Here is a 72,089-nt window from a genome sequence, read left to right on the forward strand (position 1 = left end):
GGAAAGACTTTTTACCTGTTCGAATTTTCGATATAATTTCACCGTGTCGTTGCCAGTGCCACGCCGCTATCCAAAGTATGATTCTGAAAACCTTGCATCATGATAAGTAATTGTGCCAAATTGCAGTTCATGCCCTCAAGGTTCTCCAGCAATATAAGCTTTAAGTGAAAAAAGTATGGGGGTGGAAAGACTTCCCGCCTATACTGTATATAAGGACGCATAAACATGACAGAATTTCACTGGACGGTCTGCACTCCTACAAGTAAATATTATTATGAGAATTACATAACTTTAAACATAAACATGTGCATACCTTCGGCAAATGGGCAGTCAATGGTGACTACTCCATTGCAAATACTGTCGAGAGTGGTAAACTGGAGAATTCTAAAAAACAAATGTACTACATATGTACACCCGTAGAAATAGGGTTATGATTATGTATAACTAACTAGTAAACGTATGTGACTCTACCGCCGTGGTTGTAAATTTGACATTAAGTGGTTACAATTGTCACGGACTAATTATAAACTTTCACCGATTTTGGTATTAAATTGTCACCAGAGCTAATAAATTTATAACCAGTTGGTGACAGACTCATACCCACGGCGGTTGAGTCAGGTACGTTTACTTTTTGGTTATATTTAATCGTAGCATTATTTCCAAGAGTGTACTGTCTCTCACACCCGTGGTTTTTTAGTTAGGTTTGTTTTGTTGGTCATACCCTCGTCACAAATATCGTCACATCTTGACGAAAAGTGAGTTCTACATGGAAATTCCTTCAGTTCGTTGATTAAGTTATACATTGTGGTCATTTTGGTATAGATGTCGACCCCCAACTCGTTGGACACCTTGTTAGATACCCATTCGTTATCATTCTTTTCCTTAATACTTTAGCTGCACAGTGTTGTATTAGGTGAAAGTTTCTTAATGGTCTATTGTTGTATGCATGCATGTATGTATGTACATACCCCGTCCTGGTATTGATTTCGTAATAACTTCTTATCAGATTCATATAGTAGTTTATTTGTTCTAAGGGGTAATTTTTCATTGACATTTTTAAACGGCGATGCCTATTATTCCCACTGTCGTAGAGTCATGTGTATGTATACATTTGTAAGTACTCAGGTCAGGAATGATTTAATACCAGTTTTCAAAGAGTATGTACACTATGAATAACTTGTGGAAAAATCGACCCCAGTATAGATACTCTATTTCTGGGTAATGATTGGCGTAGCATTTTATCACCAGGGGGATATATGTAAGACAAAAAATCGTGTACCAAAACTTGACGTCAGCATTAAAAAAATTATATGCTCAAAAAAAGTTTAATCTGTAGATATGTATGTAAAAATTTAAAATTTTATAAATAACGACGTAGCGTGTGTTTGGTGCACGAATTTTTTTATTTGTTTCTAGTTTGTGATAATAAATATGTACGTCTGCTTAATTATTACGCAGAAATAGAGCATAAAAGTAACTCTGCGGGGGACGATTTATCTCCAAATTATTTAGAGGGTAATCATCCCTTGCTTGTTTTGATACATCGATATGAAAATGTCTGGAAAAAGAAACTCTACATTGTCTTTTATTATTAAAGGGAAGTCGAGATAGTTCTCATGCACAATTTACTTCACGTTGCCCACGTATATACATATGTACCAGTTACATAAATAATTGCCCTATGAAATAGTCAATTTACCAACCCCCTCGATGAAAACTGCTCGAAACAATTCCTTGCTAGACGCATTTCTTTGTCAGGCTTGACTATACCTTTGTTTTCTTTAAGAGACTCGAATTTTCAGATAATTGCATACAGACATACGAAATTATGTAACTAGTTCCCACAGCGGAGAAGTTTCTATTCATTTATTAGATACTACTTTTACAGATTTCACCGAGCAGAATAAAGCTCTTCTTCCCGTTCAGATGCTATCCCACTTTCTGAACCACTTTCTCCAATCACGTTCCACCACCTACGTGCATACATATATGCACACGTTGATGCTAATTGACAAAGAGTGAAAGCAAAGTGAGAGGAAACCCAAATTATTCATTCTGCACACCATACGTACATACGAATGAAGTTAAATTTTATGTGTGTATGTACAGAAGCGCAATGTTTTCTCAGTCTCAGTATGACATGAACCTTCCGACTGTGAGCATCTCTTAACTTTCTCATTTCAAGAAAATCACGACATATTTATTTAGTACGCACTTAAAAATAGTGTTACCCTTTTAAAAAGTATATGCAGCCTGAATTCTATATTAAGTAAGCTATGCTAAATCAAGAGTAAAGTTACCTTGGTACATAAAGAGCAAAGTTTGCTTGGATCTTACTGTTCGTCAATTATTATTAGTTGCAAAAAAACATGAAAGGTTACCTGGCAGGTAGAACAAAATTGATTGTCAACCTAATTTTTGTGAAGAGAAATTTTATTCTTGTCTCCTGGTTTTACAAAAGTTTCGCTATTGTTGCCAGTGACGAAATTATTAAGTAGCGTTAGCTACTTATTGTGATCGTTTTGTCCGTCCGTCCTTCCGTCTGTCTGTCCGTCTGTCCGTAAGCAGGATATCTCCAGAACGAGTCAACATAATCAAACCCCGTTTTCGCCATTCTGCTTCTAATTTTTAGTTCTCGGTCGAGTTCGGAAATTGGGTCAATCGGACCACACCCAACGGCGCCAGGGGGTGTGCTCGAAATTAAATTGGACGTTAATTTTCATGTGGGGTGTCATTTTAAAGGAAATTTGACGGAGATATCAAATATGTTAGTAGTTTTGACCTCATGACCTTGACGACGAGGTCAAAGGTCAAAAATACATAATTGTCATATGGGGTGTCATTTTAAAGGAAATTTTACGGCGATTTCAAGGAGGTTAATATTTTTGACCTCATGACCTTGAGATCGAGGTCAAGGGTTAAAGATACATAATTGTCATGAGATATGGGATCTTTTTAAAGGAAACTTGGATCGCTCTGACGCTACTTTTTTATATTCGTTTGGAGGGTTTATTTTAGTACAGTATTAAATTGAATTTATGGCCGGATAACTTCTCAGAAAAATTATCAGACTTAAATATGCGACTAATAAGAATGGAAGATACTTGCATTTACTTTTCAAAAGAGTAACATTATTTTTAAGAGTTTAGAACCAGCATGGTTTGTCCTCCCTATAATCAAACTCTTGAAGACGAGTTTGACGACGACTTAGTACTTGTTAGTGAAAGCACCAGGATTGTTGACCTTGTCACGGAAAAATACATGGACGTCGTTGTCTTAACATTAATAGGATTGTTTTTTATTTCGTTGGAAACTTGTGCATTTCTTGTCATCCTGAAACGTAAAAATATTCGGTATGTGCATATGTACATATGTATATGTATTGCATTCCTTTCATAAAAATTGTCACTTAAGTTAATTTAATTAAACTAATTAATTCAGGCAAGTAATTAGTCAGTCTTCCTTCTTCAACTTGAATGTTTCTCTCCTCTTCGTCGTGCTGAGTCCGACTCTTCGTCTAATCAGGCAGCTTAACCTCGTCCCCCCGGGGGAATGGAGCTGTGGTTTGTGTGGTGTGGCGATTCGTAAGTCACACTCTTAAAAATAGTTGTGCCTATTCAAGAAGGGAATGCATTCTGAATTGTGTGTTAACTATGTAAGTAAACTACACAAAATTGAGAGTAAACCTGTCCTTATCAAGCTACTGTTCACCTTGCATAGTTTAGTTAACCCCCTTTTTTACCAAATTCATCATATTTCTAAGTCCATGAGAAACCCACGACGACATGAATATACATAAAAAACCGAAATTTCTCAAAATTTCTGAAAACTATTATATTATATTAATTATTCTTTCTATTTATTTATATGACAACCAATGCTAAGAGATGGGTTTTTCAGATTCTCGTAAAAAAATTCAGAAGTATTTCTAGTTGAAATATATTTCCTTTATACAGAATTTAATTTGATGCTGAAATCACTATTGAACTCCAGAGCGGATGTCGACGCCGACAAATTTGCGGCGGCGGCGGCGCCAGTTTTTGTTGATTTTTCGGCGGCGTCGGCGGCGCGGGGCGGCGTCGCAATGTTAAAGGAATAGGAAATCAAATTTTTCGGCGGCAGCGGCGCGTAAAATGCATCGGCGTATGGCGGCGCGGCGGCGTGAGATCGGCGGCGTCGACCTCTGCTCCAGAGCATTTTTTAAGAACTATGGTCACAGTTAGGTTCAGATAGAATTTAGCTTGCATTTTCATTTCAAACGTTTCACATTATTTTTAAGAGTGCATATTTGCACGTACGCACATTTTCCTTCAGACATATCCCATGCTGTGACCGCATGGGATATGTAAAGAACAAATGTTTGTCTCACTTTTCAGGAAGCCTCGTCTCAATTTATCCATTCTGCATGGTCGTCATCTTCTCCGAGTTGACAAAGTCGAGAGAAAGTAAATCTCTGCCGGGCACCTTTCTCCTCATGTTTCCGTGGGTGACGGCTGTCCTTGTCTCATTTCCGGTGTATTGGACCTACAATTATGTTCAAGAGCGGAACGGTGGGAGTTGTGCAAGGGTGAGAGCTTTGTTGTTGTAATAATGTATTGTTATGCAACTTTCAGCCAAAGGTCAGGTTATATTTATGCAATATTATAATCTCAAAAAACCTAAGGTGATACTGATGGGTTCCTCAGCCGCATATTATGGATATGAGACGACTTCCGTTTTTCTGAGGTTTATGGCACCAACGGCATACATGATTTACGGTATGTGCTTAAATTGATATGCGATGAAGGTGTATAGTATGCATAATATAAGTAATATGCATAAAACGGATAAAACGCACAGTATGCATAATTCCCATAGAATGCAAAAAATGCACGACATGCGAAAAATGCACGATATGCATAAAATACGCAATATGGGTAAAATGCACAATATGCGTAAGTTGTACAATATGCATAAGATGCACAATATGCATAAAATGCACAAAATGCATAATACTCATAAAATGCATCACATACATACATATTGTATGTAATAAATACCTAAATTAATACTCAGCAATGCAGAGGATTGTATTTCGAATTAAATTTCTATTCATCTTTGACGTAAGTAATTATGCAATATCAGTCGAAAAACTTATGGGATAGGATGGAACTTGGCCAACCTTTTTTCAGCCGATACCTGCCAGCATTCCGTTAAACCTGATCCGACGCGTCCGCTTTGTGTTTTGTCACATGATATTCTTCATACTCACCTAGGTACCTGTTGGAACTTTCAACCTTAACCACGTGCTCACCAGCCTGCCATCATCCTGCCCGATTGTGGAGAAGCCGGATAAAATCGTGGGCATCTCTTTCAGCGTCGTGTTTCTCGTGCAGACTATTTTCCAACCTTTTCTGTACTTCATTACCGTGTTTGACACTCCGCTATGTGACTACATTCAGAACATTATGTCCGTCTTAATTTCAGAAGAAAGTGGAGTCGAATGAGACTGATTAGCTAAATATGTATCAAATGCAACACTATTTTTTTATTATCATTTGTTGGTACTACAATTGTACCGGTCTGTAAAAATTCGCTACCTACATAAATGATAAAACTTTAATACCGAGCTGTCACTACACACAAGATGTTACTTGTCAATACCGCTTTGGTGGAGTAATATATTTAATTATGAAACCGATTTGGTGCTATTTTAATACTGGAGGATTTCTAAGAGTGCGCATAATCATGCATTTCCATTAAAAATGGTTTTTACCTATATAGTATCCACCCTTAGGTACATATGTACATATTTATAGTTTGTGAAGAATTAAGATAAATTTAAATTTGAGAAATGCCCACAATTCAACAAAGAGGACTAATTTCTATACTCTGACAAGAGCTTATGTAATGTATACATATGTGTGCGACGATGTGAATAATGATTATTTAATCTTCTCTTACATGGATATTTAATTACTGATGCAAACACCTGCGTACCCACGCGTTTATTTTCAACACATCAATTTGCTTATATACTTACATAGGTACATATATGCATGCATGTATGTATGAAGAGAACAGCGTACTATGATTCTAATTTCAGCAGGGTTGACATTTAACCAAGTAAATGAAATAATCCGATTACGTTCCACGTAAATTTGGCCATCATCTCTGCGTGTGTGGGCTGATATGTACTTCAACACTTTGAAACAAGTGTTTCACTACGCGTTAAATCATTTTTTCATAGGTAATTAAGACATGCGAGAAACTGATATGGATGTGTGTACATATATTTATTTTATCGCATAATTTTTAAAAATTTTATAAGTTCATGGCTACAGCAACCTGTCTAAATAGTTCTCAAATTATTAAACGAGCGGGTCTACTCACGTCAACCTTCGCGTGCCTCTTTTATGTAAATATTTAATTCAGCGTTAAAATCTCTGTGATAATATTATGTATATTAATATTATCCGTGTTTAAGTTAAAGTTATTCATATTCCAGAATGTAAATTATTATATTTTTATTCATTTGAATATATGTATGTATGTAGAACTGAATTTGCAGAGAATAGGTTTCTGTACATTTTATTCGCACAATATTATTATCATTTTACATACATTTAATTGGAAAAAGCTAAACGACCAGCGCCATGTGAATATAAAGGCATCTCACATAGGTCTCACCTATGTATACATACTTATGTACCACTTCACGAAAGTATGAGTAGCGTAGCATCATGATCATGCATGATCATGATCGAGATGTGGAAATTTAGCAACTCAATTAAACCGATTTCTCCTCTTTATACTCCAAATTAATTCAAGAGAGGAGAGGCACCCTACATGCTCGTGTCAGATTTTGGAGCCCTTTATCTATTTGAGTTCCTTAGGCGACTGATGCAGAACCATCATGTAGTTTTATTCCATGTCCACATTTCCGCCGGCCACACCCCCTCAAAGGTGCGAAAAACAGAGCAAAATACTATTCACATTTGTTTCAGCTGTCATAAGAAACAAGTTTGGACGACTTCTAATAATTTTTAGATTTGAATTACTATAATGGTGTGATCATATCCAGTAGAAATTTCAGCTTTTTAGAAACCTTTATTTTTTTTTATAGTTGGTGAGCAATGGACGGTCCATAAATTATGTCACGCGAGAGTACGGGGGGGGGGGGGCGGGTCCAAGGCTCCAATGATATCGTACGTATGTGACACATATTTATTACATGGGGGAGGGGGGTTTAAGAAAATCGCGATTTTTGTGTGACATAATTTATGGATCTCCCCCAATGAAAATGAGTCTTCGTGTCCTGAAACATCGAAGCTTGGGTGCCAAAATATGTTTCAGGATATCAATTTCCAGATTAAGTATGCCATTAATTTAACCATGTTCAAGCCAGCAACAACATTGAGCATATATACCCTTTCATAAAACGTAATGTAGCCATACCTATGCGAAAAACAAAACGAACCACCACCTTCTTAATAAAATTTCTAATCTCTACACCAAACGCAACAAGTGAAATTAGCACGCACACAGAAAACACGACAAATATGGTGGCCACATTGTCCAGCAAGTTCAAAACTTCACCGTGGCAAGGGACCCTTGCTTAAACCCTACCCTTGCCTTATCCCTCACGTCATACATCCGTCTCCACTCATCCACAATTCCTGCCTCGCCCAGTGACACCAGCCTCTTGTAAAATCTTCTGTCCCTAAATTGCAAAAATTCCCAGCCCACCCTCGACTTAAAAAGCCGTTCAGATTTCTTCGCTTTTGAAATTGGCCCTGCCAAAGCGTCCCCTTTCATAATCAACTGCACCTCCATCTTCTCCAGTTCGTCCGACCACCCAACATACGCCACCTTTTTGCACGGCTCAAGTACATCAACAAATGTCTTTTTACCCCCAAAAATATCCGAATATCCTTCAAACAACGTTACCTTATGGAATAACGTGTCAACCACACATTTAAACAGAGCAGGCTCCATTCGTTTCTGGAAATATTTACATTTCCTCGAAGAAGTCAATAAATTGTGAAATTCACCCCGTTGGTAAACAACAGAATCCAAAGCTTCCCTCACACCGCCATGAATTGAACATGGTGTCAACTTTAGCAGAGATTTCTTACCAGCAAATACATCCTTGTTTTAAGCATAACCAATTATTTTAGTGTAAATTTCAAACTTCATCTCAACCAATTGAGCCCAGGTCGAAATTCCAACTGGTTTTAGGGGTGCCGTCAAATCTGTAATGTTTTGCCCCCGATACGCCGTCGATATTATGATAGCGGTCAGGATCCAAGGGGCGCAAATGAAGTACATGTAACCCAACCGCTTTGAATTTAGCGCGACATCATCGCCCTGTTCTAGAAGGACTTTTACCCCTAAATAAAACGGGTTTCCCTGAACCGTAGATTCAACATTATGCATGACATATTTCGAAACGAGAAGCGCGAATAGGCCAACCCCAAAGAAAAAGATGACAATGCAACTCCAGGAGCCGAGATCAAAAGGGGAGATAAATCCGTAAAAATCTACCCCTGAGAGAGACCCACCGCCACAAGTTATAAAATCGAAATGCTTCAGCATTGGGAGGAAATGTGGATCTTTTAAGGAATCTTTCATAATCTGGGGGATATTCCGCATCATTCTGTTGCAAACAAGATCATCTTGGTAACACCAAGTTAGTTTGTCAAAGGTTAGATTGTAATTTGATGGAAATGCTACAATGATCAGGATTACGTCAATATTTACTAAATTATTGTGTAAAAAATTGTGCATGCTACGGAATGAGACGATGCCCATGGAAACAGCTTGTTTGGCTTGGTTAAACAATGAAACAGCCAGTTCGTCGCTGGAAGTGTCCAAAATTTTGGTAAACTTTGTCGGACTCAGGTAGACGGGAACATTAAAATTTTCTGTATCTATCTGTTTGAGAAATTTGGTTAAGTTTGACAAAAAATTAGCATGGGAAAAATCTGGGTGAAATGGTACGTAATAATTTGGAGTGATTCGATCGCAATAGTAACATCGGACAGAGATTGTGTCCACATTTAGTTGTAAAATGGGGAAAGGAGAATCCAGACTCTTTTTTGTGGGGATGATTAGAACGTTCGGGATTATGTAGTAGCTGCTGTCCGCCATCATGGTTTCTTCCCAATGACTTGTATTGTAGTTTGGGGAAGGAATTAAAACGTGGAACTGCAATTGTGTCGAGTGGTCAAAAGTGGTGGTACCGGAGGTGAGAAAAAGGAGAATTTGTTTCAGTAAATACAGTTAATAGTGATGAATTTACTTATTGAGGGTATTCATGATGTATGTACATATGTATCCTTTATATTCTACGTATCGAAAAATAATTTACGATGATTACGAGATTTCGTAAACGTTGTAAAATTTTGTCAAAAAAATCGCGTCACTAAGGTTACGATTATGACGAAGGATGACCTTTCGCTAGGCTTTTCCATACTATATACCTAGTCAGGTATGAAGTTCTTTGATAAACGTTTTTTACTGCAGAAAAATAACGGGTAAGAATTTTTAGTTAAAATTTTCCATATGGATGCATAATATACCTGTGTATAATATAAAAATACTAAGTATCCAAATTTCCTCTCCTGGAGTACACACACTTACAAAATCTGATGGTAAACTGATCGCTCGGATTACGCACACTTTCCTGTGGAAACTTATCCCAAGCCTTGCGTAAATTTAACAAGGAAAATTAAAGAATTTGCAATAAGCAAAAATCATGCATACCCCTGGCAAATAGAAAACGTCTAACAAGGGACACTCACGACCTGTCGTTTGAGCCCAGGGTACCCATTATGTTTTTTAGAATCTACTAGAACCCTAGATGAAGGATTCATTCATATTTCCGTGTAAAACTCATATTTGGCGCCATGGCGTGGCGCCAAATTTGCCAAGTTTGCATGTTTTTATTTTTGAAACAGCCATAGCTTTTGAAATTCTGGACGGATTTTCAAAATTTTTGGCAAAAATCATGACAAGGAGTTCAACTTTCATATCCAATAAAATTTTTTTCCAAAATTATCACTTTTAACTTTTCGCAAAATTTAGTAATTTTTTTATAAATGGGGGTTCGTCGAAAAAATGCTAAAAATATTTCAAAAATTATAAATTTTTTATTTTTATTTTTTTCTCAAAACTTTCGACTTTTGTGATCATTTTAAGCATAAAATTTTGAAAATCCGACAAAAACTGCAAAAGTTATGTGGGTTTGAACTTGGTCGAAAATGCCAATTTTGAAGTTTGGCGCCACGCCATGGCGCCAAATATGAGTTTTGCACGGAAATATGAATGGATCCTTCATCTGGGGCCCTAGTAGATTCTAAAAAACATAGTGGGTGCCCTGAACTCAAACGACAGGTCGTGAGTGTCCCTTGTAAGATCTCATCCCCCTAAGGCTGTGATGGTTTTGATTTGAATTAATTTGCTGGAGAAAGCGCAACCCTGTTTTTCTCTAGAAAGGGTCACAGCGCAGGCCAACAATTACATTACCAAAGTTGCCAAACTTAGTGTAAAACCTTTGAAGTTCGGCCTATTGAAAAATAGAAACTGAACTTCTTAAAAGGTTACGGCTCAGCTATATTGTGCAAAAATTGTCGAAAATTGACTCTAAGCTCATTTCATTGTTTTAATTTAGTCACAAAAATGCCATCAGCAATAGCAGACCTTAATCATCCGGATTATGACTTGCGGCTTAAAATTGAGACCATGGCCTTCTCTATAACTTCCACTGATGCAGAAGTTCTCAAATTTTGTTTCTCAACGCTTGTTACCATTTTTCGATAAAAACCGTGCGTGCTCCAAGCGACCGGCCGTCCATCAGATTTCTCAAGCGTGTGTACTCCAGGAGAGGAAATTTGGAAACTTAGTATTTTTATATTACACACAGGTATATTATGCGTCTGGTTCCCCTCCGATGTCGCATCTACTTCCGGCGGCAATACGTAAAATTGGACGACACACATTAGTTTCCAACGCACCTTAAGCATCTCGTCGTAACGCAGGAATAATTCGTCTGAAATGAACGACTCGTTTAGCTTGGCAATTGCAACTTGTGCAGAACGAAACGCTGGAGAATCTTCATGTCGAAAGAATATTGGTTCTGGATAGTGATACCCCTCTCGCTGAATAATGACTACATCATAACGAGATGTTAATACGGGATGGGAAAACGGGTTAAAGTTTATGCCGCGATAGTTGATCAGGTGAACGAGGCAAGATTTGAAGGCGGAGAGGTACAGGTCAAGATTTTGTAAGGATTCGTACTGACTTCCGGTCACGATAGGTAGTATGAAGGATGAAATTAGAAGAAAAGATGAGAAGTTAGGCAACATTTTTGCATCGGTTTTAAGGGAACAATGCCCCCATAGTCGACACGTAGGTTGAACTTAAGCTAAAGACACGTACGCAAACAAAACACGATTAATTACCGAAAGTGGACCTTGTGGGGGTTCTCTTTTGTCATTCAATTTGTTAAAAGGTAACAAATACAGTTTTATGTAAGACATTTTCTGATTAAATATATAGATACGAAAGCATGTTAATGCAAATGTACATAAGTATGTGCGCCTCAGAATGTACACATGCCAGAATACAGAAACAAACATATGTGCGTGCAATTTTAAGAACACCCTTCTAGAGATGTCAAGCAAATGCGGGCCACCTCTTCTTGCACATTTGTCGTATTATGTTAGTACACGTGCTTAGGGTCAAGTGGGTTTTCAGCTAACACCGACTTGACTTAAACCTTTTAAGTACATAAGCTTAATATCACTCTACGATTACTCTAATACTAATAAATAAGCCTACTTTAGTCTAGATTAAAAAAAAGCTTGAAGCCTAGTACATACATTCTCAGAGTGGATTTTCCAAGTGAATAAGTCTAGCAAAATAAACTAATGCAACATTTTGAAATTGATTGGAACAGACACTCCTATGTGGTGGTCAGGGTGGTCTATGTGGTCAAATTCAGTAACGCAAGTGAAGGAGCAATTAATGTAAAGCATGACATGCCGTTTCGAGTGAAAATTCGTTCTAAGAATTAGGATTAGTAATGTGAGGATTTACAGTAAGGAGAAACAATAAACTATTGTAAGTGTTCATAATGTAAATTGAGTGAACCAATTGAGTGTATGCAAACAATACATTATGTATGCAATTGTATTTAATAGTGGTTAAGTTGATACTAAAACCATATACATATTTTTATCTATATATACATAAATTTTAAAATACATACATAAAAATTTACGCAATTCAACGAAAATATTATATACATACATTATCATACATGCAAATTTTCCAAATTTCATGCACATTTCAAAAATATTAATTACAGAAGCTCCAATGATAAGATAGACATGCAGCAAAAAGACAATTTTAGACTTGGAACCAAGGTTTAACCGGATCGGGGATAAATTTCGAGTTCCCATGAATTTTGTTCGGGGAGTATCCCCAGTTTTTATGTTTTAATCGAAGAACCATTTCACGTGAAGTTTGTTATTTAAAGCAGTCCATCTCTTGGAACTTGTAACCGAACTTTCTTTCTTTCCCGAATCTCTCCAATGACAGTCGTACCTCGTCCGCCAACATTAGTCCATAGACGCATTTTAACTGACAAGGTTTCCTTAATGATGAAACAGGACGTGTTCCCCAGCCTGAATGGGGCGGTACGAAATAATAAGAAAATAGCACACTGATATTTCATTTTAAAGGAATTCAGTGTTGATATACATACTTTCGAGGTAAACCGATACTGATTCCACATGGTTTTCTAGATTATTAGACCCCGACTTTCAGAAAGTGTGTAAAGACGTACACAAACTAGTTTTAAATTTGCTCCGAAGCGTAGGACTATGCAGGGCAAATTCAGAACTTTTAGAAAATCTAGCCGTAAATGTCATAAATGCATCAACGATACGTGAATTTGAATTATTATTGTGTGATCACTCAAGGTGAAACGGAGTTTATAAGATCCAATTTGTGACAACCAGCGGTGGTTTGGAAAGTGGTTTGTCTCTGTAGCAATACTTGTGCCCGTTACATCTTTCTTGGTAAAAAGTTGAAAACATCATGTTTTTACTCATACCTATTCAACCAAAAAATCTAATTTTACTTCAATTTTGAACATTTTTGCACTGGTTTCCATGATTCCAATTCTGACATATGTATGCATTGAAATTTATTACAGTAACATACCCCAGGTAACTGGGTCATTACATCTCAAGCCATATGATAACGAAGTTGAACAACAATGGTGCAGGAATTTCAAAATCCCAGCAAATTTGCCAAGCAGTTCAAGGCGGTGATTTTTCGTAATTTTTCTGGTTGTGAATGGGTGTGGCAGGCTAAAATGCGAGTACGGAACCGACATCAATTCACTTACGATCGCTAATAATATTAACAATTAAAACTATATATGTATGTATTTACACAATTAAACCCAAAGATTATATACATATTTGCACATTATCCAAATTTCATGCATATTTCAAAAATATTAAACAAAGCCGCTCCCATGATAAGGTAGACATGCAGGAGAAACACAATTTTAGGCTTGGAAGCAAGGTTTAGCCTAATCGGGGGTAAATTTTTAGTTGCAATGAATTCGGTTCGGGTCGTATTTTCAAGTTTGATCTTCTCATCGAAGAACCATTTCACATGAAGTCTGGTGGTTAGTCCGGTCCATCTCTTCGGAATTCCTGAACTTCTCAATCTTTCCAACGATTGTCGCACCTTATCCGCTAGCCTTAGCCTCAAAGTCCATAGGCGCATTTTGACCGATAGGCTTTCCTTAATGATGACGCAGGTCGTGTTCCCCAGCCTGAACGAGACGGTATGAATATTCGGATAATCGATTAGTTTAAATATAATGAACTTTGGAGAAATGAATTTACTGCGTTTTCCTTGTCGGGGTAAACCATTATGCATCCTCGCAGTTCTCTTGGTTATTGGAGAACATATTTTTCTACTTCAAAACCTTATGGACATGCAATAATCTAAAAACTCTAGGCTGATTTCAGGTTTTTTAAATTTCTTATCGTGGGATGCATAATGTAGCCCGGCAAAAGACTTCGGCAAACGACTTGGTATTTTTACACATGAAGGTAATGCATTTGTATGTCAAATCAATTCAAACAAAACCTTTTACTTCTTAAAATTCCTGCATACCTGATTTTGTACCCAGTTTCGAACAATATTTCCCGAAATTCCAATAAATCGATCATTATGAAGGCCCCCGTTTGCTCCCCCAACCAGCTGAGCGTGCCAAAAGGATCATTTTGCATTTTACCCATGTGGAAACCCTTTACTATCTTAATTGCTGATTTCCAATACTTTTTCGGTATACCAAGGTACCGTGCAAAACCATCGATATCATGTTCAGAGCCCAGTATTAATTTGTATTTCCCTTCAGAATACCACGCTTCGTTTGTTAGGATGGGCTTCTGCTCGTACGGGGAAATTACCTCGGTGGTTACTGAATCCAGGTAGAGAATGCTAAAAAATATGAAAATTAGGGACAGGAACGTGATATGAAACTGTCTGAAACGAATCGCGGGAGATTGTGCGATAAACGCGTTACATAGGGACACGCTATTCGACACGTTTTTTCCAAGTAACCCAACCATACCAACCGTTGCGAATAGTAAGCCCCAAATGTACCCAGGAAATGGGTTTATCAGCATGGAAAACGTGGGTGGTTCAAAAGATGGTTTTACGTAGCAGTAAATAATTCGAAAATGTGCGTTTTGATCGACGTAAAAGGTTGGATTTTGTTGATCAATCTCTTCCAAGAAGTGGGTAGGGTGACATAAAATGCAGATGTGAAAGGCATGAGGAATTGTTTCATCAGGAACGGGTTCGTCGGTCCCTTCCATCGAAATATTTAATTTGCGGGATATTATTCCCAGGGTGAGGTGCGATGTGTAGCATGGATATGGTCGGCGAAGAAAAGTATCTGTTACACAGACAGGGTTAGAAATTGCGAATGCCTCGTCTGGCGTGGGGCTAAATATTAGACCACTTCTAATTTCTGAGGGTAAAATGAGACAAGGGCCAAATTTTTGTGTCGCGTGATCAGTTCTAATATTGATCCATGTGATAACAGGGGTGTCTCTAAGATGTGCGAAAGTTTCAAGATTTAACAGATTCAGGGCAGGACAACCCATTTGCTCTAGGCGTGGATGTGAGCTGAGTAGAATAACGTTGCTAAGTGTGTTAGATGCAGGCCCGTAGCGACGTGTTGTCCGGCCTGGAGAGCTTGGCCGTGGTACGGCCTCACTATGCTCTCCAAAAATTACTGAATCCCTTATTTTATTGCTGATTTATTGCTGACCCTGATTTTACCTAGTGTATTTTATTGCTGACCTTGACGGTACGGCCCCTTGGGCTGTACGGCCTGGAGAGTGTCTCTCCACCTCTCTCCAGCGTCGCTACGGCGCTGGTTAGATGTATAGGGATGTGCTATCAAGCGATTTAGTAGAAATGCGGAGCCTAGTTGGTGATCTAGTGTTAAAATTCTAGTCGTACAAGAATACTTCCACTGTGGGGGGTTTAATTTTAATGAAAACGGGGAAAACGAAATTGTTAAGATTAGGAGTGGAAATAATGTAGGAGTTGTGATATTCTGAGAATGGGATTGAAATTGAAAATCTAGTTCATTTGCCAAGTTCGAGTGCAGATTTATTTCAATACAAGTCGAGAGCATGTCCATTTTCGAAAATTGATAACCAATGAAATTATTTGCACTCTAAATAAAATGTTAGCAAATTGCTACTGGGCGGTGTCTATATATGACCTCACCGGTTCGGTAGCGATTTGCTACAAAATTGTAGTAAATTTGCTATCATCTTGTAGCATTTCCTTACCCCGCTGTTACGTTTAGTCAAAATGTGGTAGCAATTATACTACAATTCCGTAGGAAATCGCTACCAAACCGGTGAGGTCATATATAGACACCGTCCAGTAGCAATTTGCTAACATTTTATTCTCAGTGTGTGTATGAACAACTTGCCAAATATTTCAGGACATTTCGTATTCTTTGATTTGTAAGGAATGAATAAAAAATACTTGATGATAATGTGGTTCAGTTGCGTGTAACTGAATAAGGTTACGTTACATGTGTCAATTTTTCAAGGTAAATTTTCTATTATTAACTATTAGATTAGCTTTGACAATATGGTTGTAGGAAAATGGATTTATTAATTCAGGTCTAAGGGCACAGTTCTATAGTTTTTATTATTTTTATACATGCATGGCCCTCCCAATGGGAAGGTTTGCTTGGATTTGACAACCAAACTCCCTTGGAACTTAAAGAATTTTATAAGCTTGGCATAATTTTATAATGAACGTTGGGAAGCTAACTAAAACGCATGCACTTATACGAATCTGTGTGCTAATAGACTTTCGTGACAAACATTTGGAATGAATTAAATTCCTTTCAAGTTCCTCGTGGCGATATTTTAAGATCAGGTGAATTTGACAATACATGCAAATGTATTATATCAAGGAAGTTCCTTGTTTTCTTACTCTTGTAAATAGTTAGTAGTTGTTTAACGGGAAGGTGAAAACATTAGCTTTCCGGAGTAGTTTTCATGTATAGCTGGTTCAATTTTATTTTTAAAGCAACGTTACTTATGCGTCGGAATGTTTATGTATTGAATGTGAACAGGTAGACATTAATAAATTATATTATCTAAACCGAATTTAAGGTAAAATCGCGTGACTGAGTGGTCCCAACAGCAAATATATTCCGGAAGATTGTTCCCTCAGGTTGATACAGGATTGGATTTCATTTATTTTATATGTATGTATATTTGGGATGATTTACTTTGCATGCGTTCTCTTCATCATATGTACATACGTACAAATTTAAATTTTCAAATTGTAAATTTAATACTGAAACGAATGGATGGTGACGAGTCAAATCTATGCGTACAATACAACATGTTGTACCACCATTGGGATCAAATCCAATTACATCAAGAGAAATGTAATCAGCAGGTCAACACATTTCCTCAAAATTACAATTGACGTCGCCTTATCAAAAAACTTTCCATCGCCCAAAGTCAACTTGGATGGTGGGCATGACCTAAGGAAACGCTTAACCTCTCTGGACCCATTCATATTTTGTAATGATTTTAGTAGCCTCACTGACTTGAAGTATGGGTTCGACATTATTTTAAAACGCCCGACTATCACAATTAGCAAATTAACCGCTACGCCAGCAAAGAAAATTAAGACCGGGAAAGGAACCACGAACGTCGACATTACTAAAATATACAAGGCAAAACTTTCGCACACTGTTACGCTTGCGACCAATATTGGCATAATTGGCTGTCTCAGGACGGAATTGTGCATGGCGGATATCATCTGCAAGTTCCTATACTGGCGAAGGGATGAGACATAGTGGCAAACTCTGGATAAGTTTCTGAAAAATTATTTCATGTAAATTTTTCGCTGGGAATGCTTTGTTTTTTATTAATAAACTCTTACCCTTGCATTCCATCAAGGATTATTAGTTCAACAACGGTTGGATAAATTAGTACTATATCGCAAGCAAAAACAAACGTAGAAACAAGCGATACGCCAAGGTGGAAGGTTAAAATGGCTCCACAAATCCTGAAGACCAGTCCAATGTTCCCATCATCTTCCCACGATTTACATTCCAGATAAATCACACTTGTAAAAATTGGCGGCATACAAGGTCGAAGCAAAGCAAACGTCAAGACCGTGATTGGCAACAAGATAACTCCCATTATTGCTAGGGTTATGAAAACAGCACACCAAATACTCCAGGTTTTTGTCTCTTTAAATATGTAAATTTTCAGTATGCATAAGGAATTTCTCATATTTATTTATTACATACATACACACATATGTATCACACACATCAATCATGATAACGCAAATGGAGTTAAGCGGTTACACACCTTTCGTATTGAAATCTTGTTCGATTTGAAGTGAAGAATTCAGCAGAAAGATTGTCTCTCCCTTAAGTAGCGTAAAGTGCGCCGTAAAGACCAAAATTACAGCAAACAGTATTATACCGTACCAAATGAGGACAAACTGCCAAGTTGGAGAGGCTGGGCTTCCTGGATATAACCACTGGTCAAAAATCCACTTGAGTGGTGGCGCCAAATGCAGTAGGATTATTAAATTTGAGGTTATACGTAATCTTTTGTTGGGTTCCGTCATAAACGTGTTCTTATATATGCCAAACGGAAGCCCGTTTGGTAGTAATACTATGATCTTGGAGAGAATAATCACAAATGGAATGTTGGACCAAGGTAGACACACATCTCGAACCCAGACGAGTAATTTTGTGGCGGTGTGCGTCATGTTCATAGACTGATTATGCTTACTGTATTAATTCGGTGGTGGTAGAAATCTAAATACGCCGAGGTGTCGGGACACATTAATTTATCATACGAGAGGGAAGTTACAGAAATAATAAACCGTAGTAACGTTAGAAGTAGCTCACCCTGTAATAATAATTTGGTTATAACTTGTCCCAAAGGTGCAGAAAAATACAACAAAATAGATACATAATTTTTATGCAATTATGCACCAATGGTGCAGAAAAATTAAACAAAATAGATCAATAATTATTATGCATCGAGGATAGTCCAAAAATTGTGCATCACTGGTGCAGAATTACCTACCAACGATCAACGATAATTTTGAAAAATTTATGTCAAAATTGTCTAATAAAATCCGCCGACTAGTATGCATTATTGGTGCGTTATGCATCAAAGCCCCCAATTCTTTTGCATCATTTGGTGTTTCCGATTGTCAGATACCAACGGTGCTATTAATTTATGAAAAAATGGACCAGGGACATTTTAATTAGCATCAATTGATGCAAAAAGGTCGTTAACATACAGACGGACGGACAAGAGGAATTCAATAGCTCCCGAGCTACGCAGGGTGAGCTAATAATCTTATAGAGTTTTCATGGAGTTGAAATAAGAAATATCCAAGCTGGTTTTTCAAGCAGCTAAACGAACTAATAGAAGTTGAATGATTCTAAAAATGCAAGAAAGAAAACTCCGGAATATCGCTAAGCCTTAATTCACTTTGTTTTGATACACTCTTAGCAAAATTTAAACCAAATCAACACAATCCGGAATGCATATATGACTTAACCGGATTTGGAATTGATTTAACACGATATTGTGTAAAAATCAAGAGGCTCCCCAGACAGTGTTGATTTGTCACAATGCAGTGTAATACGTATACCGGCAAGGATATAAGTATTTAACTCTGCACAGTGATGAAATAATTCTATTTGGAGTAAAGCTACTGTTATTTTGGAAAAATATGAACACCAAGTTGTGTAGATTTTATTCCGGCCCGGAATAAACATGCTACCAAATTGTGCCGAATTAACACTACAATTTAATGAATTTAACTCTGAATTCAATTGATTTCTACACAAGGTTATGTTAACAAAGATTACCATTTTTATTGAATTTTACAGTTTTACGTTAAATATACAATAAAATATAAAACAAACCAACAATATATATGTAATAATTACAAATGATGTCTTAGCACTAAATATAAAGAATCCGATTTACAATTTCTTTGTATTTCAAAACAATCGTGTATAACCAAATCGTTAACGTTAACTAAAATATATACATCAATTTTAGGTTCTAATTTATATGCAAAGTAATGTGTCTCAAAATATTTTACATCATATATTTTAAGGAGCAGAAGACAAGTATTTTCATTGGATATGATAAATTCTGAAATCATTCCAAACTTTGGGAAGACATTTCCTATTTCATAACAAACAAAATATCCCTGTTTATAATTGTACTCGCGGAACCAAATCTGATTTGTACACTCTAAAAACAGTTGAATACAACTAGTTGAGTAAAATGAAATTGGAGGATTTTTGCTCAACTTTGAATAAATTTTACTGAAGTCAAAAGTAAAGACTATTCAACTAGGTTGCAAAAAAGCACGTTTTGCTCAATATCGGGCATAATTATTCCAATATTTTATCAAATGTAATTGTGTACAATATTGGTTAATATTTATTCGATTTTCATAACAATTTTATACAAACTTGTTGTAAAAATGTTCAACTAGTTGAGCATTCTTTAATCAATCCACATAGAAAACTTTTTCACCGAAGTCGCGGAAAATTTGACGAATGGTTGAGTAAAGAACACTCAACCTTGAGTGCTTTTGTAACCGCGTGTTGCATTTAGTTTCCAGTTATTTTGGGCAGTTGGAATCGGCTGAATATTTGTATTTCCAAACTAATTTTTTAAAACCAAGTCGAACTTAAAGCGAAGATGAATGATTTTGTAAGTCAAGTTCTCCAATCAAGTGGTTTAACCGATGTTTTGCAAAAGTTTAAAGGTAAGCCGTTATTTGAAACCAATTAATTCTATCAATTTCATCTTGATTGTTATTATATTTTAGATAATGATATCGACGAAGATGTCCTTCGAAGGTTGGCAGATTGCAAGACAGGGTCGCCGGAAGAAACCCTGTTTGCTGTTGTGGTTTCATCAATTGGTCAAAGAATCAAAATAATTAGTGCGGTTAGGTAAGTCAGCGCTGTAAGTAATTTAGGGACGGTTGCCAAAAAATTGTTTACCTGTAGTATTTGTCAGTCAAATTTCAGTCAGTTTGAAGCATATTGGGATCATTTAAAAAGGTTCCATGAATTAAGTAGGGATGGATGGATAAAAATTAATTGCCCGTTGTGTTCAATGTTATTCACAAATACAAAGACTCTTTGGAACCATGTTAAATATGTTTGTTTAAAGAAAGGTGCAGTAGATCGGCCTTGTCCGCATATTCCCGAAAATATTCAAAATATTACTGAAATGGAGGTTGAGGATGTTGTGAAGGTAGGGCCTAGTTTAGTTGCAGAAATAAATGTAGATTATAAATTAGCTTTCATAAAATCACTTCAAATGTCAGGGTCAATTTCATTAGTAAAATCAGGAGAAATTTTAGCATCGGCAAATTCTCTAGTCAATACTGTTGTCGAAATTGCAAAAGGTTTTGCAAACAGTGAAATTTCAAAGGATGATTTAATAATAAAATTGAATACTTTGAAAGACCCATTTCACAAATCAAACTCTTCTCAGTACCAAATTGAAAAAAGTTTGAAAGATCACAAATTGCTAAATGAACCTCGTGAAATTAAATTAGGATCACATTTTAAGTTCGATAAAACGGCAGGATTAATGAAAGAGAAATTTGAGTTTATGTATTACTTTAAAATATCCCAAAGTCTGCCAATAATTTTAATGCAATATAAAACGGCTTGCAACTTTGTTTTATATAATAATAATCCAAACTTATTTTCAAATTTTAAGTCTGGGGAATTTTACAAAAAAATGAGTGGAAACCCACTGTGTTTACAAATCTACTATGATGACATTGAGATTTGTAATCCGCTTGGAGCAAAAGCCAAACTACATAAATTGGCAATGTTTTATTTTATTATTTCCAATTTTCCATCTTATTTAAAATCACAATTATCAACCATTTTTCCGTTGTTGGTAGTAAAGTCCAAATATTTGCGAGAGTATGGAGTTAATTCCATATTAAAGCCAATTGTTGAAGAATTAAATAAATTGTCTAATCCTGGTCATATAAAATTTTTAAATGAGACTCCATTTTCACATGTAGCTCTACTCCAGGTTTGTGGCGACAATTTGGGTCTCCATTCTTTGTTAGGATATACGGAAGGGTTTAATGCAAATTACAGATGCAGATTTTGCAAAGGTAACAAACAGTTTACTCAAACTGCAGTGGTGGAAGAAATATCGTTACGGCGTAATATGGCCAATTACAATGATGATTTAGCTCTTGGAGATATATCTCTGACGGGGATTAGAGAAGCGACCACATTAAATGATATTCCCTCTTTTCATGCTACAGAAAATTATGCTCCAGACATTATGCATGACTTTTTTGAAGGAATATGCATTATTGAATTAAGATTAGCATTACGCCATCTACTCAAGTCTAAGAAGTTATCTTTGCAGGAAATAAATCATAAAATTTCGACTTGTTTCAAAAATAGTAGTCATACATTGGCAAAATTTCCAGAAATTAATCAGTTATTTATTTCTGACGAAAAAAAGTCCTGCTTCTCAGCTTCAGAAATGAGTAATTTTTTATTAATTTTCCCGGCTATTTTCTCAGAATTGTTTGATAATGACGAAATGTTAAGCTTAATACTAATGCTTAGGAGAATTATACGAATCTTATTAGCCCCTCTAATATCACGCCAAGGCTTGGCACTTCTGCGTCTTCTAATTACTGAGCACCATAAATTGTATATTAGTTTAACTGGAAACAATTTGACGCCAAAGTTCCACCACATTTTGCATTATCCTCATGCAATAGAACAACTGGGCCCTTTAAAAAATTATTGGTGCATGAGATTTGAAGCAAAACATCGTTTTAGCAAAATTGTAGGGAAAAATGCTTATAATTTTAAGAACATTGGTAAATCAGTCTCCAAGAGATTATCGTTAAACTTCGCATTTTCAATTGCATCAAAGGATAGTAGCGATGAAATTATGCTAATTAAATATAATCATGGCGTTAGGGTAACAATTAATGATCTTAGATTAAAATTTGACTTTTCTTCATTACATTTTAGTGACAGAGAAGAAATATTATCAATTGAATCAGTTACCGTAAATGGCACCGTTATTTCTTCTCACAAATATTTTATTCTTGGCAGTTGTGAGAATAGGCAAAAGTTCTGTCAAACTGACTTTTGTTTTGTGCACAACGAGAAAGTTTACATTTGTGTCTCGCCAATAATTTGGGAAGAATTATTCATCAATTCTCATCTTTTTAAAGTTACTGGTAAAGAGAAAAGCATAATAATTGAACCTGAATTATTAGACTTGGAGCATCCTTTAGTAATAGCTAATACAAAGTTTGAGTGCGACGTAATTTGTTGCCCAATTGAATGCGTTTAAGTTGAATCAGTTTTTTTAAAAATTATTATTAGTTTAGTATTTTTGTGTAAATATTAGATAGGTAGTGTTCAGCAGCAGCGGGTGATAGAAGACCAGCAAAGGATGTTGGAAATTATTTTGGTTTGTAAAATCGTATATATTAATAATTCAACATTTCAAATTATGAACTACAATCTTGTTTAATAATTAAAACTTTGTCATATATTTATAGCTCGACCGGGAAGGAAATAATTTAGAGCCAAATGAAAACAATAATGAAGATGAAACAACTACATCTTCAAAATTTGCAGAACAAGAAATTCTTTTATCTCCTTCCGATTTACAATTTGTAAGTTATGTAGGATTAAATACGTATAATGAAATCAAATATAATTTACTAGACTCAAAAAACAATTTGTGATTGTAGTGTATTAATCATGGACTATAATTTAACTTCTCTAGAATATCAAGGAAATTATTCTTCAGGCGGATCGAGATAAAGGAGTCAATAAAGGAGAAAAAACTCTGGAGGAATGCGCCAAACTTGGACTTGCATCTTTCGATTTTGACTTCATTAAAAGGCGAACTGTTAATTATCTGGTTAAGAACTTCAGTAATTAGTAAGTCTAATGGAGATAATAATTTTGTGGGTGACAGTTTTTATGAACAGTTTTTTAAACGTGGAACTTTATATATAGCCCTCCAAGGCATGTTAAGCAAAACTTGGCTGGGTGTATTGCCACGCAGATTTTTGGACATCTATCAGAGTCTCAGCAGTTGGATATTAATGTGAGTAGCAATTTTTTTAAATTAAGTAGTTGAATTTCAAGCTCTTATAATTTTAAATATATTTTGTTTAGAATTTGTTCTACAGCGATGCTAAAAAAATCAAAACAAGCCTCACTGACGAGCAAGGTAACTTCGTCTTCAAAACCAAACCGGCGACCGGATTAATTGAAAATCGACTCAAATATTTGCGAAAGAAGAATAAAATCACAATTCGAGGGAATAAGACAGTGACAAATATTTCACCATTAGGTTAAAATGTTTAAAAATAATAATAATTCTAGTTGTTGTCTAATTGTTTTATTAGTAATAATTTTTTGCTAGGTACACCTGTCGAAGAAGATTACGAGAAGAAATCATGGTTAGAAAACTCCAAGGGTCCATCAACCCAAATAATTCAGTACATGGAGGACACTTTTAATTTGCGAAGCGTTGAGATCAAAAATTCCACTAATTTATCAGACACTTTAAAGGATTGGCCTCATTTGCTCGAGACAAGCGGAGTGGTGATCACAATATTTTGAATGACGTTTCGTGAAATTTTGAAAAGTAATGAATTAATTTATGTTTTAGATTGACTGTGATTTTGAACGTCTTAATCCCGGAAAATCCGAATTGATGCTGCGGAAGTGGCCAGGCATTGCTAAGCAAATTTGCGAATTTACTGAAACTTCAAGAGCTAACGCAGTTTCAAGCACAGGAATAAAGAAACTGTTATCGCGATGGTCATTAGGTGATACAATTTTTTTTAAACAAGTCCACAGTTTAATTCATAATTTTCAATAATATTTATTTAGAAGAAATTTCAATTGGAGCTCTCTTACTTCTTCCATCCTTGACCTATAGCCCCGCCCACAAGAAAATTGGAAACAAAAAAGCTAAAATTTCATCTTCACAATCAGCAGAATATTTTGTCCAATTTGTTTTGGTAAACTAATTTTATTTACTTAATAGACGTACGAAAATATCATTTTAACCAACTTATAAAAAAACAGATTACAATTTTTGTCATATTTGTTTAGGCGACAGATGATTTGGAGACGCTTCGAAACACAGAGTCCAATAGAAAGCAGCCGTTTGTGATCTGTGTTGGGGACCTTTCAAATATTGTCATAAAAGATGTGTTCGTCATGGTGGAAAGGAAATTAATTAGATCCGCATCTTTAATTACAGCAGTTGATTTTTGTTTTAAGATTTTTCATGTTTTAAAACTTCAATTCCCGGATGAATGTTTCCCTATCTGGTCGTTTTTTGATCATTGTGTCTACCAAACAAAAGAGATACGAACCCCTCCCAAATCAGTATTAACTCTTGGATCTCACATTCATTTGTAATTTTTGACCAATTTTGTTCTACTTTAATTCAATGTTATTTGTGTAGAAGTATAATTCATTAGTAATCCATATTTAATTTTAATTTTAAATTGCTCTAAATTTTATGTAATTTTGCAAGCATAATTTCTGATAAAACCTGCGAGTAAATAAATAATTTGTTGTGCGAATTTTATAAATTATTGATATTTAATTATTTGGTAAAATACATACAATATTTTGAATAAAATTTATGCAAAAGGTTGAACAATGATTAAACAAGTAGTTGAGTAAAATTTATCCAAGCCCTTCAATAAACATTATCCAGCAGCTTGGAGAATTTTCATGCAACCAGTTGAGTAAATCTTGTTCAACTATAGAATAAAATATTGTGTTCAACAAGGTTGAGCAAAATTCATCCAAGACTTCGCTTGGTGGCAATTTTACTCATAGTTGAGCAAAATATTGCTCAACTTTGAATAGAATTGGCTCAACTTTTTTCAGTGTGTAGTAAATAAAATTGTATTAGCATCACAATTTTTATAAGCCTCGCAAAGTCTTAAATTCTCAATTAAGTCAAATGAATCGTGAAATTGCGAAAGTTTAGCAGAAATAATATAATCTGTTTTTAAATCGGGACTCTTATCACGGGAATGTAAACAATGTGACATGAATTGTTGATGCCGCATAGCTAGAGAAAGGCAGATGTTTTTAAAATTTTTAATTTGCGAAGCTAGTTGAGTAAAATAATAATGTTTTGCTTCATATCTCATTGTCCACTGCGACACTAAAGGACCCGTTTGTTTTATAACATAAGAATAATGAGTCATAAAATGATGCTTCGGAATAAGCCTTTCATTTTGAAATATTTCACGAAATAGTTTATGATGCGCTATAACTCTGTCATTCAGAAGCTGCAAACTCGCCTGAGAGAATTTCCTACAAAATGCAAGACTCAAAATCTCCAAAAGTTGAAGTAAAAGTTCCCAATATTTTTTATGCTCCTCATCTAAAATTAAATCTCCAAGAATTACAGGCAAATGCCTGATTAAGCACCAAGCTTGTGCAGCTTTTTGCCCAATTCTATTACCTGTATCTAAACGAATTGGACTTGGACGGTTTTTACTTTCCAAATTACCGAAATTATGAGTAATTATCCTTTGGTTGACTATTTCCAAAGTACAACATCGTAATGAGATGAGCTTTTGCAAAACTAACTTAATTTCATAGGGCACGACCCCCTCTAATAAATCGTGCATAATATCTACACTGGGGGACTTGAGAAAATCGAAATATTTCAACTCATCAAGTGCACAGGCTGACTGGACACCAAAAGTCTTGTCATGTAAATGTTTCGCGTAATTATTTCTTGATTGATTGATTGATTGATTGATGCTTTATTCGAATGTCTAACAAGTTCACAGTTACAAACCATGCTCTTCCACAAGTGACATTATAAAATAAACAACTTTAGAAAAAAAGAAAAAAACGAGTAAATATATATAAGCAAGTGATCATAATCATAAACAAAATACAATTCCATAGAGTAACCATCTCATAACACCAACAGTTAATATCCATTATATTCCAAATCAAAACCGATAAAACGAGTCAATTAATAAATTACAAATTATCCAATACCGAAGTTATCAAAAAGTTTGTTAAATGAAACTTGAATTTCCATAAGAAAGGTGGTAATATCCAGCTTAAAGGTATCTTGATAACATAAGTGGTTCAATATTCTCACTAATTTCAATAATAGCTTGTCATAATTTATAGTTACCACATCAACTTTTCCCTTAATTACAAATGAAGGCACACATCTCGGACAAGTCCAATTTTTAGAAAGTAAAATATTGAGATATGATTGATTGGAAATGGAAATGTTACACTTATTTTTGTGGTAAAAATTTAAACAATGTACGCATTGAAGGGCACATTTATTCGTGTCATCCAAGTTGAAATGGTCCTTGAGGACAATAGAGTAAGTTGTTCCTTTATTTATAAGCGAATCCGTGATGTCCTCAATGATTTCTTCGCATAGATAGCAGACTGGACCGAGTGATTCATCGTCATCCCAATTTATGTAATCTAACTTGAAATAGACCGTACGGTATTTTTGTTGATCTAATTTCCCGTCCAGAATTATTACATTTGTCTCGGGCTCGGCTTGAAGAATGAAATCCTCGACTGACATGGTGGGGCCGTCATTTCCATTAGAAGATGAATTCTTGATATTCAAATGTGTTTCATATTGCATGGTTCCAGGTCGACATGTTACATACAGAGGAAAAGTTACACGAGATTAACCAGAATATTGAAAATAGCAACAATATTTATAGGGTCAAAAGTGTAAGGTCGTAAACTTGCCGCGTTCGGCACTTTATAGTGCAAAAGAGAGGAGTACCCTCAGAGCGCGTCTTAAAGGGTCCAACTCCCCCCAGACGAAAAGTTATAGAGAGAGAGATCCTGGCAGGAAGCGGATATTTAGATCCGGATCAGTCTATTTCGGCAGGCACAGGGGAGTCCAGTTGTATGAAGGAAAATGACACATCTCCAAACACGGTCACACGGTCGAGTAGAGGTCCTTCATCTACCACTTCCCAAGTGGGAATGATTAGGAGGGGTTGACACAATTTGTGTAGTTGGGGGTGTCAAAAAACTTCCAAAAAATCAAAAACAAGAAATAATCAAGAGAGAGCGAATGAGCACACGTCCAGCTGCTGCTGCTGCTCCTCTAACTATGATTCTATCAATGATTCTATCCCTAAGAATCATTAAATTTTGTGGTACAACAAATTCTACAAAAATTATGAGAATTGAAAGATTCTGTCATGCCTAACAAAGAGTTAATACCTAAATAGTCGCAAGATAAGCTGCATATTGTTCCATACATTGTCTCAGTTTCATTTGTTTGAATTCCATCGATTTCCAATATTTTAACGTCTCGAATAACTAGTTTTAAGATTTCGCCAATTCCATACTTTTTAGCATCTTCTGTTTAAAATAAAGCAAGTAAGTAAATTTGACTTAATTTTGAATTTAAATAATCTGGCAAATTTTTTAAAGTAAAATATAACGCCCCTATTTTATGGATACCACGTTTTGAACCCAAAGGGTTAACAGTTTCAAAATCGTCATAAAACAGTTGAATTTGAAGGGAATCTGGAAATTTTGAGAAGAATAAATTTCTTTTATAAGAGTTCGTGTTACTAAATATTTCAATAGCGCTGGAATTAATTTTGTTGCTGTTTGCAAAATAATTTGAGACCACTTCAGAAGCAACAATTTGTTTTAAAGTTTTAAGTAGTGGAATATACATGAATGTATCTGAAACAATTACTTGTTGCCGCTTATTTTCCTTTACTCTTAATTCAGTTCTGCTACCTAAGGATATTTCTTTCGGCAAAATTATTTGGGAGTTTTTCTCAAATAATTTTTGTCTTTGATAAGATGATTTTATTGATGAAAATTGTTCCCCTTAAACCTTGTGTTAAGCAACTGAATTCCTCAAAACCAGCCTCACAAAATTTTCTTCCTAAATTTAAAACCAAACTAATTACTTGAGCGAAACTAAATTTTAATTCTTGAACAACAAAATCTACTGTGGAGTTCGTTACCCCCTTAGCTAGGAGAGATGAACAAAAACTACTTAAAATATCTATCATTATCTTTATGCCAGCATCAACAGAAACATCTTCATTTAAATTTTCTACTTCAGTCCCTTCATCAATCTCATCGGTGGTCCCTATCTTTGCATTATTATATATTTCATCTACTCCTAATTCAATACAAGCGTCGCTAATTTCGACTGTCTCATTATTATCAATATTTAAATTGTGGGACTTTAAATGCCTTAAATATCCACTCCATGTATTCTGCTCACTTAAACAATTTTGATATGGACATACAGCCCCTTTAAAATTTCCACTACCTATATTATGAATATATTTAATGTGGACTTGAAATTCCTCAAGCCGACTAAACAACTTATTGCATATTTGACAAACAATCATTTTTAACCTTCCACTATGTAACTAAATTTAACCTTAAATTTGTTGGTCTCCGTTTGTGCTGTCCGCTGAAATACTGAAGAGTTGTTGATAAACTTGTTTAACTTTTGCTGGTATTTTCGTGTTGTTAATCTCCAAATCTAGGACATGAACTTGTATGAACTTCCATAATCCGTCAAGATTCTTGTCATATTTAGTTCCGATTACGTAGTGAGCCTTGAAAAGGGAGTCGATCGCTTGAGTGGAACTCTTTGCACTAAGTGGGATGGCAAGTCGGTCGCAAATTAAAAAGTAATTTGACGGAGAAGCTTTGTTGTCCCCAAAGTAAATTAATGCAGGCTGAGTAACATCCGGATCCCAGTTGTTATAATTATTTAAGGTATATGCCAAATTATTTTGTTTTTTTATAATTACCCCCTTAATGAAACAAGGACAGAAACAAATTCATTGACAAATTTTGTTGCCGCCACTGAATCGACAAGCTTCGCCGAATTACAGGTTTCAATCAGCTCTTTAAATTCAGGGTTTCTTTCGACATGAGCATCCAGCGCCTAAAAATATTAATTATGGGTATTTTATTTATTTTAATTGTAAATTACACATTTATTACTTACTCAAATACTTTTAATCTTAACTATTTTCACCTGTTTGAAAGAATCCACATCTGGGTTAAAACTTGAATAAGACGAAGCTGACGATGACGGGGACGCCAAGGGATTATTTACTATCAATATAAGAATAATCATTAATTAGGAAATCATAATTAAAATATAATTTTGCATAACCAACTGTAATATATTTGAGAACATGATGGGGAATTTTGAGGGAAATTTGTTTCTACATGCTGCTCTTCTTGAAGCCGAAAAACTATGGTGGGAGTTGTTCCTTGATCAACTAAAATTGGGAAGACTTCTTCATCAATCTCGGCTCCTTGTTCGTCTTCAAACATAAGGTCTGTCTCATCCTCTAGACCAAATTTACTCTTAACTATAAGAAGGCAAATATAAAAGTTAAGACGATTTATGATAAAAAATAGACTTTACAACTAGGATTTTCTTACCGTTTAAAAGAAATTCCTCAAAATTTCCAGAGGAAATTATTAATTTTTTCCCTCTCGCCATATTTGTCACTCTAACTAACTTGTTCATGTTGAACTTTGCAAATCCTGACTATCGTAGAATCTGCTGCGTCATTTTTATCGTAACTCTGAGGAAGAGATGTGTAATAATTTGGAATTGGAACAACACTAAATGAAAACTAAATCTAACACTTTCCCAGCATAATTTTAACACAATCTGATGAAGCCTTTGGGTTAATATTTTGATTCCAAATTGTGCTGAATAAATTCCTGGCGGTGTACATTTATTACAATATTGGGTTAATTTGAGATTACCGTTATGTTTTATAAAGCATAACTGCATGGAGTTAAAATGGTGCAAAATTTTATCAAAATTGCGGAATTGATGACTCAAGTCCTGCTCATTGTGTTGATTTTTTTACTGAATCAACACCACTTTGCTAAGAGTGTAAATATGTACATATGTACTATTTGGACTCAAAAACGTGTATGAATATAAAAATATACATACCTACATGTTTAAGTTCATGTTACCGATTACAATGTGTATTTATTTTCCGAAAACAATTACACTTTCTCCATTCGATTTATCTTCGTATTAAAAATTGCAAATATGTATGCACGTTGTCATACAATTCACGTGGGAAAAGCTGGCTACAAAGGAGCCGAACATTTTAAAAATCCGTAACCTCGCGAAAAAACTCGTAAAAATAATCTTAAAAAAATTTAAAAAGTCAAAATTACATATACTTATATTTACATCATACTACAAATATAAATATCTATCTACATTATCAAACTCCAACAAATTAATAGTAGGTACGTATATATGCAGTTTCTAATCCGGTCGAATCCACATGGTGATTGGTTGATAGTCATTTATTCACATGTTATTCCTCGATTTTTTTTCCTTCTTGGCTGTGATTAATTTTTAGAATTCTTTTCGCATGGCGTGGTCATGATCACCTTCGGGGTCTAAAAATTTCCCATAATGCTTATCTTTATGTATTTATTACCTCATAATCAAAATTGGAGGTGGTATAATTTATTATTACTTAGCTAAATAAATGCAAAAAATATATCTTACCAAACAAAACCAAATTCTATGTTTTGTTAGACCAGGTTTTTATAAATTTTCATAAAGTCGTAAATTTTAATGTATCACTATTTCCACCTTAAGGCTATCAATTTGATAAGCGATGATTAAAATCAGTACGAGCTGTTTCAAACGACACCTAAAATTCAATGCAACATACGAATAAAATTTGTGAATAGACCAATCCCTTAGGACACAAATTATATGTATGATTAGCAAAGTTTGGTATAAATTTGGATTACATAGTTTTGTATCCTTTACTATATACATAGATAATTCAGTTTATTTAGCTTGTAGATTTATTACTAAAAACGCAAGTAATTAGAGTGCACAATTTTTTCGCTTTAAATTTACCACGTAAATATGCATCCATATGAGCATGCATAAGTAAACTTTTAAAATTATAAATCACCCAAAGCCACCACTTTTGTACAGCGAATACTTGATGCATTTTTCTGTCTGATCACTATAAAAAGACCCCATTGGACATCTTCCCCAAAATCGATTCCCATCTGGTTGACTTGGCTGCTGACCAAAACCTGGATTCGGCGGGTAGTACCCGGGTTGCTGTCCAGCAACTGGATTCGGCGGGTAGTACCCGGGTTGCTGTCCAGCAACTGGATTCGGCGGGTAGTACCCGGGTTGCTGTCCAGCAACTGGATTCGGCGGGTAGTATCCGGGTTGGTTTCCAAAACTGACACCTCCCCCGGGATTCTGACCCCCTCTAAGGTACACATTACAATAGTAGCAAGTCAACCTGCCATTCCCAGCTTGAATTTGCTTTAAAACACACACAAAATTCAATAACTCGTTAGTTAACATTTGCACGTTAAGAATTTATAAATTAAAATTCGATACTTACGCGACTTTCCCGTGTCGCCCACAATTTATTAACATCACATATCACCAAGTTCGCCAAACCGATCAGAATAATTGCACAATTATTCACCAGCATCACTAAATTATTTAACTTTTAATAAAGTCAACGGATTATTCAGCTAATTTTGCTATTTAGTGCAAACACATGACAAAATTTGTAAATTCTAAACTACTCGGGCTAACAAAACGTGGCTTATATAGTAAAATCTTTATTCGCTGCATGATGATAACTACTTATGTATATGCGGGTCATGTTACTTGCATCGAGATGTTTGCATGACAACGGTTGCCTAGCGACTGGGTAAAGTTGGCAAAAGTAAAATTATCCACCACGAAGTTGAGAAGATTTTATTACATGGTTGTTTAGGTCCAAGGGTTATTATACTTCTCTTCATTTTTCCAATAAACCAGACTTGATCTACGGTTAATTGTTGGACCATTAAGAGGGGTTTCTTTGACCTATTCATACATACATACATGAGCCGTTTAAAAGCCGGACGGGTTTAAGGAAATGTGGACGGAGGTAGTAAAACCAGTTAGGTCGTGTTACATCATGACGAAGACTTTTCAGTCATTTGAACTTTATTGACATATGTATGTATGTATCCTCATTAAATCGAACCCATTAAATTGAATTTAATAGCTTCTCGGATGGGGCAGGTGAATTTTTAGTTGTGTTTGCATAAACTTGTCAACAGTGGGTTCACACATTTATGTATGTATGTACAATAAGGTGACCGACTGGGGAATGCAATTGTGCAACTATCTGGTAACAATATCAAGTGAGAATGACTTGGTTTTATTTTATCTTAGTTAATGGCCAAAATTTAGCTCAATGATCGTACGTACATACTCGTTCTTAGGTGCTTACACGCTCTTACTCTTTCAGTGCATCCGTGAATGTAAATAATTTTAAACGCCGGAATTAAAATCCATGCAATTCATTTATATAGAATAAAAATTTTTCCGTATGTCATATCAACACATTTTTTTGATTTTCGTCATCTTAATTCTGCCCAACTTTGAGTCATGGTTTCCTAAAGTGGCCACCCCACAGAAAGCCAGCCACAGAAAGCAATAGCCCTTTGGCTTAGGGGTTCGGGGGCGGAACTGTCACCACGCAGTCACACGTTCGATTCCTCTCTGTCCGGGAAGCTATTTGCTAATCCTACTCGGCTCGGTGTTAGTACGGGGTGGGTGCTCCTCTCATGGTTGGGTGAGCCCGGCCAGACGGTCTGGCAATGCCAGAAAGGGGAGCCCTCGCAGAGTCCGTTCTCTGTGTGAAGATCCGACTCATCACCAGAGTTATATGGTGAGAAGGACAGTCATAGATTGGAAACCAGTTTGCTTTTAACTGATATCTGTTGACTTTAAAGGATTATTTTATTTATTTTTTATTTTAAGCCAAACGTTGCATCATTAAGGGTAGTTTAAGGTCGTTGGCTGCTACTTTTTCGACTTAAAAATTTGCCAGCTATTTTTAATTGTCGAAATTTTCGTTTTGGACAAAAATTCAGTTTATTCGCCACGTCCCTGGTAGCACAAACTCGGGAAATACACGGGAAAAACACCAGTCCGCGGACACGAAATTTCGTGGTTAACACGTGAAGATTTGGTGTAAAAGATGGTGAATATTGGGGGTTATTGTCGCCGTTTTGCGGTGTCAGACTCGTGTAAAATTCGTGTATAACACGTGTCTAGGACAGAACTAATACGTGTAAAACTCGTGTTATTCTCGTTTATAATTAGGGTATAAACTCGTTTAATTTTCGTGTTTATACATGAAATAAACACGTGTTTTACGCTAAATAAACACCGAGAATTGCCACAATTTTTCCCGTTCATGACATGCCTTTATTTCATTTTAATTATTTCAATTAATCATAACAAACAGAGAACAATGATTAATGGTTAAAAATTATATGTCATCCGACTCCTCATGATTAATAAAGTCTGATCCACCATCGGAAATTGTCCCAGCGCTATGATTTGACACGTTAGATTAATATGAATATAAACTTTAAAATTTAACGGGATTTAGTTATTGTATTCACATACATATCAGCACAATGATTTTTCTTCAACCGTTTTGCTGCTGCTTTCAAATATTCCTTAATTACGGCTTCCATCTCGTCATCTGTCACTGCCTTTGATGGTAAACTTTGACGAACCGTATCTAAAATATTCAAAGAAAAAATTAACGTGACCTTCCACTATTAAACGTGGTGTTGTTTCAGATAGGTATTATACGCGTTAGGTTTAAAATAGTACGTGAACACATTTACCGAAAACTACTTGTTTCATCCATACATCACAGAACGCTGATTTTCCTCCTCTTGACCCGATCCAATTGTAACAGTTGGCCAACTGATCCCCACGAAGGTTTGATAATATGCGGCGTGTACACTTTGCAACATTACTACAACCACGCTGCCTTAAAAGTGTCACCTGAAGTAGATACGAAAATTTACTTTATCCGATTAGACGAATAATATATTTGAAATGTATTTACCAGGGACTCGCGGTTGGCCAAAATCTCATAATAGCCGGCCCCCTTGCTAACATCCTCCATATTCATCAGTGGAATTTGATGACGAATTTCATCTTGGGGCTTTTTCTCTTCATCCAAATGAAGTAATATTGCATCCAAGGTGTCCTGAATGTTACGACTCTGAACTTTTAAGCTTGCGATATTTCTGACCACCCAACTCTGAAATTGATTTCCTATGAAAACAAATAACTCGTTTACATTAGCTAATTTTTATAATAAGTTAACGTTCTTTATGTACCGGGAAGAAAATTTTCTACTTCCAAGGATGATTGCTGAGCGCCTATCGAATTTCCTTTGGGCAGCGCAGCGGAAAGTATTCCAACTTCGGGTGATTCGTTGTCGTTCCCAATAATGGAGAGTTGGGCGTCGCCGTTGCTTGTTGAAGACGTGCCTGCACCTTTATCGTTGGATATTTGATTCCCACCCATAACTTCCGGTTGTGTACCTTTCACAGTTATGGTACTGTCCTGATTAGCTGCAAACAATAAATTTATTATTGCATGCGTATGCAGAAAGTGCATAGATAAATAAAAATATGATCAATCTATGTACATATTTCAAATGATGCTTACCTAAGCATAGCTTAGGTAAGCATCAGGTAAGCCCTCCTGGAATCGGCTCCCCTTCAGTTGATTCTTTCAGCCCAGCTTTTTGTAAATCTACAAGGGAAAAAATTAATTAAAATGATTAATTAAACATCAATTAAAATGTAGCTATTGGTCAACAATCATGATAGAAATTACAACAATTTTTGCCTATCATGGGCGGACGTGGTATCTTAGGACTGAGTGAGTCGTCCCCATCGCTTTTACACGAATTTGACACGAACCCCAGATTGCCACGACTTTACCCCAATCGAGCACGTGTATTTCTCGGTCTGTGCAGCTAGGGGTCTTATTTTTTCCCGTGAGAATGATATTAGTTGGGGGCATGTATGTACAATAGCTTTTTTTACCAGCATTAAATTCTCTACAGAAGTGTGTGTGGTTTTGGGGGAATTTGAGACTTTTTGGAAATTTCATAAAAAAAACCCCAAACACCAGACCCACTTACAATAATCTATATTTTTATGCTTCCCCACCCACATGGGTCCATTTTAGACCTTAAAATAATTTATTCATTTTTTTTCAAATAACTCACTGTACCTTGGCTAAACGGGATATACTCTCCATTCGCACATCGCACCGCTGAACTTCAACAGAATCTGAGAAACTATGGCACTGTCAGTCTCAAGGTACCCTGTCAACATAATATGGGGGACTTTGAGACTGATAGTGCCGTAGTTTCTCAGAATTCTCAATTTCTGTAAAAATTCAACTGCGTACGAATGGAAAGTACAAGATGAAGCTGTAGCGCTATCGAAGCAGGAAAATTAAATAGCTGGGTTAGCATTGACAAATATGTATCAATGGACAATTAATGCACGTTGGTCGGCTAACTTGATCGATTATTATTGTTTTATTGACGACAAAAAAATAATTACTTCTATCTCACTTTTTAATTAATTTTTGTCAGTAATGCATTCATTTTTATCTTACCAAAGCACATAACAATAAATAGTAAATAAATATTTACCATTACATATGTAGCTTATCTAATCTCACAACGAATTGGGTTTCGTCCTTATCCGAATTCCGCATAAATATTTGTGTATTTGATGCGAACAAGTCAAGTTAATAAATACTTACTTAAATCAGGTACGTGACTATTTTATAAGCATATTTATTTATGTATATTTATTTTAAAATAAAATACTCTCTTGAATTGCACTTGATTTCGACAACTTGCAGCCTGTCAAGATGGAGAAAGTCATAGAAAAACAGCCAGGTGCACATGTCACCAAGACCGACGAAAACCTCAAAGGGCTTGAAAATATTCACACTTTTTACATCAAGAAAAAGTCAGGTATGTCATAATGGATTTAGGTATTCACACTCTTAGAAATCCAGTATTAAATTAATAATACCAGGCGGTATTCATACATGACTCGAACAAAGTAGTGTTGATAAGTAATAGCTCGGTTGTAAAATTTTACCATAATGGGTACAATTTTATAGCCGAGCGGTATACACCGCTCGGCTTTAACAACTTTAGAAACTTTAATACGGGGAAATCAAAACATATCTGACTGTGGGATTTTCGGAGGATTGCATACGCGTTGAGAGCAAAAATAAGAAGGAAGAGTGGTGTGAGGAATCGAACCTCACGTCTTTCTCATCCCGGGAGAACACCTTACCACTAGGCTAACCTCCCTGCTTCCTATCCTTGCTCTCTTTTGCAACCACCAAATTCCACTATTCTCTCCCACATGACTCAAACAGATTTCTAAGAGTGCATATAATTTATTATAATGAGGTTACACTCAAAGTATTGCGGTTACGATTATAACCAGAATGTATGTATATATATATGATTCTACCCCCATGGTTATAAATTTATCACCACTAGTATTACGTTTATTACGAATTATGTATGATGGATTGCTAACCAGTTGGTGACAAAATTTATAACCGTGGCGGTAGAGTCATATACTTATATGTTTACTTTCTGGTTATAGTCGTAACCGCATTTCTTAGAGTGTGCTTAAACAATTTTTATTCATTGACTGGACCGTAGGATCATCCAATCGACTGGCCGTCGACGCTGAGAAACAAAAGATATTTTCTTATGGCAAAAAAGTTATCGTCTCCGGTATGCCACCCGGAGCAGAAAATATGCATATTCATCTGGCCACAATGGGACTTTATGACAAGGGTGGCGTGGAATTCATAGCGATTGATTTGGTAATATGTATTTACAACTGCAAATTTAAATACGAAAATATCCAATATTTAGATTATCCAAGTTTATGTTGCAGTTTCTAAATTTATTACAAAATTTATAATTTTTTTTACATACTTATTCACTTAAAAAATATTTGAATTAATAATATTTAGAATTTCAAATTTTTCCAAAAACTTCATGTAAATTTATAAAAAAAACATGCTGTTTACTATCAATTCTTCCAATGTAAACATTTGGCGTAGTCATTACGAGTTTGCATCGTAACATAATTTTGAAAAAATACTTGCGAACCAAAAAAAAGAATTTCGCAAATGAATTTCTTAGCCATTTTTTACCAAATTGTTTTCATGCTGACATCGCTAACGACGTTAACTCATAATAAATACCCCCATAGTTGTCTTACTTCGCTTATTATTTTCTTTTTCCCGTTGTATGTATTTCCACTTTCAAAGCGATTACGTAACTTTCCTCAAAATATTTCAAAATATTTCGAAAGACGGCAAATTTTCCTTTCAAAAATTACCCATGTATAACAATTTTTTTCTAGAAAGGCAACATCCGGTCGGGAGACACACTTTTGGGAAAAATCGAATGGGCCGAAGACAGTTGTCCTTGCTTTGACATGAGACAAATCACTGTCTCAAATTGCCTCGACGCGAAAGATGTCGTCATCCAACCACAAACGGACCTTGCCTGCGGGGGTTGCTGCTTCAGTTCCGGCTTATGCAGCAGCATGGTCAAGTACGACATTTTGGTGGGTGGTAAAACCGTGGGAACGATGGCGGAAGAGGGAGACGGTCGAGGTCCCAAGGTCGTATTTCCTACGGCCCTAAACTCTGCGACTAAAGGAGTCATTGCCGTTTTGTCCTTCATGATAGTAAGATTTCTATACTTTAGGAGCCGGTGTATGTAAATTTGGAACTGAAATCAACTATTATTTTCATTACAGTACGATTCCTTCTGGTAGGCCGCTGTTCGGGAGTGGAATTTAAAAAAACATTTACATACTTATTTGCTTTAAAAATTATCATCTCTTGGTTACAATGCTTATTTACATATTTTATCTTCCAAGAATAAAATGAGCGATTTGAAGATACTGTAGCGTCAAGAATTATCTATGTACATAGGCGTCAGGATCTTCAGGGTCATGGTGATACAGACCCAAATAAATTTTCTTTTTTCATCGTGACCACTTCGTAACAGGGACCATACCAACCTGCATTTAGTTCCTAAGGCAGCCTATTTATAAAGATTTTACACATTGCAAAACACATTTTATTTGGTGAGTGTTACACAAAATTTGTCCAAATGTACGTATGTACATACGTGTTTATGTAAATATTTATACTGTACACATTTCCAAAGGAATGATATGCACACTATTTGTATTGCACACAAGCTGCGCACTCGTATGTATGTGCTGTACGTACATACCAGACTACTTCCGTACCTATTTTTAAAAGGGTCGATGTGTACGTATAAATATATATGAAGGTGTAAGTCTCCTCAATAAACATGTCACTACTAAATACTACCTGACTAAATGAGTCTTATTTCTTCATCCTGCAAAAAAATATTAAATTATTTTTGTGAGTAGATACATATTGCTAGAAATCTAAATTCAATCAAGTTTTCAAATAATACTCATCATTATTCGCACTTCACATGCGTACATTTATGTAAATATGCACTGTTTGCATAATAATTAAATATTAGTACAAATTTTAAATTTTAATTTAATCTCCTACATTATTTATAGATTCGTATCTAAAATATCAGCCACATCTAAAAGTACAACATGGTTGTGCCGTCCACCAATCCCAAAAAGTACTCGTGCCAAAATTGCACTACCAAATTCGTGTCTGCGAAGTCACTAAAGAGCCACGTGGCAACTGTCCACTCCGACGATAAGCCGTTCGCCTGTGACACATGCAGCTATCGAAGTAAGGCGAAGGGAACTTTGAAAATGCATAAACACCTGGTGCACACAAACGTGCGTGACTTTGTGTGTGATAAGTGTGGTGAAGATAAGCGTTTTAAAACCAGCCAAGCGTTAAAGCTACACATCAAACACCGACATACAAAAAGGGAACGAAATTTAAGGTACTTAATAATTTGTCAAATAAATTCGTATTTTTTTAAAATTAATTTTTAAAAGTTACGAAAAGCAAAATCTCTTCAAATATGTAGATGTGACCAGTGCGATGCGTCATTTCAAGAAGGTTCTCGCCTTAAAGCTCACACTATCCGAGTTCACTCCAAAATAGTCTCCACCCACCCATGTGAACTATGCGGGAAAGCTTTTAAATCCATCCGCTACAAGAATGATCATCTACTTAATCACCTCGGCGAATTGAAAAAATTCCCTTGCAGCCATCCAGGCTGCCAACATAAAGCAAGCACTCTACAGAATTTCCGTCGCCATGCACAATCTCACCTTGCCCCCTCCGACTGCGACAAGTTTCCTTGTCCCCATTGCGACAAAGTGTTCCTTGTCCAGGTCAGCTTAAAATCTCATTTGGAAATGCACAAGAACGGGTCCCGATTTAAATGTGACGTTCCCGCCAGTGGGGTCACCCTCTCGACGCGGGCTTTATTAAAATTGCATGCCCGCACCCATACCAATGAATGGCCCCACGCATGCCCCCACTGTTCCAGCACTTTCTTGCAAGCGAGCAATATGAGACGACACATTCGTACTCAGCACATGGATGACTCAGTATCCCGCGTCTTCGAGTGCCCCTTGTGTCCTGCCAAGTTTAAAACTGTGGGAGACCGAAACCGTCATGAAAAGACGAACCTGGATGAATCCAAATGGAAAAACCTCGCGTGTTCCCATTGTCCAGAAACGTTCATGCATTCTGTCACGTTAAAAAGCCATGTGCAACGATTTCACACTTTGCTGCAGGATCGAGACCGTTTTACATGCACATTTTCAAGTTGTAGCGCCACCTTTGGAACCGAACAGGGGATGCGAGTCCATTTCAGGGTGAGGCATACGACACGCGAGAGGAAATTTAAGTGTTACTTCTGCCCAAAAGACTTTGTTTCTTGGCAATATTTGGCTCGTCATGTGCGAGTGCATACGAACGAGAAGCCATACAGTTGTTCGCAATACACCGAGACGTTCAAAAGTACTGGATTAAGGTATCAGCATTTGGTAAGAATTTTAAGATAAGCAATATGATTGTTAAGAGGAATGCATTAGAATGCCGGAATGTAGTAGAAAATTATGTACACTCAAAATAAAAATTTGTCGAATCAACACCGCCGGTGTCAGTACCGAGGTTGAATCGTTAACACGTGAACGTTTTTGACCTTCAATTACTGGTTGAACGGCTTGGAGTGGAGGTCCCGAACATTTTTTATGTGAAAGCCCTTTTCTCGAGCTACAAGTCGGCATCGGTGATTTCAACTTTTGTACACTGATTTGACCATGGCGAGGTCAACTTTTGACCACTCGTCTCTCAAAACTTTCCAAACTCCGTCAAAAGTTTTTGGGTGGCGGAGAAAAGATTTTATTTCAGATATCCAAAGCCGAAAAAATCCATGGGACTTACATAGGGTGACTTAATAGGTATTTCACTATCCTGGATGATTGTTATCCCGAGTCTAGCTTTTAAGTCCTTGGCGTAATCCTGGGTCAAAAGGGCGGTGTGCGATGACGCTGCGTCGTGATGAACTATCACTTTTATGGTGTCCTGGCCATTTAGTTTTGAGACATAAATCTCCAAAAGCGGTTTTAAAACAAAGTCAATATAGTACTTCGTAGTTACCTTCACTTTTTGTGGAACTTTGATAAGTGGGAGGACACCACGATCAGATAATGCACCTACCACCATGAACTTGTTGCAAAAGTTTTCCGTGTGCGGGATGGCCAATCTTCTGGAATTATTTTCTCCTTTGGTTGTATAGTAAATTTTTCTCTGACTGTTGGTATCTTGTAAGGAAAATAATTCTTCATCCAACGACACTAAAAAGCCACTTTTATCTTTTGTCAGGTAATTCACATAAATTTTTTTTGCAGGTCAGACGACTATTTTTTTTATGCTTCCCAGTCAGCTGATTGACTTGGATTTTTCTTCTTTTTGGCTGCCCCAAAATTTTAATTGCTCGACGCACACTAGTCTCTGACACTTTGGTTAGACGTGCCACTGCTCTCTGGGGTGGTGAGTTGCCCTTAGAGGTCAATAGGTCAATTTTCTTAAGCACGGGCCTAATTAGCACTTTTCGGACTCGTGTTTGAGGCATGATGGTTTTCCTTCGGTACGAGCTTGTCGTTATTGACCTTCATTTTTAAGTACCTTATGTATCTGGCCTTTCGAAACTTGTTGTCCTTGAGTTTTGAAGTGGTTACTTATGTATGTGTACGAAGAATTAAGTTTGGAAAGTGTTTTTATGGTACCCTCTTACTCTAAGGTCAATGGTCGGGTCATTTTTGAATCTAGAGAGCTAATTGTTTGCTCAGCCCTTGTCAACAATCACATGTCGTTATGCTCAAAATTTGGAACCGAAACTCCAACCCGTTTCGGAGCAATTCAAGATCGCCCGCTTTCACGTGTTACCGATTCATCCTGTATATGACTTAACCGCCTTGGTTACAATGTTGAATCCGAGTTATGATGATTTTGATACCGGTAGTTATAATGTTATGACCGGACGGAAAAAATTCATTGCTACTCGGAATCACAATTGTAACCAAGGCGGTTAAGTCATATATTGACACCGTTTTGTTTTAAGTATACGTTTAAGAGAGCCGAGCCAGCTCGCGAGCCACTCATATAGTTCAACTCGTTTATTAAGAAACTTGGTTCGCTCGATTATTAACCTCTTTGTGACTATAAATTTTTAAATAAAATTTCGCTTCGGTACGATTTTGATTTCATAATTATACCTGATAGCTACCAATTAAAATCTTCCACCAGTTTCCAATATTCGAGTTTTTGTCAAAAAACACGAAAAATCCACTTTTTAACATTGGTAGGTATAGGGAAAATTCCAAAATTTTAGGAGAAAAATATCGAAAAACAGCCACTTTTCACCATCGAGTTTTCCAGAAAACACCGAAGAAATATTCTTTTTTTTGAAAAACTTTGATGTCAAAGAAATTTTTGCGGTAAATGCATTTGTGTATTTCGTCGTCAACGGAAAAATAAATACTACACAAATATGTGTACTTCGCCGTTAACCAGTTGCCTGCCACATTTGAAGCCATAAAATAGTTGCTAAGCCCCCAAGATAAGCCTTTGAATTTCGTGAGTTTTGTACCACTTTTCTTGGAGAAGCATTTTCACTGCGACCCAAGATATGAAATGCTGACAAGTTCGCTGTAGCCCAAATTAATGCAAGGGTGATACTGATAATATGATAAGTGGAAATCGTTTTAATTATCATTACTTATGCCGCGAAGCAATTTTTTTCACAATAAAACACCATACAACATCATGATAGTCAATTCGAATATAGGCCGGAAAAACTCGGCAAACCAACTATAAATCACGAATTATAAAATTTCACAAACTTATTCATAGTTCGGCAAAATATTTTCACACAATCACAATTAATTTCACATTTTAAATACAAAACAGTTCTTCTTCCTCCATTCCTTCAACATTTGATTCAAAATTCGCTTCCTGAAATCTCGCTTCATTCGCTTCACCGAATCCTGATCCAATTTCAGAATTAGTTGACCTAGGTACTGATTGGTCCATGAGGCTTTGACTGGTCGTTGTTGAAGATGCAGTAGCGGAAGCATATTTCCTTTTAACAGGTAGTTTCGGAAGTGTATGGAATCTCTTGAAACACGAGTCTTGGCTCTTGATGCAGAAAAATTTCAGACATTTTTCACACCTGAAAGCTGTGGTGCACCTTCTTCCTTCCAAACCGCAGAGGTGACAGTCCCGGAAGACCGAGACATCGTCTTTTAGAATCTTTTCTGGAAGGTGGGTGCCGATTCGCCGCTCTAACTGGGTGTTCGACTTCCTCCCCAATGATCGACGTTGTGGTGGATATTTTTCTAATATTTGTTTGATTATAATTCGTACAAAATCCTTATAACTTGAGTGTTCCTTCGTTGGCCGGAAAGAAGAGTGAATGATGTGCGAATTGTAAATTGCTATGTCCACGAAGTAGAAGAATATTTTCTTGTACCATTTGAAGGATTTGCGGACAGATGTGAAGGGCTTAGTGACTCTGTCGACGTTATCCACAGCGCCCATTGTCGCATTATAAACGAGAACAGTTGATGGTTTCTCTCGGTTGTTGATGGGGTTTGTGGTAGTGATTTCTTCCATTCGGTGTCCCATAAATGTGTTCAACATAATCACTTCTCTCCGGTCCGACCACCTAAAAATCATAAAATGAAATTATTCATGTCATTCTGTTGAAATTTGACGTTCATATTATTGTATTGTGTTTATTGGTAAACTCTGCACAAGCTTACCGTTCCACTAAAATGTCAGAGGAAGAATAAGTAGCAACTTGTCCCTTTGCTAATTTGTCCGTCCATCTCGGCATCAGTTTTCTTCTTTTCTGCACCGTCCCAAGAATGTATGTACCAAGTTGCTTCAATCGCATTGCCAAGGTCGGAGACACGAACCAATTGTCGAGGGTGATTCTATGAAATTTATTAAAATAGCCACGAAGAAGAGTCATCACTGTAGCCCCACCGAATCCAAGTTCTTGAATCCAGCTTGAATTCTCTATTTTGGCCGTTCTTCCTTGGTACGGGAGAACTTTGAGCACGAATCTGCTAGCCGAATCGCAGAGGAGATAGAGCTTCATTCCAAATCTGGCTCTCTTATCTTTTAGATATTGCTTGAATGATAACCTCCCTTTGAACGAGAGCAAAGTTTCATCCACAGTGAGAAATGATCCCAGATTTATTGCTTTGCGGAAATTTTGAAATAACTTGTCTATAAAACTCCCAAACTTTATATACCGATCCTTATTGTTTGGTGGGATGGTGTCATTATTCACAAGATGGAATCCACGAAGAATTGACTCAAATCTAGTAGGCAAATAGGTAGGATAAGTAGTGTACATAAATATTCATTGTATTTTATTGTTATATACCTATTCCTTGACATGACCTGACCGAAAAATGGGGTACAAAACATCGAATCAGTAGACCAATAATCCTTTATTTCCGGTTTGATAATGAGCCCCATCATCAGCGCCAGGGCAAAGAATTGCCACATTTCTTCACCATTCACCACAGTCCAATCCTTCATTGTGTTCCGATCCGCGCGTTTTAGGTATTGAACATACATGTTTGTCTGAAGGACGATTTCATCCAAAATTTCGGGGTCCAAGAATTTTTGTAGAATCTCTAGAGCAGTAAATTCCATCGTGACCCAAAAATCCGGCTTTAGAAATTCCCCTGGATCCTCATAATCACTAACTTGTGGTGTAAATGGGACATTTTTACGATAGCGTATAACATTGGTCTGAAATACGAATCAATGAGGGGAAAATACAATTATTTAGTAATATACATATGTAAAAATAATATACGTACATCGGGGTATTCATTGGGGTCACCCAACTCGGTTTCAGAATCCACATCCGCGCCTTCTTCATCTTCATCTTCCGGAAAGGTTACCAGGTTCTCGTCATCATCGTCGTTGTGTTCGTGTCGCAAGAAGTCCTCATCGGAGTCGCAATCTGAGAACTGGCCGAGAGAAAATTCGACGTCTTCACTGTCTGCACGTATTTTCAAGTGTGAGAATATAGGATATATATTTATATATATGCTTGTTGATGATAAATACTTACCTGACATGCTTGAAGATCTAAGCAATTGTAATATACAAGCTCCAAACAAACTAAAGCTATTTAGAAATTTTTACGGATTTTTTTTTAAATACACGACGTTGATGTGCTCGGGCGGAAAATTGTGTTTTTGGAATTACATGACATTGATGTACTTGGGCGCATGGTTACCGCAGTCGGAGTACACGACATTGATGTATTTGGGCGCATGGTTACCGTTCAAGGAGTACATGACTTTGATGTACTTGGGCCCTTGGCGACGGCTTGTGCGCCACATGACATTCATGTGCTTGGGAGGCAACTGGTTAAGCGGTTAATAGTGCCTTTTCGCCTAGCTCGGCTCGCTCCTCACGAGCCGAGCTAGCTCGAGCTCATGGACAGCACTAATTTTTTGTTTGACCAAACTTTCCCAGATGAATCATCACATCACGCGGAAAAGTTTGCAGTGTCCTCACTGTGAGGACACATATCTGACAAAGACAACCTTGGAGACGCACATTACTCAAACTCACGATCCTGATTCATTCCGGTGTGGCTTATGCAAGCTTCGTCTATCGTCACAGAAAATGTTGCAAAATCACATCCGGGCCGAACACACGAATGAGAAACCGTACCCTTGTAAAATTTGCGGAGTGGAAACTGCATCCTACAAATTGCTAAGGACCCACGTGGTACATCATCACAAAGAAACACTGCCCCACTTTAAGTGCGGAAAATGTGAGCAAACCTCAATTTCTCGGGCTCACATCAAAAACCATGAGGTAAGAAATTTTAGAAGTTCGAATCTGAAAGATTTCCCTTACTAAATTTTCTTCAAATTTTCCAGGAAACGCATAACCCTGATCGGACTAGATATTCCTGTTCCACGTGTGGAGCAACATACGCAAAAATATATTCCTTAAGGGATCACGTGAACGCCGTTCATGCAAATGTTTATAAGTATGCGTGCTATTTTTGCTATCGATTTAGTGACGGCCTTCAGACCCACGTGAGAAAAATGCATACCAAGGAAATTCCGTATCGGTGTAAGTTATGCAATTTCAAGTCTGTTAATCACACCTCGTTAATCGGACATGTGCGATTTGTTCACTGTGAAGCAACCAGTTGCTACTTTTGTGGAAAAATGTGCTGTGATATGCAAACTCATTTGACCATTCACACGAAAGAGTTGCATTTTGGGTGCAAACTTTGTCATAACTCGTTCAGGTTAAGAGGAGATTTGTGTGTTCATAAGAGAAAGTGTCACTTGTAGTGTGACCTAAGTAATTTTTAATTCTAGCAATGAATATTTACGAAATCGATTTAAGATCACTTTAATTTAAATTTTTGTTATATGCTTTAGTAGTGTGTTTAAGGGTAGGATGACGAACTTAGCAACAAACTTTTACCCCAACTTCCCACCTGATTTTCTAAGCTGAATGAAGTGGTAGAATTATTCTGATTTTATGTACTTAATGGTAAATTATTTGGCTTCATATGCTAAATTCACTCTAGTGTATTGAACCAGTACTACTTGAGATAAGTCAATTTTAGTGAACTACAATTTAATTTACTGTGGTAACGTTCTAGGTCTCAATATTGCAGATATTGACCTCAAACCAATTTTACCGTGCAGCTAATTTGCTGGTGGGGCGGGAGTGATATAGGTCTTTCCGACGATTCTGTCCTTGGCGTGCACAAATTACGGCAATCTAAAATTTTGCATGAAAAATATGCAAATTTTATTTTAAAAGCGGAATTTCAGGATGAAGGGATCAACATCACCGGAAAGACCCATATCACTCCCGCCCCACCAGCATATTAGCTGCACAATAAAATTGGCTTGAAGTCAATATCTGCAATATTGAGACCTAGAACGTTACCCCAGTAAATTAAATTGTAGTTCACTAAAATTGACTTATCTCAAGTAGTACTGGTTCAATGCACTAGAGTGAATTGAACATACGAAGCTAAATAATCTATCATTAAATACATGAAATCAGAAAAATTGTATCACTTCATTCAGCTAAGAAAATCAGGTTGGAAGTTGGGGTAAAAATTTGTTGCTAAGTTCGTCATCCTACCCTTAAGAGCTCAAACATATTTAGCAATAAGCAAAACTAATGTTATTGATCACTGATCAATGATCAGAATTATTTAATTCTGATAAATAAATATCTATATAATTAATTTTAATTACATTGTACATATTAAATAAATATTTAAAAGTTCAAAAATATAGCATCTGCACCGTTTCTTGGTTAATACGGAATTTTTGAGACCATTGCTCCTCACTATGTGGATTTGGGTGGGGGTGGAATTATAAATGCTGGTATATTTATGCAGGAACGACTTGTCATTTTGTGCTATGATTTTCAATCATTTCCATGATTTTTGTCTACACTCTAAGTAAAAGTTTACAAAACTTTTATTTAGAGTTGGATAAATTTTGCTCAATTGTTGTGTCATCCACTTTTTTACTCAACCATTCGTAAAAATATCACACAACTTAGATTTACAGTGTGCCAAAATTATTTTTGTATGTACATATATCCTCAAGGGTGACTTGGGGACTTGTTATAAAGTTACACTCTCAATAATCCGGTAAAGTCACTCAACCAGGTAATAATTACAGTATTTAAGTACTAAATACTTAAATACTGTAATTGTAACAAGATATTTAAATACTCAATTACTTAAATACCTGGATATATCTAAAGTATTTAAGTACCGGTTATTTAAATACTCTTTAAATAGTATTTAAATAGTGTTAGCATCTGAATATCCAACTCTTAATAGTTTAGACTCTCAAGCAAAATCGTCAACAAACAAATTGAGTGCTTGTGAATGAATGAATGAACAAAATTCATGTTTGTGAAAATTAGATTAAGAAGAGATATGTGGAATTAATAATTTGTATTACAAGCTGAAAATGAGTAACCAATGTGAAGAAGCTTAAAAAAGATAAAACACAAATAATTTCTTTAAATTTTCAATTTAACTAAAATTTTCACGCATGTTTGATCAATTTTCAAATATTATGAAACACGGGCTGTAATAATCTGCTTGATTTTGCCCTAATAAAATTAATCTATACCTCAGAACACCAAATGAATGCTATGAATTCGGTAATTAACAACATCCAAATTCCGAGTTTTGCATCATGCAAAAGAAAATTAGTATTTAAATAATTAATTTTTAATTACCTGCAGTATTTAAAGTATTTAAATACAAATTAGTTAAATACATTTTATATGCTCAGGTATTTAAATAATAAATGCTAAATACTTGAAATTCAGTATTTAGATTTTAAATAATAAATAGTAAATACCCAAACCCGGTAATTAAATACTGATCTTAAATACCGAAGTATTTAAATACAACAACTCTGACTTACATACGTCACATTCTTTATGCAGGATCCCTACATTTTAAACAAAAGATTGATATGCGGGTCGCGTCGTAATAATTTGGGCAGTGCACAAATGTGAGACTCATTTGGCATTTAGTCAACGTTGTTGCATTTCTGAAGTTAAGTTGTGCTGAATAGACTTAACGTGTCAATTAAATTCTCAAAAATATATTTTGCACATATCAAAATTTTGATTCCATTCTAAATAATGGAGTAGCAATCAAGGAAAATTAAAAACGCTGGCTTAACCCTGTCAAATTTCAATCGACAATTACTCCACGTTGGTGGCCGACCTTAATGGATCATTGGTTAAATGACGACAAAAAGTAGTTGGATATTTCACTCCAATTTTTTATACCAAGTAAGTGGACAAAGCGCTTAAATCTTTGTCAGCAAAACATTCTTTTTTATCTTACTGAAATACAAAACAATAAATATTTACGACTACGTATGTAACGTAACTAATCCGATAAAGATAACGAATCGAGTTTCGTCCTTGTCAGAATTCTGTAAGTACATATGTATATAGTTGCAGTGAGCACGTCACCTACACACATATTCCAAAGTTAATAAACAAATCTGGTAGGTGGACACATGCATATATATTTTATTAAATATGCGTATTTATACATATTTATTTTAAAATCAAATACTCTGTCAAATTACACTTGTCAAGATTTCGATAACGTCCAAACTGTCGAGATGGACAGAGTCATAGAAATACAGCCAGGTGTACATGTCACCACAAATGCGGACGGAAACCTCAAAGAGCTTGAAAAAATTGACTCTTTTTACATCAAGAAAAAGTCAGGTAATGAATTGAATTTAACCACACTCTTTGAAATCCAGTATTAAATTAATACCAAGCGGTATTCATAAAGACGTAACGCGAACAAGGTAGTGTTGATACGTAGTCCCAAGTAGTAAAATTTTATCATATCGGTAGCAAATCTATAATGGATCGGTACAATTATATAGTCAAGCGGAGTATAGAAACTTTAATTCCTGGAAATCAATGCATGCCTGACTATGTATACCATATTTCTAACAAGGGAACATACCGAGGTGTCCAACGAGTTAAGGGTCGACACCTATACTAAAATGACCACGATACAGCGGGAGAGGTCGGCCGCTGAACGGTCAAGCCGAACACATGTTGTCTTCAGACATTTCAATTTTTTTCGAATTTAAAAAAATCTTAAGTTTTGAGCAAATTATGAAAGTTTGACAAAATTATATTTTTATAAAAATTTGAAATTTTGAATGTTTTTGAATTTTTAAAAAAATTTTAAATTTTTAAAAAATTTGGAATTTTGATCAAATTATGTGAAATTTTGAAAATTGAGGTGTGCAATTTTTTTTAATTCTAAAAAATTGTAATGTCTGAAGACAACATGTGTTCGACCTGATCGTTCATCGGCCGACCTTTCCAGCGGGCAAGCCGATGGTCATACGCTCGTCACAAATATCGTCCCAACTTGACGAAAAGTGAATTTTACACAGAAATTCGTTCAGTCGATCTAACAAGTCATATATCGTGGTCATTTTGGTATAGGTGTTGACCCTTAATTTGTTGGACACCTCGGTATGTTCCCTTGTACATCCCCCCACAGTTCATCCCCTTCACAGATCATACCCTACATATTTCATCCCCCCACACTTAATCTCTCCACAGAACATACCCTGCACACTTAATACCTACACATTTCATACCCACAGATGCAGTGGTAGTACAGAAGTAGTACGAAACAGGTTAAACAATTCTAATAAATTGATAGGACCGTAGGATCATCCAGTCGACTGGCCGTCGACGCTGGGAAACAAGAGATATTTTCGTACGGCCAAAAAGTTATTGTTTCCGGTGTGCCAGCCGGGACCGATGGGCATCATCATCTGGCCACAATGGGGTTTTATGACAAGGGTGGCGTAGAATTCATAGCGGTTGATTTGGTAATATCTATGTACAATTTTAAATTTGAATTCAAAAATATTCAATATTTCTATTATCCGGATTTATGTTACCCAATAGTTACAGTCTCTAAATTTATTACAAAATTTATAGTTAGTCCCTTAGAAAATATTTGAAGTGAGTATTTAAACTCATTTAAAATCGTTTAAACGACAACATAAGATACCTATAAATAATATTCTAGCTAATCTAAGGCCCATAAACCAATATTTAGAATTCTAAATTTTTCCATAAAATTCTGGGAAATTAAAAAAAATGCTATTTACCACCAATTGTTCCAATATATACATTAGGGATATTCATTACGAGTTCGCATGCTCACATCGCAACATCATTTAAAAAAACTGGCGAACAAAATTAAAGAATTTCGAAAATGAATTTCCGAGCCATTTTTTGCGAAATTGAGAACTTTGTTTTTTTTGCTGACATCGCTAAGTTAGCATTGCTAGCTTATAATGAATACCCTCATTGTCTTAAGCCTTAACTCGTTTATTATTTTCTCTTCCTGTTGTATGTATTTCCACTTTCAAAACTATTAACTTTCGTCAAAATACTTCCAAACATTTAGAAAGGCATCAAATTTTCCTTTCTATAATTACCCACGTAAATACAACAATTTTTTTCTAGAAAGGCAACATCCGCTCGGGAGACAAACTTTTGGGAAAAATCGAATGGGCGGATAACAGTTGTCCCTGGGCAAACATGAGAATCACTGTCTCAAATTGCCTCGACGCCAGAAATATTATCATCCAACCACAGGGGGACATTGCCTGCGGGGGCTGCTGCTTCAGGTCCGGCCTATGCAGCAGCATGGTAAAGTACGACATTTTGGTGGGTCGTCAAACCGTGGGGACGATGGAGGAACGGGGGGACGATCGAGGTCCAAAGGTCGAATTTCCTGTGACCCTAAGCCCTGCGACTAAAGGCGTCATTGCCGTTTTGTCCTTTATGATTGTAAGATTTGCATACTTTCGTTCTACATTATTCTTATTAGAGAGAGATGTAAACTTTGAAACTGAAATCAACTATTGTTTACTTTACAGTACGATTCCTACTGGTAGGAGGCTGTGCGCGAGTGGAATTTAAAAAAAACATAAAATATTTAACATGATTAAATATGATTTTTAAATGTCGGATTTACATACTTATTTGTTAAATAAATTTTCACGCCTCTGTTACATACGTTGCAATATGTATGCTTATTTACATATATACTTTCCCTTCCAAGAATAAAGCAAGTGTTGTACATGTTTGTAAAGATATGATATTGTCAGCAATTATTCTGAGGATTACCCTGCAGGGTAATGCAGACCCAAATTTATAGTTTTTCTTTTCGAATCGGTATCCCTTCATTCATGATATATACATACCCTTACCTGCATTTAAACCCAGGGAAGGGCAGCGTATTTTATACGTTGTGGTACATACACAATCTGTGACTACAAAAGTTGTGCTAATGTAGGTATGTACTACCTACAGAATATAGATTCTAACAGAAGAATCGATCTTATGTATCCGAGTGCCGCTTATAGAGGAAAGGAAATAACTCGGTGTAAATTTGGCCCACCTCGGAGGTGGCACCTCCGAGATCTTCGAGCCGGGTTAAGAAGGTGTAACACGATGGAAGTCGTCGGGTGGAGACAAAACTGTGACTCGAGAGAGAAGACTACATGGGAGTACGATCAGGATCAGGGCTGAGTAGATGAGAGCGGTCTATCTCAGTGTTAGAATGGGCAGTTGATGGAGAGAGAATTTGTGCCGCTGACACTACCTCTCCTGCCCGGCAGAGGAGAAGTGACGTCTCAGACATCTCTGGGTCCAGATTCTCTCTCCGTCAATTGCCCAATCTAACTCTGAGATAGAGCGAGATCATCTGTTTGTGTTTATAGCTTCTCGGCGTTGAGTGCACGCGACTCATGTAGTGTCCTGCTCCCAGCTCGGAGTCTGGCTCGCGGCCTCGATCATTTACTGTTCCGTCGAAACAGTTATTGCCTGTGAAAGGAGTCACACACGTCGGACCGACAGACTCTACCCTGTTAATAAGTGCTCGGAGGAGAGTATCTATAGCAACGCGTATTTTGACTGGCCAATCAAAATTAGAGTCTGGTTATTAATTAATAATTGGTTGTCCTGCCTACGACCCGGCTCGTGAACCAGATCACAAACGCCTCAGCTCCCTCATTATTTATTTGCTCTTCGACACGTAAGGTTTAGCCTCCTCCTCGTCCCAAAGACAGCTCAAATCGCGCTTCAATCTTACACTGACTGACCTTGATCCACTCCTGGACTTCCTTCTGATAGGTCCGACTACTCAAACAACAACATCTATCCTTCTGCATCATGGCTGGTAAGGAAATCTAAGATCGTGAAGAGGGACTCCATGTTTAAATGGAAATTGCTTTAAAAAAATGTTTAAACAAGTTTCGTTTGTATGCAGGCATCCGACCTCAGCTCTTCGATCTCGGCAAAATGTGCGTGGGGCGCATGAACCGGCGCCCGCAGATCTTGGTGCCGGACTTGCCGGTCCGGGAGGACCACATATTCAGGCAGGATGAGGCGGTCTGGACCCTGGCTACTGGGAGGGCCCAGGAGATCGAGGTCTCACTTGGGGTCGTCGTTGCTTCGTCAAGAGAGGGCAACCAGGATCTCTACCGGATCCACTGGCCAGGGTTCGCTTGGAAGGACGACTACATAGTCCAGAAACTGCTTCCACCACCAGGAACCATGTGAATCCTACCTGGCGTCTGTGCTGGTATAATTGTATATATCTCTCCTAAGATCTTGATTCTAATCCGTTTACGACTTACTGTCTGGTAAAAGCGTGTACGAAGCTGCCGTTTGTAAATGCATCTAAGCATAGTTCTCTCGTAAAGGCAGTTAGATTGAAGATCTCTCGTGCGCCTGATGCGTTGTTGCAAATTTTACATCAGTGTTATTTTGGGCAGGATACTCATCCCGACGAGGTGGCGCAAATCACCACTCAACCTACTCCCGCCTCCTACCCTGGCTCAGCGGGTATATATCTCTGCGCTCGTGCCTCAGGATATGCGGGATCTGGCCCCCGAGCCACTCCGTGGGCAAGAATACGCCGGAATGCAGGAGGATGAGGGTGACCGCGATCTGCCGGACGAGCATCAGTACAACGTTCCACGCCTGCCAGACGTTGAGGTTGGGGTCATTCCGACCCCTGCCGAAGTCCGGGGAGAACTATGTCACTCGGTGCTGGCCCGAAAAGTCAGGGATGAAGCGGCCGTCCAAATTTTGGCGCTAAGGCGAGGCGCAGGTCACCAGCTCCCGGTGGATGTGGACGGAGCGCTGGACTTAATTGTCTCGGGTACGTGTTCAGGTCCTGTATTGCAGCTATGATATAGTCTCTGCCATAGATCTCGTAGATGTGCCTAGTGGCAGAGACCGTGGTCTCGGACACTTTCTTTTGGACTAGCGTCCTAAATCGTGATCTTGCCGGGTGATCGCGGGAAAATATTGCTATACATCCGGGTCCAGAGTTAATTGGCTTACTTTGTTCGCAGAAATCAAGGCCCAGGAGACGCGAGGTTTGTTCGTGTCGGAACACCTCTACTGGTTGTGGTGTGAGCGTCTGATGCAAGGTGCCGTGCGACTGATGTACTGCCCTATCTGCAACACGGGGGTCACATTTGGGCAGCGCACATCATTCAACGCGCACTTAAACCGAGAGCACGACTTGCTGGCCACGACACACGCATGCGGATTCCCCACCTGCCCGTACTCGAGTATGTTTGTCGAGTATGTTTGTCGCCGATATCCGTCGGCACTGGATCTCTCACCACGAGGGACTGCCAGTCGTATTCAATCGACCCAAGCTTCTCTCGGACGACATATTACCGCTGTTGGCAACCATGAGACCGACGAAGCTGCCGGGAGGTGATAATTCCTTCAGGGAGGATCCGAGCGAACCAAGGGATAGGTATCAGCAAGAAACGAGTAAGCTTGGTTCACGTCGATCCGGAGACCTATGAAGTCCTCCAGGAAGTAAGTTTCACGCATATCAATCCTCGGATTCACTTTACCGTGCCTGCACGATAACTTTCAGGTCCCTCCCCCTCTCCTGCCCCTTGTGTTGGAACCTGTCCGGATGGACGAAATCGAACTCGTGAACTGGCCCGCTCCTCCTCGTCCTCCAGCGCCCCCCCCCCCCAAGAAGTAGATGAAGCTGAGACAGACGACGACGACTCTAGCGGCGGAGAGGAGGACTCTGATGACGATGACCCCCCCCCCCCCCACCTCCTCGGGTTGTCCCTCGTCCACCAGCAGGGGGAGGCTCTCGCCCAGCAGCGCAGGTTGGCGCTCGTCCAGGGGCTGGGGATGGAGCCGATCGTGGGAACACCGCGGGACGGAGCGCTTGCCCGCCAAACCGAGGAGAAAACTCTGCCGGAGGTTCTTCGGGGAGGGTTACACGGTCTACTGCTGGTCGAAGTGCCGGAGGAACAACTTCTGGGAACATGGATCAAGGTTAGCCAGTTTTACCGATGCAAGCTTAGATGAGTCGACGACGGTAGGCTAAAACATTTTTGTTGTTTCAGGCGGGTCCGTCTCCCCGGATGTTACCGCTCCGCGAACACAGAAACGACCCCCCGTGTGCAATCAACCGCAGCCAGGATCAAAGCGGCCCAGGAGAAACTAGTGATGCGGGTCAACTTTACGTGCAGAAGCTTAGTTCTGGCGACGGTCCGAGAACATATGTCAATATTAACGAATTAAACTTTATTACTCGCTTATCCTTCATTACTCTGTAAATTTAATCACATAACAAGAACTTTGAAATAAAGTAGGCATTCACATAAAATCTTGTCCATGATGCGCAAATTGAGCAACCTCTGTTCCCCGGCCATGACACCGAGACGCTTATGAAAGGATGCTTCGTAAACGCGTTTACCAGAGGCTAGTTCGTAAACGCGTTTACCAGAAGCATCTTTGTATGCAGACAGCTGCGGATATCAAGACTCTCCGAGTCAACCGGATATGGTCCGGTCCGGACGGTCTAATCCTGCCCTTATGCCTGCCCGCTTATCCTGTTGTTATTGCGTCCCTCAAATATAATTCTGTGCATGAGACTACGTTATATATGTGTAGGCTGGATATCGCACGGTTATGGGGAGATCATGCTGTCTATCCGCACATAAATCATGCACGGTCCAGGGGATCAAATGTCTTCGTCCCCAGACTCGGAGGATGATTTATTTATGCAGTTGCCTGGATTGGGTAGATCTTCGTCGCAATCTATCAGTCTTGTCCTTGCCCACGGTCGCAGTAATTGTCAACGGCTCTCCTGGCTACCCCACTACCGTGGATCACCGGTAGACCCACGCTGAGGGCGGCGATCTCGCGAATAGTTGTCCAAAATTAAGAGCGCATGTAGGGTAGTCGCATGTACAGAAGTCCCTTTGGTAAACGCGTTTACGAACAGGTCTCTGGTATACGCGTTTACCAACCATCTTCTGGTAACCGCGTTTATGAAGATAAATATCAGAACCTTGAGGTTTTCCTTACCTGGGTGAAAGCCCTTGTAAGATAGTTATGTCCGTCTGTCCGTCTGTCTGTTCGTAGCTCCGATAACTTTTGAACCGAAAAGACCAAGCGACCTGAAATTTTGAACGTTTACTGCTAACGTCAAGGGATAGGGCGAGTTCGAAGATGGACACTGTGACATCGTCACCTGCGACGATAACGTCGTCACAGTGACTAAAAATGACGAAAAGTGTCACGTGTCAGTTTTGACATGTGACATATCATTTGTAACTATTTTTAAACGAGGATTTCGAAAATTCATGTCATTTTGTGTTTGGACGTCACGTGTGACGAAGACGTCGTCACAGTGACGAAAAGTGAAGTGCTTGACATGTGACACATCGTTTTTAACTATTTTTCAACGACGAATTCAATAGTGACCTTCATTTTGACCTCAGAGGTCATCTAAAGGTCATAGGCCATATATAGGTCAATTTAACAGGAAACTTGACCCCAAATTCAATAATGACTTCCATTTTAACCTCAGAGGTCACAAAACGGGCAATAAATGTTAAATTGCCACACATGTCGAAAACACGTTACATGTTTATCAATTTAACAGATTTTGAACACTGAATAGTGAACACTGAACATTTTGACCAGCGAAACTTCAGTGACCGTGTTAAAAATTTTGAACGGACAAAAATAATGTGATGTTCACTAAATCTCACTAGGTGATATACACCACTTGCAACCCTGATTTTTGGGCTGTACAATTAAAAATAAACTACCCAACGGGGAGGATTTCATGCGTGAAATAAATTTGAGTAAAATTTAATTTTTCCACGACCACACCCACAGGTGCAAGGGGGTGGTCCAATTGATCCGAAAAGTTGATTGCATCCTTAGGTCATATGCAACAGGTTTACCAATATGTGATGGTTATAGGTACTCTCAGAAATCCAGCATTAAAATTAGTGCTGCAGTAGTTGCAACGAGTGCTCGTTTCCACTCGGTACTCGGCGCACTCGGCGTATTTTTGGTGAACTCGAAATTTCCAGAAATTTCCGAAATTTTGCATAAAAATTATTTTTTCTAAGTTTTTTTGAATAAAAAATCAACCGGATTCTTGTTCAGCATGGTTTAATTATTCTAGACAATCATTTTCATTGAAATCTGAGACAAACAATAATTTGTATGGAAAATTTCCTAAATTTCAAGAAATTTTATTTTTCGAGACTGCCACGAAAAAAAGTTTTTTCTTGTTGAGGCGATCGTAGGGTATTCACACAAAAAATTCAGCTAAATCTGAGTTGATTCACTAAACTGCAATTCTACCAAATGTAGAAATTCCAAATGTAGACCTCTGCTGAGACAGCAAAATTAATTATTTTGTTATTTTGTGCTTTTTAGGACAAATTTTTGGATTAACAGCTGTTTTTGATTATGTAGGTTGTTGATGAGTCAAACTGAACGTTTCGATTACCATATTTTCGAGTGAAAATAGGAAATAACTCGGTTTTTCGAGTGCTCGATTGCAGAGTTTCACCGAGTACTCGAACTCGTTCCAGTTCGAGCACTCGGCACCAAGTTTGACCGAGTACTCGAACTCGAATCGAACTCGAAACTCGACTCGTTGCATCACTAATTAAAAGACTACCAAGCTGTGTTCATTCACTAGCATGACTCTACCAAGGAGGTAGTGATTACAGAATAGTAATACGTTGTAGTAATAGCTCCGTATTAAAGTTTTACTACATAGGTATTTAGCTAATTTGTGGTATAATTTTGATACGAAGTGGTAGCAACTTTAATACCTGAAAATCAATACTTGAGTTACAAGATTGGAAATTTCCACATGTGCAATTTCCTCTTAATCTTAATTTCGAAACAATTATGCAATACATATTTCTGTGATAAGGCTTATTATGTAAAATAACTTTTAGGCAATAAAAATTGCTTTTAGGCAATAAAAATTGCTTTTAGGCAATATGACCGTTATGCGAAAGTACGTTATGTGTTAACTTTTATTTCAGTTATTAACATTGCATACACATTACACGAATTACACATCAGAAAAGCTGATTACAAAGGAGTCGTACATCAAAAATCCCTAACCTGAATAAAAAAACGAAGAAATCATAAAAAAAGTCAAAATAGGTTAAAAAATAAATTAAAAATAATACACTTCTTCCAATTCTTTGCCTTCCGGGAGCGTCCCTAAAATGGAGGCAACGTTTCCCCGCTGAACAGCCAGCGAGATTCTTTGGCGGAGAAAAGCAACAGCATTAGCCTGACCGGTTCTCTCGGCAATCCTCACGCCAATTCTATTGATAAGGGAGAGCCCCTCCTGGCCCCATACCCCCGTCGTTTCCATTGCGACGGGTACAAAAATAAAACGGTCCAAGAGGAAGGCGTACCTCCTCCTCTTACTATCTTCGGCCTTACTTGCAGCGGCGCCTTGGTAGCGCACAGTTTCGGGAAGGTAACTGGGGGCGAAAGTATCTACACATGTGAAATCCCAAAGTAAAGACTTTCCTCTTGACCAGATAAGCGTCATTCCGTCTGGACGCTTTCCATCCTGGGTAGAGCATCCCACCGGCGCCCGGATACAAGGAACTTCCGCCGAACGGAGCGCTCTCGCAATTACATCATTGGCGGCCTCATGGCGGGACCATCGACCTGCACTGCGCCGACAAGAAAGGCCATGGTAGCCTCGCGCAGTTACTTGCGCCCCACACGGGCACTTGTGGGGTTGACAGACATCGCACACCAATCGGAGGGAAATTGAGACTCGAAAAGACTCATTGGACAGCAGGCTTCCAAGCTGTGGTGATGGAAGGGCGTTGAGCCAGGCGCCGGCATATTTGTCCCGCAGGGCACGTTATGTAAATTGACCTAGGACTGCCGCAAACCGATCTCGATTATCTCGATGCGATCAAAATTATAAAATTCAGCAGTTTATTGTTCAGTGAGCCGCCCAAAAATAGAACAGCCAATCACAGACTTCCCTTTTGGATTGTAGGGGTATGACTCAGCTCTTATGTTTTATTCACCGTAAAATATGTACATATTGAGCACATTCTTCCCACACATGTAAGTATATATTCATATTTATTTTATTTGTTATAAGGATTGATTCATAAGTTGTGGCAATATTTTAAAAATGCGTTTATTGCAAAACCGGAAGTTGAAGTTTTACCAAGTTTGGTAATAATTGTCACGAATGCTATGGTCTACATAAAACAAAATCAATTAGGCACCGGCTCAACCTTTGAAACCAATTTCGTGTAGGTTTTCCCAAGCACACTTTATCACAGTTTTTACTAACTTTCTCGCCATACCTTTCAAGATTTGCCGCATGACACGTCGAATTAAAGCAGGATTTTCGGTCCATTGGGTCGTCTTGAATATACTCTTATGCATAAGGCCCAAAATTATTCAACACCTCATACCTGGGGGACATTAGGAGAATTTTCCAAATTAGCATCAAAATCGATGTTTTCCTCCTTGAGGTAGTCAGTAAAAATTCGACTATAGTGGCAAGTTACTATATTAGGCAAAAATAAAACTGTATTTTCCTGATGACTATTTACAGCAGGGATTAATCGGCGTTTGTCCCATTCCAATATGTAAAGAGATGAGGAAGTGGTGTTATCCGTAATTAAGGGCTCCAAAGTTGCTCCATTCTCGCCAATGTTAAATAAATCGGTAATTGTTTGTGAATTTTGCTTTGAAAAAAACCTTACCTTCATATTTGACATCCTAATGACTTGTAGCAAGAAAAAAATTCTATCTGCAAACTTCCAGTGGGGTTATTTGGATGTACGCTTCGTCACGGCTGGCAAGTATTTTGGATTATACTTTTTTGCAAATTTAGTTGCATCCCATTTTGGTCCTTAATTTTTCCTCTTTAATGTACCTTGAGGCCTTAGTTTTTTAAATGTTGTAATCCTCTATCATTCTGCTTTACAGCGAAAAGATCGGCGAAAAGTTGGTTAAGATATCTTTACCCGTTTGGCTGCTAGATTCTCTAACGTCAAGGGCGTTCCATGAAAATTATTGCACTGCTTTGAAGACTTTGGATGTGGTCTGCCACACCAGGTGATGAATAATTATTTTGAACTTGGCTGATTTTGTTAAATCATACATTGACATGTAACGGCAATTTGAGGGATTTGGAATATTTTCATTTTTGAGATGGTCGTGCATCTTTTTCTCGTCCAATTTGGCCGCATTCTTGTAAAAGTGCACCAAGGGATTTGCTTGGACTTGTTTTCCTTTTTGTCTGACGATGTACTAGTTTAGTTGCCAACCTTTTTGAACTAAAACCCTACCACTACATCGGTTGTCAACTACTATCATATGGAACAATTCATTCATAATAATTTGAGTCTCTGTTAAGGCTAGAGTACACAAAAAAACATTGCCACAACTTATGAATCAATCCTTATTGATTTATTATATTTAAATTCATATATTTCTATTTATAGAAATATGTATAATTTCGTGCGAATAATTTACGAAACACCTTGTTTAACGTTTCTATTTTATACTTATTAACTTTGATAATTCCATCATCAGACATACACCTGCCGAAGTAATTCCACCCCCATAAATTACAAATACCGTAATTATATTCGACCTTAACTTCAACGCTGTAAACTCTACCGATCCCTTGATTTTTAGCCCAGGAAGGGCTCTCGAGAAAATTAACAATTTCCTCAAAAAGTTATAAATCCCAGATTCCAGTGTTCCCATCAATCTCATCGTGGCGATTTGCGTCCCCATTAAATTGAAGCAAGGTATTAATCGGGGCGAAAGTGTGCTTCGATCTGATAAACTTGTACAACCTTTTCCGCGATCGTGCCGACAGGAATTTTTCTAAATAGAGAAAATAATCTTCCTCCGTGTCTGCCATTGCAGATCCGTTGCACAATTCTAAAACTCGATACACGTCGTCATAGTTGTACATTGATTTCGGGTTTAGATCATCGCCGTGAATAATTCTGCGAAAAAAACAGAAATAATTATATACAGTATCCCACTAAATTGTAAATGCAGTGCATGCATGCCTTACACAAGTCACAAATACTCCAAAACGAGTTAGTATCTCAAATTGATTTTAGCACCAATTACCAACAATATTTCATGCTACAATCGTGCAAAATTTCAAATAAATTCGTCTAAAACTGATAAAGTTATAGATATTTAAATGTCAAAAAGTTGCAAATTGCACGCCACAAAATTGTAGATGCAGGTAAATAGCCTATTTAATATTATGTGTGCCTACTTTTAGCGGCAATACCGGCTTAAATTCGTCTGAACATCGACTCCACCAATAATTTAGTTACACTTTGGTGGATCTTCTCCCACTCTTCTATGATTATGGTTCTCAGATAAGCTGGATTTGTGGGTTTCCATTATGCCGCCCAACGCTTTCACGGCATCCATGAATGCTCGATCGGGTTGACGTCATAAAATTGGGAAACCCAGTCCAAAATCTTCATTTTATTTTCCTTGGGACATTTTGAGATGATTTATGTAATATTTATTTAATACTCGCTATGTTGGAAGATAAATATCTGACCAACATCCGCCTTTGCTGCAAATCGACAAAGATTTATTTTTAGCAAATCAAGAAAAGCCTTGTTTGTAATGATGTCAACGATACATTTCAATGTTCTAACCCTGTCCTAACGGAAGCTGCCTCAAGCCATTACATTCCGGGAAGAATTCGTAATTTTCATACCACACACTAAATGTACCCCCAGCCAAGGTTTAATTGAAACGTCTATTTTTAACAATTGGCCCCACAAATCAATTGTTCGCACTTTTGCTTTACCTCTGCCACATTCTGGCAACTCCATCTGAACCAGGTAGTTGAATTTTGATCTCATCCAGGAAGCAAAAATTTTTCCTGTCACAAGCAGACCTTCTGTGTTCTGCCTTATTAACGCTAAGGATTTCTTTTGGTGTCCCACTGAGATCTTAGGTGTTCATTTTGCCAAATCTCTCGATAATTCAGCGAAGACCAGCCTGTTTCTAATCTTTTATAAGTAGACATGTGTAAAAAGGTCGCTTTGAACACCTCTCGCAAGTTTTGATGTGACCAGACCAGGACCATTCTAACGGTTCTTATAAGTATCATGACATGGCGATGTACGGCTTTTCGGACGCCGGTCTTGATGGCAAAAATGGGCAATATATTGTACACGTTGTCTTGAAATTTCAAGTTTTTCGCCAATTTTTCCATAACTTCACCCATTTTCATCACCCGCAATATTTTCTGCCCGTGTTTCTAGATTGACCTCGTTGTTATATACTATTTTAAAATAAAACCTCCACAAAATATTTTTATTGGCAACTCAAACAACTGTTCTTATCCATAATAAGCAATCCCGAACGAAATTTGCCTCTATACTGAAAGACTGGGTCGTTATCATAATTAAATTCAGCTGCATCTACAGTTTTGTGGCGTGCAATTTGCAACTTTTTGACATTTAAATATCCATAACTTCATCAGTTGTAAACGAATTCGTTTGAAATTTTGCACGATTGTAGCATGAAATATTGTTGATAATTGGTGTCAAAATCAATTTGAAATACTAACTCGTTTTTGAGTACTTGCGATTTGTATAAGGCATGCATGCACTGCATCTACAATTTAGTGGGATACTGTATATTTACATATTTCTAAATTGTGTAATCTTTTCATCGCAAAACCTAATCTGAAAAGTCTAATTTTTCCATAGAAACGTTTTCCAAACACAACGACTATACCATAAATCGAGTCCCTGTAATACATTTTGGATATCAAAATTTTAAAATGAAGGAAGTATGCCAATTTACATATTGAATTACGTATTTCCTGAAAATGTACGCAACACGTTGCTCTACTTATAAAGACCATCTACTAATGGATTGGACTGCACCGTCTAAGGCGCGCTAGGCGGGAACACAGCGAAATCAAATTTCGAAAAAAATATTTTTGAATAGACCAAGTTATAAGCTTTCCATTGATATATGTCACCAATTATTGAGTCATGGCTAAGACCAGAAAAACTTGGGTTGAAAGGCAAGAGTTGGGAAAAAGAGTAATAGGGTTTCATAAAAATCAAGCAAACATTGTCTCCAAAACTGCGTGGCATTTTTTTAAGCAAGAAGGTATTTCTGAATCCAACGTCTACTAATACGTAAAAAAGTACGAGGAATCCAATGACGTCATATTCAAGGTCCCAACTGGTCGACCTCTAAAGCTAGCGACGACAAAAGCCAAAAATCGGATTAACAAAATCTTGAAAAATCATCCATAAACGACAACGGCTGCAGCGGCAAGTAAGGTCAAGATTTCAAAAAGCTATCTGAGCAAAATCAAAGTCCATAAACTAGATTTTGTAGCCAGGGTAAACAAACCAGCACCAAATTACAAACCGACACAACAGGACAGGATTCATGCGTTCTGTCAGAAATTGTTGAAGAAGATTCGGGGAAAAGTGGTCATCATGGGCGATGAGCCCCACGTCAAAGCTGCCCCTTCAAATCTTCCAGGAAGGCATTTTTTCCATAGTTCCAACCCCTGTGAACTTAAATATGAAGACAAAGTCCAAAAGAAAGATAAATTCCCAAAAAAATGAAGAGTTTGGCAACACATGTCTAGCATTGGTCATTTTTCCGATCCCGTAATTTTGGAGGGTACTGTAAACCAGGGGGTTTATCTTAAATCATGCATTAAAGGGGGATTGGAATCTTTTATTACTAAAGATCATAAAAAAATAAAGTTTTGTTTTGGCCTAACCTCGTAAGGTCCCATGACGCCAAAAAGGTCACTCAGTACCGACATCTGAAAAAAATTGAATTTGTGCCAAAAAATGGAAACCCACCAAATTTTCCTCAACTGCGACCAATTGAGGAATTCTGAGCGCTGACTACATCCAAATATTCTAAGCTTTCAGAAACGCCAGACACCTTACGAAAATTTAAGAACAGATGGAAGAAAATCAGCTTGAGAGTAGGCGCGGTCTATGGGAGGAATTTGACACGAAATCTGAAGAAGAAAATGCAATCCGTAGAAGACAGCGGAATTGAATCATTAAAATTTGAACTGTATGGCAATCCAGACCCTTTGGTAGTAAACATATGCAACTTTTTTGAAATTGCATTAACTGTGTAAAAAGTTCTGAGCATTTTATTAGGCCAGTCCGCGACGTTAGTGGACATTCTTTATCTTCTCTCCTTAATCAAGGAAATTGTGCTGTTTTTGTCCAATTTCGCCGATTCCCGCCAAAACCATGAATGGAGCCTGATAAGATAACATTTTGACCTTTATTTTGTAACCAGCTAACCCTTAGAATATTTGACATAAAACGTGTTAGTTTTTTTGTTGAAATATGTTCCTGTCGTAAAGAAATTATCATCGGTAAATGGGTTACTTTTTTTGGTTTTTTCACCGTACCGTTTGGAGAGAGAGGTCGATTTTTTGACCATTGTTTAGGCTTGGGATATCTGTAGCATGTGACGCTTTCTAATCGAAAAGACCTACATCTTAGGGTCATTTTTCAATGCTCATCTGATTTGTAAAGTTGAAAGGTCATTTGTATGGCCAAAGTCTCCGGCATCCGACAGACATGTTGTGCTATTCTGGTCTTTAAAGCTTTGGACATCACTGTAGTCCTCCTTGACCTTAGACCATCGAAACCTTTATACCAAAGATAGACACTGTCTCTAGGGTTAGTTTAATAGTTTTGGTAACCAGATCGTAGTTGCACGTGGAGTGCTACACTACATCAAACATTGATCATTTTTTTTCTGGTGCAAAAAGTGAAAAATTATTGCCGCGCGCATGTAGGTAAGCTCCTCTTACTTTTGACCTAGTGACGTCATATAAAAACGGTCAACACCAATGATAGGCACTGAATGTATGCACAAACCGCAACTGACCTTTTAATTTTATGTTGACCCGTTCAAAAACTACGCTCTACTATCACTTCTTATGGTAAGACTATGTATGTATGTATGTATTCAGTTTATTTCTTGAACTTTTTCAGGCAAACGCCTATAAAGTTACATTCAGTGGTTGATCAATTCAATTACATGATACACAAGTAGGTTTATCTTATGTCGTGCATGAAAGGGGGATTGGAATCATTTATTACCAAACATCATAAAAAAATAAAGTTTTGTTTTGGCCTGACCTCCCAAGGTCCCATGACGCCAAAAAGGTCATTCAGAAGCAACATCTGAAAAAAATTGAATTTGTGCCGAAAAATGAAAACCCGCCGACTTTTCCTCAAAGCGACCAATTGAGAAGTTCTGGGCGCTGACTAACTCCAGATATTCTAAGCTTTCAGAAAGGCTAGATACCTTACCAAAATTTAAGAACAGATGGAAGAAAATCAGCTTGAAAGTAAATGCAGTCGATAGGCGGAATTTTATGCGAAATCTGAAGAAGAAAATGCAATCTGTAGCAGATAGCGGAATTGATTCATTAAAATTTGAACTGTATGGCAATTCAAACCCTTTGGTAGTAAACGTATGCAACTTTTTTGAAATTGTAATAACTGTGTAAAAAGTTCTGAGCATTTTATTGCGTCAGTCCAATCCATTAGTGGTTGGTCTTTAAACACTATTTACTCATTAAGGGATCATTTTAACACTTAATTAATAACCTAGATGAAAAGCAAATTCCGAAATAATGCACACGCAATTTTGTTTACCTATTTCTAGAAGCTGCCATCGTGTATATCCCGAATTCCTTAATGAAACTGGTATCCCTTTTAACACATCCCTCATTTCTTTCCGCTTCATAATCATAACTACACTTTACGTTTTCCCACAACCTGAGTCCACATTTTATCGTCTTGTTCATCACGGCATAACTTATCTCGTCGCAGATTGCCTCTTCATAAGGAGAACGTGCTTTCGGCAGCAAGAAGTCTGTCGTCGGATACAAGAGACGTCCGTCCGAAACAGAATATACCTCCAAGGAACTTTCCATCAACAACTGGCCCCATGTTTCGGGGGGATTATTGTCAATCGGGGTTATCACCTCATTTGTCAAAAATCCTTTATACTCGCTGCTAAATATGAGAGAGATTATCGTCCACATCGTTAGAATCCACCTAATCCCGGGTGACTTCAATAAGTCCCTTATACTTGGTGACACTTCGAACAAAGTTGATAGAAACGGCAGGATCCCGCTCACATAAGAATTCTCCCGTCGTCCCATGTGTTTCGTCATGATGGGAAAAATTATGAAAATGCTGGCACAAATTCCCCCCCACACCCAGATGTCGAACGGGGTGAGGTAAAAATTCAGCCGTAATTGCGTACTTTCCGAGGAGGAGGAGCAGGTAATGAAAATGTGCTTATCGGATGACACAGTCAGCCCTGTAATTTTTTTCTCTTCTAAAAAATACTTGCTGACCAGGGTTTGTATCCTAATATCGGAAAACCCGGTGCGTCCCTCCGAGTAATTACTGAGGATGAGTCCGAGTATGACGTCCTTATACAATATGTGCAGAGGATTAATTACGGTAAAAAATTGGAGCTTCGTGGCAGCCAAAATTATAGACTTCCAGGACTTGAAACTTCCAACCTGGACTTCACTCACAGCTACGGCATTCCTATCGAGTCGATGGGCCCATAGAGATGTGGCGTCAAAGTGAGAAAACGTATTGGTGAGAAAGTTGTAAGTCGTGGGTAGATGGTGCGGATAGACGCAGTGGATGCATTGGTGATGCAAGGAAACAAATTCAAAGGCAGAGTCAAGCAGAGGTGTTGGTAACTGCGGAATGGCCTGTAACCTGAAAATTATCTAAATATATGTCAGGATTATTTTGCTATTTTATTCAGTGTTTCGTTTTTTGCGGGTTTGCAAAATTTCTAGCTTGAAACGCAAGCAATGTAAGGCACAAGAAAATGCTGGAAATATGCGCCATCTAGCAACCCGCCTTATGAACTATTTATAATAGCGGTAAGTATGTGGTTTCTTGCGCCTTACATTTCTTAATGGTTAAAATATGTAGCTGCAAGAAACAAATTTCTTGCGGTAATTTCTGGCAAGTTATTGAATGCACCTGCAAGACTAAATTAATTAGTTATTGTGTGTATGTATTTTGGGAGGAGGACTCCTCCTCTCGGAGGAGCCCACTGCTCAGATCATCCATCCTTATCTATTGCATATCCTCTTACTTACACCGTATGACAGTGGCTATCCAGTTGCTCAGGTATAAATCCCCATATCTATTGATGAGATATGAGCATTAATAAACTTTTTAAAGATAGTAAGATAGGAAGAGACGCCGGCTTGCCTTAAGCACCACCACTTCACCCATGCACTTACGGGGCCAGTCCCACTCCACCTATCCTCTACCCACCACTGCCCATATATGAGCGATCTTGTAAGTATTTCTCTTCCATGACCACTGCCTATTCAATATTACTGTATGCCCCTTTGGACGCGAATACTACCATGAGGTAGTATGCTCAGTCCACTCTACTGAGTGTGCAGCTACAATGTGTGAAGCTGACACCCAGGGAGGGCTGCCCCAGCTGCCGAGCTATGAGGGATCGAACCATAGACCTTCCCAGGGCTAAAAGCCACCGGTTCTAATTAGCCCAAGCCAAACAGCCAGGGCTAATTAGTAATTAAGGATCAATATATCAGTATTTATAATGTCGCCGTTAATTTCTGTTAAAGGATTCCACGATTTAGATTCCAAAAAATCGGCAATGAAGCTCGTAAGAGCTCGTCGTTTCGCCAGTTTATTAATACCGTATATTAATACATTTTCTGCAAGTCTTTCACCGCGAATTTTCATGATTAATCAGCCCTCCAAACATAATTTACCTCACAAAGAATACGGGTGACGAGACAAGTCTTTCCAACAGGTATCGATAACACGGGTAAGCCACATCGATGAAATGGATTCCATTTACAAGCACGACAAAGTGTGAATCACTATTAGTTTTCATTTGTACCCAGTTAACTACCGAAACAAAAAACCCTAACCAAAAAATAGTGTCACGTGTGCATGTGTTGGTTATGTTTCGTTTCAAAAAGACGACGCTGACAACACATTCAGGTTTGTGATCTAATCCGTTAACAAATGTTGTTTCTTCTGAAATGCCATCATGTCCATAGTAAAAAGTGTTTCTGGAAAGTTTTTCAGTTTTTCTCGGCGAATTAGAAAGTTGTAAATTTGCTTTGTACCTTGAACCGTTGTTTTTATCGGGTAATAAAGAGACGAGTTGGATATTGTGCTCTGTGGAGAAATCATAGCTTTCAAGAAACAATATATTTTTACGACAGGGGGAAAGCGCATCCAACAAAGTGTCGAATCTTGTCAGGGTAAATCGTTGAAACGAAGAACTAGCCAAAGATGAGATGAAATTTAACTATACAATCAAAATTAAAAATTTATAATGTGTTAGTATTAATCCATTTTTTAATTTTTTTAGCGGCATAGTTATTGAAGATATTTATAGAGGCTTTAGTTCCTTACAGAAGGAATTCTTCCTTACAGAAGGAATTATTTTCACGCGATTCGCCCCCACACCCACCAGAGTGAGACATGTATTTGGCATGACTGTGTACATATGTATGTAGGCTGTCGCCCACAAATATCTACAATAATAATTTGCTTGCTTCAAGGGTCCTTGTTTAAATATTGCGTTTCGCCAGTGATGTCAGTCTGTGACGATGTCATGTTGACATTTTCATTTTGATGGTGTATAAGTGACGGACACTGACAATAAATATATATTTATGTACATAATGCATATTTTCATACGACGTATTAAGAACTTGAATTATCCGTAATAACTACGTAAGTATGAATATCTAAGTATATTTATATCAATTTAATTTCTAAATGTCTTGTTGTGTACCAAAAGATAACACGTTTGTATGTCAAGGCACATAAACGTTTTAGTCCCTGGTGTTATATTCGTAACACAAATTTGTACAATAAATAATTGCATACGTTTAATTGTATTTATGTAGTTATTCTTTAATTTATTTATTTGTGAATCATTTGTGGGTTTATTATTCATTAAGAGTATGAATTGTATCGCAGAGTATAGTACATACTTATTGTTACATCTTATATTTTTTTAAAAAAGCTAAACGACCAGCGTCTTACAAAATCATCCCTATCTGAAATTTAAAAAAAAACCTTAACCTACTCCGTCGTCTTATAGTAAAAATATCTCATCCAGCTCTCGTCCGGCTGGAAGAGATCCCAAAATTGCAGCAACATTTCCACGCTGCACTGCAATACTCATCCTCTGTAGAAGAAACGCTGTTGCCCTCTTCTCCTCTGTGACGATCGTGATCCTTGATCCGATTTCCTTAATAAGGGACAGACCCTTCTTGCCCCACACTCCAATCGTTTCAATGGCTACAGGTATAAAAAGGAATCTGTCCTGCAGAAATTCATATTTGTTATTTTTGGCGTCCTCCGCCTTCTCGGCTGCCGCACCAGGATAAATACAGGTTTGAGGGAGGTAGGATGGAGCGAAGGTGTCCGAACATGTGAAATCCCATACCATGGGTCTCCCTCTCGCCCAAGGGATTAGTGTTAGGCCGTCAGGGCGCTTCCCGTCTTGTCGAGAGCAACCTGGTGGCTCTTTGATGGCTGGGGCTCCGGCAGATCGGAGCGCTCTCCAAATCACGTCATTGGCAGCGGTGTGTCGCGAATAACGACCTGCACTCCTCTTGCACTTTAAGCCATGATAGCCCTTTGATGTGGCCTCCGCTCCACATGGACATTTGTGAGGATGGCAGACGTCACAACCAAGACGAAGAGCACAAGCGACACGGAAAGTCTCATTTGGGAGTAGCGTCCCAAGTTGTGGCGAAGGGATGGCATTTAGCCACGCCCCCACATGCGGTTGTCAAATAGCAAGGAGGCGGGCTTTATCCTCCGGTGTTAGTGCACCATTTTTGAGGTGATTGATGGCGGCTTCCTGTTGAGGCTTCTCCCATGTGGCCTGAATGCCCCTGACATCGAGCGGGGGGAGTTCCGCCGGTCCCATGGGGTTCCACCTCTGTTCTCCTTCCTGCTGTGTGGTGTCGGTGCCATGTAGGTATGGCGGAAGTAGGCGCTCAACGAGGGGCAGGGCGCTGTAAGCGGACGCTAAGAAGCACGGAATCGCCACGTCTACAGCATGCCTGACCCCCAGGCCACCTTCACTGACCGGAAGGGAGGACTGAAGCCATGATTGCGGGGATAGGGAACAGTTGAGAATCCCCTCCATCGACATCTTTAATTTGGAGTCATAGAGGGCGAGGGCGTCAAATCTTCGCCAAGTGGGGGCACAGCGAAGAAAATATATCAAGCGGGGCGTTGATATGGAGGCCCGAAGCAGGAAAAAAGCAGAGTGGGAGGAGAGCTCGAGAAGTCGGGCCCCAAGTGTAGCTAATTCTTCGGTTTTCGCCCCCAATACAGCCTCGATCGACTCGTCGGTGAGAGGAGCACCCAGGAGTACGGCGGCTTCGGGGGAAATCTCCTGTATTCCCAGTGCTGCCCGACGAAAAGGCTCCAAAATTTCAAGGCGGGAATGTTCGTCCGCCCCTAGCACGCCCACTTCACACTTGGCGGTGTTCAGGCGAAGACCAACTTCCTCGCCCATGCGGATAATGGTGTCCAGCGCGATTAACACTTTTTCTGGGGTGTCCGCTATAGTGGCATCGTCCAAATACCAAAGGTTAAGTTCTGCCTCGACTGCAAGGACAATGGGCTGGACGACAAGGGCGAAGAATGCGGGGCCTATCGGATCCCCTTGTTGGGCCCCGCGGCGGAAGGAGATGGGTATGTCCCCAAAAAAATAGCTGAGAAGGCGAGGAATAAGCCTGTGACACAAAACGAAACATTGAGGGGAACCTTTCATGGATAATGTTCAGGATTGTATCCCGCCGTATCTCGTTGAACGCGTTGCAGAAATCCACTTTCAAGAAAACCTTTGGTGTCGTATGGGCATATCCCCAGTAGATGCGGGCCGCATGTGCCGCTGCTTCAGCACCACCGCTTACCCCCACCCCCAGTTGATGAGGTGCGAGGTACTCCACCAGGTCGGACGTCATCCTCTTCAGTGCGATTTTGGCGGAAAGGCGGCGCCACACATTCCCTACCGCCACTGGTCTAATACCTCCAGTCTTCTTCTTTAGGGCGGTGAGGGAGGCTCCGTAGAAAATAGGGCAGAATGGGGCTGGCACGCCTCCGCTGAGAACAAAATTTATCAAATTAAGGATGCCTCAATTAGTTTTTCCCCCACCTCCCCCTGCTCAGGTCCGACCAAATATTTCAGAATTTGGGGGCGAAGGGAGTCAATGCCTCCAGCTGACCCGGGCGGAAAACTTGAAATGGCGGTGGTGATTTCTATCGGTTCCACCGCTGGTGTTTCCGTTGAGTTATTAAGTGGTTCTGGGAATTCTGTCGGTTCCGGGTGTGGCGGGTGCTTACTGATGAGTGCATCAATTGTCTCTTGAGTCCTGGGCGCTATCGTGTCATCGGAACAGGCAAGCCTTATTGCCCCCCGGATATCACCATCCGCCAGTTTCGCCTCCACTTTCTTTGCCACATTTTCTAACTCTCGAGGGGGCTTGGCGAGAGGTCGTGGAAGTCGTGGCGGTGGGTCCAACAACCACCGGGCAACTCCTGACTTGACCCACGTCGTCAAATTCTTGACCTTATCGGTCTTCTGGGGAACAGGAAGGCTTACGTAGGGGAAAAGAAATAGTTTGCCCCATGCCTCTTCGGTTTTGGTGGTGACCACCTCCTCCAAAACCTTCGTTAGCGTGCGAGCAACTTCCATTCTCGCCCCTTTCGGAACTCGTCGCAGTGTGGGTGTGGTCATCTTGAGTCGAGCTAAGACTTCCCCCCAATCCTGTGGCACTGTCTCCCCAGATGGTGGTTAGTCGACCCACCTAATGCCTTCGAAGAAGGTGTGCGCGTCTTGCTCAGTTGTTCGACGACTGACAACTTCGGGCAGCAACTC

At 38.1% G+C, this 72,089-nt stretch overlaps 5 protein-coding genes across 7 annotated transcripts; 3 read left to right on the plus strand and 2 right to left on the minus strand.

Moving 5' to 3' along the window:
• Positions 1 to 30,680: 30,680 nt before the first annotated feature.
• Positions 30,681 to 32,454, minus strand: LOC110861939 (glutenin, high molecular weight subunit PW212). The gene is made up of 2 exons (XM_022111070.2): positions 32,116 to 32,454; positions 30,681 to 32,033 (listed from the first exon to the last, which is right to left on the minus strand). The coding sequence occupies exons 1-2, from the start codon at positions 32,206 to 32,208 to the stop codon at positions 31,662 to 31,664; spliced, it is 465 nt and encodes a 154-aa protein (XP_021966762.1). The 5' UTR covers positions 32,209 to 32,454; the 3' UTR covers positions 30,681 to 31,661.
• A 1,509-nt stretch (positions 32,455 to 33,963) lies between these two features.
• LOC110861976 lies at positions 33,964 to 35,263 on the minus strand. The gene is made up of 6 exons (XM_022111107.2): positions 35,256 to 35,263; positions 34,922 to 35,158; positions 34,645 to 34,856; positions 34,418 to 34,580; positions 34,191 to 34,308; positions 33,964 to 34,114 (listed from the first exon to the last, which is right to left on the minus strand). Exons 2-6 carry the CDS (start codon positions 35,109 to 35,111, stop codon positions 34,051 to 34,053), a joined length of 747 nt encoding a protein of 248 aa, XP_021966799.1. The 5' UTR covers positions 35,112 to 35,158; positions 35,256 to 35,263; the 3' UTR covers positions 33,964 to 34,050.
• A 1,060-nt stretch (positions 35,264 to 36,323) lies between these two features.
• Positions 36,324 to 38,561, plus strand: LOC110861965. Its single transcript, XM_022111099.2, has 5 exons — positions 36,324 to 36,380; positions 36,474 to 36,588; positions 37,300 to 37,466; positions 38,015 to 38,344; positions 38,417 to 38,561. Exons 2-5 carry the CDS (start codon positions 36,483 to 36,485, stop codon positions 38,432 to 38,434), a joined length of 621 nt encoding a protein of 206 aa, XP_021966791.1. The 5' UTR covers positions 36,324 to 36,380; positions 36,474 to 36,482; the 3' UTR covers positions 38,435 to 38,561.
• A 436-nt stretch (positions 38,562 to 38,997) lies between these two features.
• LOC118433323 (zinc finger protein 62 homolog) lies at positions 38,998 to 46,645 on the plus strand. Of its 2 annotated transcripts, XM_035845126.1 has the most exons (5): positions 38,998 to 39,146; positions 39,227 to 39,570; positions 39,658 to 40,627; positions 45,654 to 46,001; positions 46,067 to 46,645. In XM_035845126.1, exons 2-5 carry the CDS (start codon positions 39,266 to 39,268, stop codon positions 46,490 to 46,492), a joined length of 2,049 nt encoding a protein of 682 aa, XP_035701019.1. In that variant the 5' UTR covers positions 38,998 to 39,146; positions 39,227 to 39,265; the 3' UTR covers positions 46,493 to 46,645. The 2 variants fall into 2 exon arrangements, with proteins under 2 accessions (XP_035701019.1, XP_035701020.1); XM_035845127.1 differs by having other exon boundaries at positions 38,998 to 39,570.
• Positions 46,646 to 48,911: 2,266 nt separating this feature from the next.
• On the plus strand, positions 48,912 to 51,829 carry LOC118433311. 2 transcript variants are annotated; one of them, XM_035845114.1, is made up of 5 exons: positions 48,912 to 49,213; positions 49,308 to 49,442; positions 50,418 to 50,581; positions 51,228 to 51,554; positions 51,644 to 51,829. In XM_035845114.1, exons 2-5 carry the CDS (start codon positions 49,334 to 49,336, stop codon positions 51,659 to 51,661), a joined length of 618 nt encoding a protein of 205 aa, XP_035701007.1. In that variant the 5' UTR covers positions 48,912 to 49,213; positions 49,308 to 49,333; the 3' UTR covers positions 51,662 to 51,829. The 2 variants fall into 2 exon arrangements, with proteins under 2 accessions (XP_035701007.1, XP_035701006.1); XM_035845113.1 differs by having other exon boundaries at positions 48,912 to 49,442.
• Positions 51,830 to 72,089: the final 20,260 nt, after the last annotated feature.

Source organism: Folsomia candida, unplaced genomic scaffold (assembly GCF_002217175.1).
Source record: "Folsomia candida strain VU population unplaced genomic scaffold, ASM221717v1 Fcan01_Sc047, whole genome shotgun sequence".
Taxonomy (NCBI): Eukaryota; Metazoa; Arthropoda; class Collembola; order Entomobryomorpha; family Isotomidae; genus Folsomia; species Folsomia candida.

Excerpts from the sequence above, each read along its gene's own strand:
- LOC110861939 (XM_022111070.2), bottom strand. The coding sequence starts at position 32,208 with ATGCTGGTGAATAATTGTGCAATTATTCTGATCGGTTTGGCGAACTTG. Across the intron at positions 32,034-32,115 it reads GGGCGACACGGGAAAGTCGC|CAAATTCAAGCTGGGAATGG; the intron begins GTAAGTATCGAA and ends TGTGTTTTAAAG.
- LOC110861976 (XM_022111107.2), bottom strand. The coding sequence starts at position 35,111 with ATGGGTGGGAATCAAATATCCAACGATAAAGGTGCAGGCACGTCTTCA. Across the intron at positions 34,581-34,644 it reads TGGCCAACCGCGAGTCCCTG|GTGACACTTTTAAGGCAGCG; the intron begins GTAAATACATTT and ends TATCTACTTCAG. Across the intron at positions 34,115-34,190 it reads AAAAATCATTGTGCTGATAT|CGCTGGGACAATTTCCGATG; the intron begins GTATGTGAATAC and ends GTCAAATCATAG.
- LOC110861965 (XM_022111099.2), top strand. The coding sequence starts at position 36,483 with ATGGAGAAAGTCATAGAAAAACAGCCAGGTGCACATGTCACCAAGACC. Across the intron at positions 36,589-37,299 it reads TTACATCAAGAAAAAGTCAG|GATCATCCAATCGACTGGCC; the intron begins GTATGTCATAAT and ends ACTGGACCGTAG. Across the intron at positions 37,467-38,014 it reads AATTCATAGCGATTGATTTG|AAAGGCAACATCCGGTCGGG; the intron begins GTAATATGTATT and ends ATTTTTTTCTAG.
- LOC118433323 (XM_035845127.1), top strand. The coding sequence starts at position 39,266 with ATGGTTGTGCCGTCCACCAATCCCAAAAAGTACTCGTGCCAAAATTGC. Across the intron at positions 39,571-39,657 it reads AAAAGGGAACGAAATTTAAG|ATGTGACCAGTGCGATGCGT; the intron begins GTACTTAATAAT and ends TCAAATATGTAG. Across the intron at positions 40,628-45,653 it reads GATTAAGGTATCAGCATTTG|ATGAATCATCACATCACGCG; the intron begins GTAAGAATTTTA and ends AAACTTTCCCAG.
- LOC118433311 (XM_035845113.1), top strand. The coding sequence starts at position 49,226 with ATGCATATATATTTTATTAAATATGCGTATTTATACATATTTATTTTA. Across the intron at positions 49,443-50,417 it reads TTACATCAAGAAAAAGTCAG|GATCATCCAGTCGACTGGCC; the intron begins GTAATGAATTGA and ends ATAGGACCGTAG. Across the intron at positions 50,582-51,227 it reads AATTCATAGCGGTTGATTTG|AAAGGCAACATCCGCTCGGG; the intron begins GTAATATCTATG and ends ATTTTTTTCTAG.